This window comes from Dasypus novemcinctus, chromosome X (genome assembly GCF_030445035.2).
Source record: "Dasypus novemcinctus isolate mDasNov1 chromosome X, mDasNov1.1.hap2, whole genome shotgun sequence".
Lineage (NCBI taxonomy): Eukaryota > Metazoa > Chordata > Mammalia > Cingulata > Dasypodidae > Dasypus > Dasypus novemcinctus.
The window spans coordinates 56,928,228-56,986,723 of NC_080704.1; the positions used below are offsets into that span (position 1 = coordinate 56,928,228).

Consider the following 58,496-nt stretch of genomic DNA (forward strand, 5'->3'; position numbering starts at 1 on the left):
TTGTAAGAGTATTGCTGTGGAAGGGAAAAGGCTTTGTGGTGGATGTGTGGGAATGCTGTATATTGTATATATGAATTGCTGTGGTCTAGGGCTCTTGTGAAGAGAAGTTCAATAATTAGAGAAAAAAAAAAAAAAGAAAAGAAAAAGATAGGATGTAGAATTTTTCCAAGTCAACACGTATTCTATATCTAACCTTTAAACCCATCACTATATTCCATTTTGCTAGTAAGAGATCCTGACATGATATTGGGCTTCAATTTTCAGGAAGTTTTGGATCACAGAGTGGTTCAACAATGGCAGCGGAGGAATACTGGTATAGGATACTATTGACAGGTGATATATGGCTGACAGGGAGCTATACAGGGCATATGTCCAGGGTGCATGGTAATGTTTGGATATACTCATAGTGGCAACAGTTAAAAACTACAGCTGGGGGGGGTACTGGGTTACTGGCCGGGGGTGCTCTGTCGTGGTCCCTAGGGGAGCAGCGGCAGTCCCCCAGGTGCAGCAGCAAGGACCGGGAAGGAATGAGGGTCCAACAGTGAGTCCCTGATACTAATGACTATGCTTGTGAGCCTATATGCCTGAAATAAGAACAAGGCCTAGAGCAGCACTGTGCCTGGGAATTTCCTCCTGAGAGCCTTCATGTTACTCAAATGTGGCCAGTCTCGAAGCCAAACTCAGCATGTAAATGCAATGCCTTCCCCCCAGCGTGGGACATGACACCCGGGGATGAGCCTCCCTGGCACCGAGGGATCACTATCAACTACCAACTAATGATGCAACTGGAAAATGACCTTGAATTGAAGGTTCGATGCGGATCAGCAGAATATCCCTGTCTACATATAATAACATGACTTTAAAATGCTGTTTGACCTAATGTAAGGGGGAAATGGAAAGGAGAAATGAGTTTATATGGCTACAAGTCTCTAAAAAAGAGTCTGGAGGCTGTCAGAAGGATTGCCCTTATGCACAACTGAACAGAGTCTAATGAGACAGATAAAGTAGATACAATCCCCAGGTATTGGTTCCTTTGAGGGCTAAAGAGACCCACGGGTTCTATGGTCATGGCAGATGGGGTTCACTGCCACGTCAGATGGCCCTTCTTTGGAGCTGGTGTTTCTGCGTGATGAAACTGGACTCAGATGGGATCTCTTTTCATAAGACTTTCATCCTACTTTACTGGAATTGTAGTTGGTGTTGGGGTTTAAGATATATTTAGGGGATTTGAATCTCTGGACTGACAATATGATAGCCAGGCCCTGAGCCTCAACAGACTTCAGTTCCTACAATCTGATTTATTGGACTCACCTTACTCAGCTAAGATGGAGTTGAAGAAGGACAACCACCACACCAGGGAGCCTAGAATGCCTACCACTGAAAGCAGGAGGATTGCATCCAGTATCCATGTGGAATCTGAGCCTCCTTTTGACATAGAGGTGCAACGGACACAACCAATCCAAGGTCCACAGAGAAAAGGTGGCATTGGAGTGGGAAAAGTGGACATGGTGGCTGATGGGTATGGGGAATGGCAGGAAGAGATGAGAGGTGGAGGCGCCTTTGGGACTTGGAGTTGCCCTGGATGGTGCTTCAGGGGCAATCACTGGACATTGTAAATCCTCCTAGGGCCCACTGGATGGAATGGGGGAGAGTATGGGCCATGATGTGGACCATTGACCATGAGGTGCAGAGGTGCCCAGAGATGAGCTTACCAAATGCAATGGCTATGTCATGATGATGGCAGTGAGGGTTGCTGGGGGTGACTGGTGGGGTGGGGTGGTGGGGTTGAATGGGACCTCATATATTTTTTTAATGTAATATTCTTACAAAATCAATAAAAAAATTGTACAAACATGTATTTGTAATAAAACAAAACTTTCTCTTTTACCCCATAAAACTATAAATTGCAGCTATAAACAATGGGAAAAAGCTATCACCTACCCTCAAGGTAGAACAATGGTCAGAAGAAATTGTGAGAGTTTTTTTGCACATCATTGAGACTGCCCTGACACCTTGCCCTATTCTTGGGGTTGTACAAAGTAGAGGGTTGAGCCCTGTCTTTATGTAAAATTTTGATATTTTATGCAATATGGATTGCTTTGACATTGTGTTAAAATATTATTTATCTTGATTTCTGAGTTTTGGAGCACCTGCTTAAATTTTGCACCCAAGTTGAATGCGTCACTTTAATCAGGGCTCTGGTCGGGTCTTTTTTTTTTTTTTTTTTTTAAGATACTTATTTATTTATTTTTCTCCCCTCCCCCCGCCCCAGTTGTCTGTTCTCTGTGTCTATTCCCTGCGTCTTCTTTGTCCGCTTCTGTTGTTGTCAGCGCACGGGAATCTGTGTTTTTTTGTTGTTGTTACGTCATCTTGCTGTGTCAGCTCTCTGTGTGTGTGGCACCATTCCTGGGCAGGCTGCACTTTCTTTCGCGCTGGGCGGCTCTCCTTACGGGTGCACTCCTTGCGCGTGGAGCTCCCCTATGCGGGGGACACCCCTGCGTGGCAAGGCACTCCTTGCGCGCATCAGCACTGCGCGTGGGCCAGCTCCACACGGGTCAAGGAGGCCCCGGGTTTGAACCGCGGATCTCCTATGTGGTAGACAAATGCCCTAACCACTGGACCAAGTCCGCTTCCCTGGTCAGGTCTTGATTTTTGTGTTTTCAGTCTTAAAATCCTTGCCTTTTAATTGGAGCTTTCAGTTCATTTACATAGGGTCAGATTGTTAAATTTTTTCTTTGGTCCTGATTTTTGATCCTCTGTTCCTCCTTTCCCACCTTCTTTTGGATTAGCCAAATATATTTTGGTATTCCATTTTTATTCTTCTATTGACTTTTCAGCTATACCTTTTCTCATTATTTTCTTTAGTGGTTGCCCTGGTGATTACTAAATGCATCCTTCACTTATCACAGTCAACTTAGAGTTAATATTGTACAACTTCACGGAAGATGGGAAAAACCTTGCAACGATGTATTTTCATTTCCCAAACCCAGCCCTTTGTATTGTTAGGTATGTCACATCTACATACACTATAAATCCCACAATACGTCTTGATCCTTTTGAGGCATGTTTTTAGGATATTTGAGTGTTCATCTACAGCAGCGCTCACTCTAGGGCTGAGGTAGCCCGTCCTCTTAAGGCCTGGCCTTTCTGGTATGTCTATCTCCATGGGGGTGTTGGGTGAGGACTCTCCACCCAGGCTGGTCAAAATTCCTATGTCTCCCAGAATTCTTCAACCACTGAACTCTCCTTTCAGTTCGCATAAGCTCAGGACTGGTTTCTGCCCAGGCTTGCAGTGCCTCGTTCCACACCAGCAGAGCTTAGTATTTGACTGAAGTCCTGTGGAGATTTCTGAAACCCTTCCTCTACAAAGCTCTTCTTTCTCCAGTGCCATGGCAGACAAACTAAAGCCCCAGCAATCCTGAAATCTATCCTCTCTCTTCTCAGCTCACCTATGCTGCTATTCTGCCTACGCTCCACGGCCCTACAGGGAGGTCCTGCGACTGACCCAGGCAGAAAAAAGATACAATCATAAGGTTCACAACCTGCTTGCCCTCTCTCAGTCATCACACTCCAGGACAGGGTGCCATAGATGACACTGGGTAGCCTTGATAAACATGTCTGTATAATGGGACCAGCTTTAGTCTCATGGCAAAAAAAAAATCCAGAATTGACAGATGAAGACAAAAATTACTTTGTTTGCTTGAATATACAACTGGTCATTCCTTGTCTTTTATCTTTTATGACCTTGACACAGTTGAAGTATACTGGTCAAGTATTTTTTAGAATGTCCTTCCATTTGAATTTCTGTGATATTTTCTCATGATTAGACTGGGCTTAAGGGTTTTGGAGATGAATACCGAAAAGTGAAGTGCCCTTCTCTTTGCATCATATCAGGGGATACATGGTAACTACATGTCTTAATATTGGTTAATATCCATTGCTTAGTTAAGGTGGTGTCTGCCAGGTTTCTCTTCGGTAAAGTTGCTGTTTTTCATTTTCCGTACTCTTATCATTAGAAGCCCAGCTTGCATTCAAGAGGTAGGGAATTTAGCTCCACCTCTTAGAGGGAGAAGAATCAAATATGTAATACATGTTTTGGGGGTAATACTTTAAGGCTATGCAACTATCGTGTTTCACCATAAAGTTTTGCCCACTAATTTTAGCATTTAGTGGATCTTGCCTGCAGCAATTATTACTGTGGTATTCAAATGGTAATTTTCTATTTCCCTCATTCCTTCTATAATTACAATTTGGAGTTATGTAAGGAAGAGTTGTCCCTTCTCCAGCCTTTATTTATTCATTCTTACAATTTATTTATGTAATTATGGAATCATGGATATTTATTTTATATTTTTGGGCCCTACTCTCATTTATTTTGTTGCTCAAATTGTTCCAGCTTTGGCCATTGGCAGTTCTTTTGGATTGGCTCCTGTGTCCTCATGATGTGCTTCCATTTTTATTAGCATTTCCTTACTTTCTGGCACTACATGATGCTCCAAGCTCCTCTTGCATTTTTCCTACCTTAGCACTAAAATCAGTCATTTCTCCAAGATGCTCTGGTTCCTTTTATTAGAGAATGGTATTAGAAACCAAGATCTGGGTGCTAGATGTGCTCAATGCTTCTGTGCTATCATAGTTTCCAGGCCTTCTCAGTGAACAGACTGCTAAACTATCAGAGGAGACCAAGGAAGACATGACAACTAAATGCAACATGGTCACTTCTAAGATGGTTCCAGTGGTCCCTGTCTATTGATATTCATGGTGTTAGGCAATCCCCTCCCCTTGATTCTTGACTCGATTCTAAGCAACAGAATGCCTCCACATTGAGGGGATGTCATTTCTGTGATGAGATTGTGACTTCTGTTTTGCTAAGACTCTCTCTTGATGGCTCGGATGAAGCAAACTATCATGCTGTGAGCTGCTGTACAGAAAGGCACCTGTGGCAAGGAACTGAGGCTGCTGCCGGCTGACAGCCAGCAAGAAAGGGAGGCCCTCCATCAACGGACTACAGAAAAGTGAATCCCATCTATTAACTTTAAAAAAAGATAATTAAAAAAAAAAAAAGTGAATCCTGCCAACATCCCTGTGAGCTTGGAAGTAGAGCCTTCCCAGACACAATCCTGGCCTACACCTTCCTTGAGTACAGCCTTGTGAGAAACACTTAAGTAGAGGACCCTGGTAAGCCAAGACTACATTTCTAAACCACAAAAACTGGGAGCTAAGAAATATGTGCTGTTTTAAGTCACCAAGTTCACAGTCATTTGTTACACAACAATAGATAACTAATATGGTATCCTTGCTTGGATCCTGGAACAGAAAAAAAATTAGTGGTAAGCCCAGAGAAATCCAAATAGTCTGAAGTTGAGTTAATGGTATTGTGCCAGTGTTATTTCCTTAGGACTGATAGATGTACCATGGTTATGAAAGATAACATTAGAAGCTGGATGGTGGGTATGTGGGTACTTTAAAAAAATTTTTAAAAATCTTTTCTTTAAAGATACATAGATCACACAAAATACATGGGAACTTTTAAAAAAATTTCTCTCCCCTTCCCTCCCCGCCTGCCCCCCGCAGTTGTCTGTTCTCTGTGTCCATTTTGCTGTGTTCTTCTTTGTCCGCTTCTGTTGTTATCAGCAGCACGGGAATTCTTTTTGTTGCATCATCTCTCCCTGTGTGTGCGGCGCCATTCTTGGGCAGGCTGCATTTTCTTTCACGCTGGGCGGCTCTCCTTACGGGGCGCGCTCCTTCCACGTGGGGCTCCCCTAGGCGGGGACACCCCTGCGTGGCAGCGCACTCCTTGTACGCATCAGCACTGCGCATGGGCCAGCTGCACATGGGTCAAGGAGGCCCGGGGTTTGAACCGCGGACCTCCCATGTAGTAGGCGGACACCCTGTCCATTGGTCCAAGTCCGCTTCCCTGGGAACTTCTAATATATTTGCAACTCTTATGGAAATCTGAAATTCTTTCAGAATAAAAAGTAAAAAAAAAACCAACACAACTGGGATTTGCGTGCTGTGTCAACAAAAGAGAGAGTATAGCACATTTGAGGAGAAAAAAAGAGGGGAAAGGCATCAGGAGTCAGCAGCCTGGTGGTGGAGATTCAGCTACCAGCTGACACAAGAACCCAGTCTGATGCCCATCCTGGGAATCACAGTCTGATTGAAGAATCCCAGGAATATTTTTCCCAGCCTTCAAGCTAAAATTTCTTATTCCCACGTTCTGATGTGGGCTATGGGTGGGAGACTCTTTGTCTCTTCAGAGATAACCTAAGCTGTCTGTAACTTGTGAGTGTGAGATGGTAAGAGGCTGCAGTCCTGCCCTTGGTGACCATGGCAACGACTCCAGTCCCAGGAAACAGTTTAACAATGCAAGGTCTATAAACTTTAAATATTCAGGGGAAATGCAAACCAAATATGCTAAAAGCTTATCTAGAATGTATGAAGTCCATGCTAAAAGCTTACCTAAGATGTGGAAGATATATATGCTAATTCAAGCCTATTGAGAACTGAAACAAAAGGACCATTTAACCTTTCCTCTCTGTATAAAAGAAACTTGTTTGGGGCTAAGATTTGCAACAGGAAGCTCCCGAATCCTGCTGCAGGCCGTCAATAAACCATTTTTCCTTCTCAAAATCATTCCTGAGTCCTGGCCTCTCTATATGCAAATAATTGAACCATTCTCAAATTCTAAACATTTCCATATTTGCAAATTCACCCACCAAAATTTATTTGGAACCCCAAAACTAATATTCACGCCCTCCCAGGGTCACTCATGGACATGCATGTGGTAAATGCCCAATGTGTACGTTCCCACAAGGCAACTACACTCTTCCTTCTTGTTTCCACTTTAACACTGCAAGCACAACAGAAAGTATGCTCTTTGTTGGTGCTTTCACCATTTAAAATGGCCTCCAAGCACCGTGCTGAAATGCTGTCATATTCCTAAAGGCATGATGCGCCTTACGGAGAAAACACGGGAAAACACGTGTGTTACAGATAACCTTCATTCAGGGGTGAATTATAGTGCTATTCACTCTAAATTCAGTGCTAATGAATTAACACATTTAATGAGCTCCAATTACCTCCCCCTCCCAATGCAGTTTAGGATTAAACTTGCTTCAATTCATGTTATGAAGCTTTGTTTAAATGTGGCTCTAAGATAGTTTGAAGGCAACAATATTGTCCAATAGGGGCTTTCTCTAAAAGGCTGGTGAAACAAAGCCCTTTTAGGGAATCATCGCATGCAAATTTGAGGAAACAAAAGACAGTATCGTTTTAAGGAAACATGCATAAAACAAGGTTGTGTGTTGATCATTTGTGGAAAAGTATTGACCAGAGATTCAGGAACCTAACCCTGTATTTCTCCTACGAGCCATGAATGGTTCGTCATTCCCAAATTAACAAGAATCCACTGCACTTGTGTCTGTTCTCCATTTAAATTCCCCAAGGATGTCAATATCAGTTCCAGAATTGAGTTGCTGGCCTCTTCCTCCACCTTTGTGGTTTCCGTCTTTGCTGTTTCCACAGTGTGGAACACACCCGCGGCCTGCCAGTTGATATCCTCATATACTTCCATGTAAGTTTCAAAAGCCAACTGGCAGCAAAGTCTTCTTTCTCCCTTTCCCCTCTGTGACATTTTCAAACGGGGGTCCCTCACTCAGCCTAACTTGACAGTTTAGCTGTTCGCCCACTTACTGGCTGTTCCTCTTCAAAATGGTCACTTAAAGTTTACTCCTCAACTTCCTCAAACACAAAGTGGGAATAAGAATCATCGCTTTCTGACTAATATTCAAGGAGAAATAAATTAGGTCAAGCACTTTTTAGCAGGCAGGACAGGGCCTGACAGGTAAAGACCAATAATTATGATTACTTTTGTCTGCAGGTTGTTTCAAGCGGCCCCTCTATCGAAAATCTTTTATCCATCCCTAATAATTTCTTTCTTCCAAGGACTTTTACCCCTCATGGTAACACTCACTGCACAGACAAAGCAAAAACAGGAGACTCTTTGCCAAAGTTAAAAGCGCATCAAACACGCCTAGCCTTTAATATTTTAATCACAAACCTACAGACCCCCTCATTACATCCAAACTGACAAGGGGTCTGGTCCCGAACTGACGACCTTGGGTGTTTGTGGTAGGAAGGGTAGGGATGGGGGGTAGGGGAGGAGTGTCTCTCGGTAACTCTGAAAATGGGAGAGGGGGAGGAGGTGTCCCCCAAATACGGAACTGGGTGGGGGAGCCAGAGTTCATAGGTGACCTAGCTTCTGAGTAGGGACTCAATTAAAAAAAAAAACCAAACACACCACCAGATAAACAAATGTGGGGGAGTCAATCCACTTTTGTAACCCTCCCTCCAAGCCTGCCTTGGTGGGGGAGTGGCCTCTACTTTTTCCTGGGTCAGGGAATTCCCAGGAATGGTCCCTTCCTTCACCCTGTTTCCCCCAACCCACGCTGAAAAAGGGTAGTGGGGTAGGGCTTTCTGGGAATCCGAATTCAGTCCCTCTAATCCCCATCACCTCACAAAACTGCCCCTGCGGAGGGAGGCAGGACTCTGCCCCAGGGTAGGAACTACCTATTTACTCCAGATTTAGAGCTGAAAAGGTAGAGCCTCAGATTTCAGGATCTGTGTCTCCGGCCCTTCCCCAAGGACAAGGCCTTCTCCGAGTCCTCCTAGGTAAGGTCAGGTTGGTCCCAGGTTAAGGTGGGGGCGGTGGGTGGGGTGGGGGGCTCAGTAACACTCCTCCCTGCCGTGTGGAATGCGTGTGGAATGCGTGGATGAAATGTTGGGAAGGGACAAGGGCGGGCCAGTGGTTTCCAAGTGGGGTGACCGGATCTCACGGATTCCTCCACTCCGGAAACACCTGTTGGGGGGCTGTTCCTAGAGGGAGGGGGCGGGGCCTCCCTTCCTAGAAGGCCAGGACTGAGTTCCCAGGAGAAGGGGCAGAGTCTCACCCTCATTTCTGGTGGGCTGGTTGGGAAGGGGTAGGGCTTAACCCGCCCCCCACCCAGAGGTGGACCCCACCATTTTGAGGCCAGGGTAGACTAGACTGGCGGTTCCAAGAGAAGGGGTGAAGCAGCATCCTGAGACCTGATACCTCCTCATCCCAAGAGGCCTGGCTAGAACAGTCCGTAGGAGACAGGGGCCAGGCTGTGATCTTCTGGGGATGGGGGAGTGGAAAGAGCCTGATCTCGCCGCCTCCTTCCTGTCAGAAATAGCTGGGCAGGGTTCTTCTTTTGGGGAAGGGGCTGGGCCTCACCTTCTCCTTGACTGATGACAGGGGTGGGCCTGTGCAGGTCTCCTCTTCCCCCAGAACACCTGGGCAGGGCAGTCTCGTGGGTAGGGGGTGGGGTGGGGAAGGCAGGGCCTCAGCCTGACTAGTCCTCCTTTCCTGGGTGGGAGAAGTCCCAGGGGAGGGGTGAGGCCTGATCAGGACTCTTCCTCCATGCTGAAGCTGCTGCGGCGGCTGCTGGCCTTGGAGACAGCGGGGGACACGGAAGAGAGCAGGGGGTCAGAGGCGGCCCGCAGCGGGGACAGGGCGCCCCCCGACAGCCCCCCTACCACCCCCTCCTCCTCCTCCATCAGAATGTCCTCCAGCCCCAGGTGGAACGGATCCCCCAGGTCCCCCAGGTGGTCGCTGGGAAAGTGCAGGTCCAGAAGGGCATCCGAGGGCGGTGCTGGGGGCTGCTGGTGGAGAGCATTCTGGGCGGGTCCCCCTCCTACATGAAACGTTGCTGCCCCTGGCCTGCCCTCTTCCTCAACGTCCAGCTGCTCTGGCTTGAGGCCGTCAGAGGCTGAAGTGGTGGCCAAGGAAAGCAGCCCTGGGGTGGGAAGTACTGGCAGACCGTGAATCTGGGCCTGCAGCTCTAGCTCCTGCAAAAAAGTAAGGGAGGGGGGCGGGTGCAGGATAAGAAGGGCTTCGGAAGCCTGCGGGGGGCAGCGGGGAAAAGGGCAGGCTGCCTGGGTTTGCATGCCAACCTCTGCCCCTCGCTACTGGCGTGACTTAAGGCAAGTGTCAGTGTAATGGTTCTGAGCCTCAAGTGTCCCCTTCTGTAAAATGGGGACAAGAGTGGGCCCTGGCTCACAGGGTCGCTGAGGATTAAATGAGCTCTCAGAGGATGTCTAGCTTTGAGGATGTCAAGCTCTTGTTGCAGTGTGTGGCCCAAGGATACAGACCAGGGAAACCAGCCAATATTCATTATTCTTGTAAATGTTAGGATTGTCATGGCCCAAGGATACATACCAGGGAAACCAGCCAATATTCATTATTCTTGTAAATGTTAGGATTGTTATGTGTGATTACCATCATCAGCCTGTGAGTCAGGAAGCCGGGAGATCTGCCCCCCTCTGCCCCCCAGCCAAGTTTGCCAGGAGGGGAAATCCAGGCCAGTTCTTCCTCTGCCTCCCTCGGCCTGCAGGAAGCCCTCTCTTTCCCCCCCCCAGCCCTCCCCCCTCCATTGTCTCCTCCCTCCAGACCTGAATTCGGAGCTGCAGGCTGCGGTTGGCTTGCTCCAGGGATCGCTGCCGGCTCTCCAAGTCTTTGGAGCGCTGCTGCTCCTTCTGCAGCTTGCGGATATAATCCACTGAGGCTTTCAGGATGGTGCCCTTGTTCCAGCGCATCTCCCTGGGGGGCCCGAGGTGAGGGATGGCGTCTCTCAGGAGCCACGGGGTGGGAAGGGGGGCATGCAGCAGGTGGATGGGCCATACCGCCACCCGCCTGGAACTTGAGGTGGGTTCAGCAAGAGTATGGAATGCCTTCCAACAGAGCCCCCAGCACGCCCGGAACCCCACAGCCGGGCCCTCGTGGACCTGACCCCGTCCCCCCTCATCTCTTACCTATCTTGCTTTGATTCACCTTCCTACAGCCACATTGGCTTCTTGGCCATTCCCATGGGAAATTCATTCCTATCTCAGAGCCTCTGGACAGACTGCCCCCCTCAGCCTGGGCCACTCTTCCCCCGACAGTGACATGGCTCCGTGCCTCCCCTCCTTAAGCTCTTTATTCAAATGTTTCCTCATAATTTGAGGCCTACCTGGTCCCTACCCACCTCCCATTGGAAACTAGCCCTCCCCAATACTCCCCCCTCTTCCTTCCAGTCCTCATTCTTCTCCATACGGCTTATCATCGTCATCTCACCGAGTTTACTTATTCATCTTGTTTAAGGTCTGACTGTCCCTACTAAAACCTCGGCTCCATAAGGTCAGGGACTTTTGTCTGTTTTTGTTCCCTCTGGTATCTGGAAGGCCCTAGAACAATGCCTGGTGCAAAGCTGCAGCTCAATTAATGTTTCTTGAATTAAAAAAAAAAAGGAAGTACAAAACGAACAGAAAATGAGGTGCCTATGTTGTTTGGGGTACTAGATGAAGCACATGGGTCATAACATCATATACCCTAAAAATTTTAAATTTAGTGAGGGTCTGCAAGCCCGCTCAGGGTGAGAAAAGGACCAAAAGAGCCAAAGAACTGTCTAGTCCAAGACCTTCATGGCAGGCCCACCTAAGACCAACTTTAGGGGAATGGGACCCCACCCAACCTCCCACAGGTCTGCAAGCTCCCAGACTCACGGGTCACTGGACTTGGGGATGAGGGTTCCCAGCTCCTTGATGCGGTCGTTAATGTTGAATCGCCTGCGACGTTCAACTTTAGAGGCAGGGGGAAGACAGAAAGATTGGGAAAGAGTCATGAATAGGCAAAGAAAGAGAAACGGAGGTGGAGTGTTAAAAATTGAGAGGCCACTGTGGGGAGTGGCTCACCAGGGAGGGCTCGGGACTCAGGGCAAGGCGGGGCTGCGTGGCATGCTTGCGAGCGCATACAGCTTCTCACTTACTTAGATTGTGATTGTCCTTCTTCTGCCGTTCCTTCAAAAGGGCCTTTGCCTCCGTCTCTGGAAGAGAGCCGGGGTGGTCAGGGCTTCTGGGTGTGGGAAAGAGGGGAGCACGGGCAGTGGCTGAGGTGGGGTTTGGTGGGCGGAAGCAGAGGAAGTGGCATTTTTTTTCCCCTGTAAGTGCCACTCTTTTCACTTTTTTTTTTTTAACAACAAAACCATCGTGGCATGGCCAGTTGTTAAACCAAGATGAGAGGCTTGTAAGAAGAAGTGGGGTAAAAGCAGGACCTGGGGGCCTTGTGGGCAAAGAGAGCCTTTCTGTGTGCCCCTTCTCCCACAACTGGCACCATCCCCCTCGACCCCCACCACCCAGCAGACATAGGGCTGACCCTGTAGTACAGGGAGGGGGTTATGTGGCCCAAGACCCTGGCACCTACCAGAGATTTCCCGTTTGATGTTGGGCAGCTCGGCCGGGCAGGAGTTGCTGACAGTGATGGCTGGCGTGGCCACGCCCTGGCTACTGTACACATCAAGCAGGTTCCCTGACACAGGGAGCTGGGGATGGAGAGGAAAGAGAAATGATGGTTTGGGAACAAACCCCAGGCTCATCCCCTCCTGAGGACCGGGCTCCTGACCCTTCACACATCCCATGCCCAGGGCCCTCTAACCCAGAGATTGGCTAACTTGGCAAGGGAACTTCTCCTTCCAGGGAATTTCATGTAGCAATCCAACAGGGAAGCCACGGCACAGCCAATCTACCCTGATCTAGCATACTTATCAGCCCCCTCCCCAAGTCCCTCAAATCCCTCAGTGACCTCTTAAGCCCCTCTCCTAAGCCCCAGGACTGGCTTTGAGGAGAAATGCTGGAAAAACCACCATTCTCAGATCTTTGCCTGCTCCAATAAAACATTCCAGTTTATAAGCCTCTCCTAACACAACATTCTAACCCAGAATTCTTGGAACACTCCAATCCAATTTTCTCAAACCTTTGTAAATTTTCATGGCAGCATGCCACCCCAAATCTGGTCTGGTGGAGAGTTCCAGCCCAAACTCCTGTCTTTTGCTCCAATCAAGTCTCACCACATTACACACAGTCGCAGGCTGCCATGTACCAAGGCCCTGGATCTAGTATCTCCATGCACATTCTGATCTCTCAGAATTCCTTTTCCAACTATTCACCTGGCATTGCTGTTGTCAGTCTAGATTTTTTTTTTCTCTCCTTCATGCGCTCCTGGATATACTCCCGCTCAACATACTAATAGATAAGCAATTCATCCCACCTCTTGTTGAGTCTTCATCTCTTGAAATTCCCTCTGTCTAATCGAATCCTGGAGTCATCTAATATAAGGACTCAACCTCTAGCTGTGTCCAAATCAATAAAAAGTTCTAATAAACTGGTACCATTTTTATATATGCTTCTATTCTCTTGAGAAGTTGGAAAAAACAAAATTACATCCACTTGGTATGCTCCAAAGGCAGTTGTGAGACTCTTGGAATGTTCTAGAACCCGAATGTTACAATTTCTTGTTACAGCCATTGCTCCGCAGAGTTTTATCCACTGTCTACAAGGACCCCCGCCTCACAAGCAAGTGACTTGGTACAGTCCAATTCCTGTAAAATCCAACCACTTGATACTGGCAGGGCTCACAGCAAGTGACCTAGTATGTTCCAATCACAGCTAAGTCCAACCTCTTGCTATGTCCCACCCCAAGTTTTGAGACGTTTGGTGTGTTCCAGTTGCTATCTGGTCTGGGGAGGTCTCAAGAACTGAAACCCTGGTACATTCAAATTTGCTGCACTATTCCCAAGTCTTGGGGCTTCCCACTGCAGAACCCAAACATCTTGGGATCCCCCTAGTGGCACCATGAGCTCCCTACCCTGTATATATCAAACTCCACAAAATCTACCTCTTGATATAGTCCAAACCAAGGCACCATTCTCCTCCTAAGGCCTCCCTCTCTATTTAGTCCAATTCAAGGCAGGGGTCTATATATATATACATAAACACACACACACACACACACACACACACACACACACAGCTGGCAGGGGGTGTGGCCTCAGTGACAGAGGAAAGCCGTGATTTTCAGACCATCCTCCCATCTCAGGGCCTCACCGTGCTGGGGAGCTGCAGTCCTGCAGTGCCTCCCGGCAGATAACTGAGCATTTCATCGTTGTAGCTGGACTCCAGGCTGATGATCTCATCAATGACATCATCAATCTGGGGGAGGAAGTAAATACGGGACAGACTTAGAAGAGATGTGGTGGGGAGGTGGGGGGGGGTAAGGAGGATGGGAGGATATAGTCTGCAGCCACTCACCTCCTTCTCTGAGCTGGACCCAATCGTGAGCAGTGCCATGGGGCTGTTGGGAGCACTGCCTGTGGGGCCAGTAGTGTGGGCAGCCTCAGGGGCAGGGAGAGGCTGGGCACTAGCCGGCCCAGGTGGTGGGGTGAGGGCCTGGGAAGCCAGCTTGGGCCCAAGCGTGGTAGACAGGTACTGCTTCACCTGCTGCCGGCGGGCCTGCTGCAGGTGGTAGCGCGTCGGGTTCTCCAGATGGGTCTGCACCTGTGGGAAAAGGGGGAGGAGGCAGCAAAGGGGACAAGGTAGAAGAGGGCTCAGAGGGATGACTCTAAGCCCGAGCTTGACTCCTACATCTCATCTGTTTCCCCTGCTCAGGCAGGGAAACCAGGCCCAGAATCTGACACACTCCCCACCCCACCCCCGCAAAAAAAACATATTCCGGTGGGTCTCCCCCAAGACCCAAGCTCCCTTTCTCAGAAATCCTTCAAAGCCTCTAAGACCCACTCACCGTTGGCAGGGTCAACAGTTTCTGGAACACCCTGTCACAGTCCCCAAGACCTCTTCCTAGTCTCTGACACTACCTAACAGACCCTGGGAACCACAGCTGGCTTCCCAAGACAGCCTAGTGGCCCCCCAAGTACTCTCGATGCATCCCCCATACGGGAAGTTCTTCATACATGGGTACTTCATGACGTCAGGCCCCATGCAGAGCAGTCACGATCGTCCATGATCCACCAAGACATCCTCGGAAGCCCCCCAAGAACCCCTCAAAATCGCACAAGAACACTTCAGAAACCCTAAATACAATGGGACACCAGTACAGCCCATTTTCAAAGTACCCAGGACCGTCCTTAGAGCCCCCAGGACCTGGCCCAAAAGCCACCAGGACCCTCAAATGCCAACCCCCTCCCCAGCTCCTAGGACCACTCCTTGGCCCCCAGAACCCCTTCCCATGGCCTCTGGACCTCCCCTTACCTTGAGCACCTCTCTGGGCACCTGAGCAGGGGGGGGACGGCCCAACGTGTGGCCCCCAGCTGAGACGCCAACCACAGAGATGGCAGGAGAGGCAGGTGCCGGACTGGGGAAGGGAGCGGCTGCTGCCTGTTCCCGACGCTCACGCCGCTCCTGCTCCTGGGCTTGGGCTCGCATTAGCTGCTGCCGCAGCAAGACCCGTGAGGAAGAAGAGGACGACATGGCAGGGGTCCTGGAGCCCCCTGCAGAAGACGATGCAGAGACTGTAGCTGGGGTGGCTGGTGTGGCCTGCAGTGATATTGGGAGGCTGTGGAATGGGAAATATGGGGCCACAGGTAAGCTAAAAGTTTCATCTTGAGCCCCAGGGGTCTGAGTGTCATGGACTAGTCACAGGAACCAGGCCACAATATAGAGGGCCAGACCCCAGGACCAGGCCTGGTCCCAGCCCTCAGGGGCACCTGCCTGCTGGGATAATTTCTGCCCTCAGTCTTGAGTGGATTTGGGCCCGTGTATGTATTGCCTGGGGGTGCCATTGTTTGGGCTTGGGAGGGGGGTTTATCCTATTTAAAGGAGACTAAAAAGGAAGCAAGATTGGGGCTGTGGCTGTAGAATATGGATCCTGAGGGTGCGTCCACCCCATTTGGGGCCAGAGATACTCCCAGAACTCCTTGGGTAGGCATCAGGCGACAGAGGAGGCCCCAGCCTCCTCTTCTTCCCTTGTCTGGGCCTCTGGTCCCAGGAGCTAGTCAGTCTTGAAAATCTCAGAGATTTCACAATCCTCTCTTCCGGCCCCTCTTCCAGGTCCCCTCCCCTCTCTTAGAGCCCAGGCCGATGACTCAGCACATTTAGACTCCCAGCGGGAAAGAGACCAGCAGGGGCTCTTCCAGGGCCCAGAGTGCGGGTGCTGGTGGAGTGCAGGGTGGGGCTAGCCAGGGGTTGTGGATCCCACCTGGGGCGAGAGCATAGCACAGGCCACGCCCCACACCCAGCACTCCAGGCAGGTTAACACCTCTGTGTAAGAATATGTGTGTGCAGGTGGGGTGGGGGTGGGGGAGGTAGGGGAAGACTTCCCAGAGATACTGGAGTGCTAATGTGGCCACCTGCTTCCTAGGTGACATCCTCTTTCTGGTCCCTATTTTACCATCTGAAAAAATGCAGGCTGGAGAGAGAATGGGTTAGGCTGGCACTAAGAGCCTCTGCCCAGCAAGGGGGGACTGGTGGGCTGAAGAACTGGGAGAGGAGTCAGATGGAGAAATCCTACCTTGAGCTTGAGCGGAGGGGCAGGGGCTGGCTTTTGAGCTCGTAAAAGCTGTCAGGATCCAGGACGTTTTCTAATTCGATGTCAGCAACAATCCCGGATTCCGGAAGCAAAGAGTTCAGGCTGAGGGTGGGGGGAAGGGGGGGTGGTCAGTCATTGGAGGAAGGCCATATTCCCCTTCCTTTCCAGAGAGAGAGAGGCAGACCGGGGAACTGGAGGCAACCCTTCCCATTCAGCCACCCCTCTGGGTGCCACCACCAGGAATTCCCACATCTTCTCCCCTCACCCATTCTGTGTTACCCGTAGGCCCTGAAGATTCAAAACGGTATCTGTGCCTGGACCCTACCCTCCCTCCCTCTAACAACCACACATAACAACGTGGGGTTAAGGAAAACAGAAATGAGGAATTTAGGAATGTCAATTCACTTTACAGGAGGCTGCCTGCCTTTGCACTCAGAGTTCTCCTGGAATCCAACTCCCCCCGTCAAGACTGATTTTCTGACAGCTGAATGTGAGCCCACGTATGTACACACACACACACACACAGCATATAGGGGCATCCCTCAGCCTAACAGTCCATTGTCCCACGAACCGACTTCATCACAAAGAGAACTGGGGTTGATGATTCACTTTACATAAGGATCGACCACTTTGGCAAAATGATCTTTTCTTCCCCAGCCCCAGCCAGAGTGTCTGGGATGCCAACACATACCCAAACGCAAAATGGAAATAGCAAAGGCTCCCCTTGCTCCAACAGTCCGGATTTACAAGAGAGAGAACCGGGGTGGAAGATCCGCTTTATACGAGCATTCTTTTCTCAGCGGGAGGAGCCTTCCAGGCCCGCTCCTGTTTTTTGGATAGATCAAAACACATACACACCCAACACCAACACCCACTGACACGCAAAATAAGAAGCCATGTGCACCCCTCCCTTTCCACTATCCCCACTCCCGCGATGATCTAAATTATTATAAAGGAATTAGGAGGTGGCAAATGGATGTACCGAAAGGCTCCTGCTCAGCCTTCGATGCTAGCTGCAGGGGACACCAACACCGCACACAGGTGGATGGATATACCTCCTTGAATTTAGTAAAACATGGAGCATTCTGAGAAATTGTGGGTGACTTCACGCAACACAAATTCTCTCCCCTCCCCAAGGATCTGTCTTCTTTCTTTTCCTCACCCTCCGACGGGGGCCCTAAAACCGCCAAGGAAGTCAGGAAGAGGAAGCTGAGGGAGCCGCTGAGCTCAGCACAATCCCAGGCAGAAAGAAGGCAGTGCCCCCTCCCATGCTCACATGCCCATTTCACAGAAGGTGGAAGAGAAGGGTGCTGGGGTGGGCAGCAGGGGGGCCGGGAAGGGCTGGGGCTCCCAAGCCCACTGATGTAAGCGAGGATGAGGGGAGGCCAGGAGAACCCATCCAGGCAGGAATGGTGCAATGGGTACTCACTCCTGCTCTAGGGACAGATTCAAGATGACCCCGCGGGGTGGGGGAGGCTGAGAAATATAGACTGGAAGGATGACACACAAAAAGGAAGAGGGGTGTGTACGTGTGTGTGTTGGGGGAATGGGGGGCAGTGTCCAGGGCTGGCTGAGAGACTGGGGTCCCCAGTAAAGTCTCTCTGGGGTAAGAGGTCACACCATCTCCATCTCCTCTTTCTGCCTGGGTCTTCCATTCAAGCCCCTGCTGGGTGTGGGAAGAGGACTTGTCCACCATTCCCGGGAGCTGGCCCAGCTGGGTGGGTGGGCAGAGGTGAAGGGATTATTCTGGTCAAGTCTTGGCGAATGCCGCTTCTCTCTCACTCGCTCACTCAGACACACACACTCACAAGGCAGGCGAGTCCCTCGCAGCATACCTGAGCGAACTTCCTAACCTTCTCGGATATCCCCAAACACAGTCTCCCGCGGCCAGTCCCGGGTAGACACCAAGCTCCCAAGACAGGACCCCTGGACCCCTCTCCCGCACTGAGGGAAAATTCCACGATTCCCTTCAAAGCAGTGCCTCACCCGATGGTGTCCCTTCCAATTCATCTCCCTCATGCCTGACTCAAGGACCCAAATTCAGCCTCTAAGCAGAATCCCCCAAGTTGTCCAGCTACCCAGGCCCGTTTCTAGACACCCCAGAATCAGCTCCTCCAGACCCAGTCAGGAGTCCCCCAAATCTAACCCAGGCCCCCTTAATGCACTCCCACGACTCCTTTAAGTCTTAGTCTAAGCAGGCCACCGTCAGATCCCTTAAGTACCCCTCCAAGACCGGTGTCCCAGCGCCCACCAAGCGTAGGCCGAGAGCCCCCAACCCTACTTCAGGGCCCCCGCCGCCCCCAGATCAGGCCCCGGGAAACCCCAGCCGGCACTCCCTGCCCCAGGCGGCCCCGCACCTGAGCAGCTGGGCCGAGTCGGCTGGCCTGCGCTTCTCCAATAGCACGAACACGGCTCGAGGGCCCTCCGCGCCGGCCTCTACGCCGTCCCGAGCTGCCTCGGCCGCATGAGACATGACGCCCGACCCCGGGCGAGCCCTGCCAGGCCGGTCGGGTCTCGTCCCGGTCCCCCTAACAAAATAAGAGTCTCCCTCCCCCGCTCGCCACCACCTCCTCCTCTGCTAAGCCATGGAGCGAGCTCTGCGCGGGCGGGCGGCGTCGGGGAGATGGGATGGGCCGTGAGTCATCCCCGTCCCTGGACGGACCGACACCCCCCCCCCCCCCAAAACTAACCCCGGACGACCGCCTTCCTCCCCCTCGTCCTCTTCCCCCTCCTCCCTGGGCTGGGGAAACTCCACAGGAAGTGACCGCACCGGGGATGGACGGCTCGCCGAGCCACGCCCCCTGCGGGAGGCGACCAATCGCTGAGGGGTGACCCGATGCCCCGCCCTACGCCGTGCCTCCGACGTTGTTGGAAAACTAGATTCGGCCCGCCCTCTTTCCGAGAAGGGGGCGCCTAGACCACGCCCTCAGGGGCTAAGGGTAATTTCGTCAAGTCACGCCCCCATGCTTGCGTCACTGCTTGAGCCACGCCCCTCCCTCAAATGATCTCTCCGCAAAATAATATTAAGCCTTCCCTTGGGCCCACAGCGCCTGCGCACTCGAGGCCGGTCTGCGCGCCGAGTGTCTCCAGGCCACGTTCCGGCAGCCTGGGACTGCGCCCCCTGTGGGCCAATTTTCGAATATCTAGGAGCAGAACCGCGCCCCCTCTTGGCCAATCTTCACAATATCTGAGCCCTAGACCGCACCCCAAACTCCATCAAGCCGTGCCCCCTCAGCCAAAGTCATAACTATGAAGCAGAGGCAGCTACGTTCTCTCGGAGGTATGGGCCAGAAATCCTGCTTCCTTCAGTACCTGCAGTCCAGTCGCCCAGCTTATCTTCCCGGTAGCGTTCCGCCTGCTTTATGTCATCCAGGGCAGTTATTGTACTAGGTCGTTGTGCTACACGGTAAGTAGAAGCTTAATAAATCCTTGACAGGTGAATCAATGGACGGATGGAAATTAGATCTGGTCATTTCAATGAATGATTTCTGGAATCATTAACATCCGGGTTTGGATATGGACAGGGAACTTCTCTCTCTCCAAGCCTCAGTTTTCCTGGTCTGTCAAATGGGGATCAAAAAACCTCTCTGGCAGGGTTTTAGAAGGATTCTAGATAATTTATGAAAAACGCTAGCAGGTTGTCTGGCATACAAGCGCTCCAGAAATTCATTCATTCACTCACTTTTTCACGGATTCAACGAACATTCGCTGAGTGCCTTTATGTGCCAGGTACGTTCAAGTCCACTTGCATACAGCTGTGGGTCCCACCCATAGCTTCAGGTGAACAGCACAGTCTGCTCACAAAACACGGTACCCACAGCCTTCCTTTCCTCCTTCCCAAATCCCAAGACCCCGCCCATCAGCTGGCCCTCCCGAAGTGATCTAAGTCCCCATTTGCCTTGCATCTTCCTGTGCTGTCACCCTGACTTCCAAGATCTATCCGTCTGCTTGGTAAACACACACATCCACACAACCATATCATGAAAGAGGGAAGGGACCTGGTATTTATGGGAATTAGTAAACGATAAAAATGACATTTCAAGTCACTGGGAAGTTTGGGGAGAAATGACTGTCTTTTTGGGGAGAGGGGATTAGATTCCTAAATTACACCATTCAGAAAAATAAATTCTAGGTTGGTTAAAGACCTAAACATGAAAAACAACACTATAAAATTATAAAAATACTGGAGCAAAATATTTTGGGCGAATATGTTGAAGACTTTGGGCAGGGAAGTAGATCTTCTTAAACAAGAGACAAAAAACAAAAGACCAGGAAGCGTAAAAATAACCAACATTTATTGGTCGTTTGCTATTATTCTTTTTATATATACTTCATCTATATGAATTCATTTTCATCCTCACAACAGACCTCTGAAGAGGGCTCTATTATTATCTCAGCCTATAGATCAGAAAACAAAGGCAAGGTTAGGTTAAATCCCTTGTCTTGAGTCACCCCAGCTCAAAAAACCTGGCATTTGAACCCAGGTACTCTTAACCACCATGCTCCGTGGTCTCTCTAGTTTGATGATACCAAAATATGAAACTGCAGTCCGATGAAAGATGTAAGAAAGCTCAAATAACATGTGGCAGACTATGAGAAAATCCTTACATCAGCCCTACAGACTATCCTGTCACACACCCCAAACCTGTGAATATCAGCTTCATAAACATTTCCAATGTATCTATAAGTGCTTCCCTATCACATACTCTGCACAATATGCACAATCACCACCCACACACCCATCTTACACCCACCCACCCACACATACATTCCACTTTCTCTCTCTCCCTTTCAGATGCAGCTGGATGCAGAGGGTTTTGTGATTTGTAGTTGGGATAATTTGGGGAGCAAAGATCATTGGATGGAATACTATTTAGCAGTAAAAGAACAAAGTACTAATCCATGCTACAACATGGGTGAACCTCAAAAACATTATGCTAAGGGACGCGGATGTGGCTCAAGCAATGGGGTTCCTGTCTACCATATAGGAGGTCCAGGGTTCGATACCCAGGGCCTCCTGGTGAAGGCAAGTTGGCCTGTATGGTAAGCTGGCCCACATGGAATGCTGCTCTGCATAGGAGTGCTGGCTCACATGGAGAGCTGATGCAGCAAGATGACACAACAAACAGAGACATAGAGGAGAGATGATAAGAGATCCAGCAGATCAGGGAGCTGAGGTAGTGCAAGAGAATGATCACCTCTCTCCCACTCCGGAAGGTCCCAGTATTGGTTCCCAGAGTCACCTAATGAGAATACAAGCAGACACAAAAGAACACACAGTGAATGGATGAGAATACAAGCAGGCACAGAAGAACACACAGCGAATGGACACAGAGAGTAGACAACGGAGGGAGGGGGGAGAATTAAATAAATAAATCCTTAAAAAAAAAACAAAACAAAAGCATTATGCTAAGAGAAAAAAGCCAGATATGCAAAATCCACATATTGCAGTTATATGCAATATCCAGAAAAGGCAAATCTATAGTGACAGAAATTAGACTAGTGGTTGCCTGGGGCTGGAGGAGAGAATGAAGGATCTTACTGGGGTGATGAAAATGCTTTCAAACTGGATTATGTTGATTGCGGATCAACTTGGTAAATTTACTAAAATCATTGAATTGTACATTGAAAATGAGTGAATTTTATTGTACATGAATTATATCGCAATGAAATCATATTAGGAAAGATCATTTGGAGGGTGTTTGGATCACCTTTGGGTGCAGTTAAAAGCCATTGGAGGGGGGAGCAGAAGTGACTCAAGCCACTGGGCACTTGCCTCCCATACGGGAGGTCCTGGGTTTGGTTTCCAGTGCCTCCCATCTCGGGAGGGAGGAATAAAATTTTTTTTTAAAAGCCATTGGAGGGAGCAGATGTGGCTCAAGTGGTTGAGTGCCTGCTTCCCACATGAGAGGTCCTGGGTTTGGTTCCTGGTACCTCCTGAAAAAACAAAAACAGCAACAACAAAAAGCCATTGGAGGGAAGCGGCTGTGGCTCAATCAGTTGGGCTCCCGTCTACCACATGGGAGGCCCTGGGTTCACGTCCCAGGGTCTCCTTGTGAAAGCAGGCTCGCCTGCCCAGGTGCCATGGACTGTGCTGCCTGGCCCACAAACGCCACGGAGAGCTGACTCAGCAAGTTGATGCAACAAAAAGGGATATAAGCAAAAATGCAGAAAAGCGCGTAGCGAGTAGACAGCAAAACAAACCGCAAGGGGGAGGGGATAAATAAAAATAAATACAGACACAGAAGAACGCACAGCATATGGACACAGAGAGCAGACAGCACGCGAAAAGCTGCAAGGGGGGCAGGGATTAAAAAAAGTCTATTAAGAAAAAAGCCATTGGAGGGTTGGGAGCCAATGTGGCTCAGTGGTTGAGCTCCAGCTTCCCATGTATGAGGTCCTGGGTTCAATCCCAGACCCCGATACCTCACACACACACACAAAAGTCACTGGAGGCAGCAGGTGTAGCTCCAGTGGCTAAGCACCTGCTTCCAACGTATGAGGTCCCAGTTCGATCCCTGTTACCTCCTAAAAACAAAACAAACCAATGGAAAAATGAACTCTCATTGGGGAGTGCCTGCTTCCCATGTATGAGGTCCTGGATTCAATGCCTTGTAGCCTCTAAAAGTCATTGGATCCTAAGTGACAGAAACCAGAAACAGGGAAGCGGGTGTGGCTCAACAAATAGAGCATCCGCCTACCATATAGGAGGTCCAGGGTTCGAACCCAGGGTCTCCTGACCCGTGTGATGAGCTGGCCCATGCTCAGTGCTGCTGTGCACAAGGAGTGCCATGCCATGCGGGGTATCCCCCGTGTAGGGGTGCCCCATGTGCAAGGAATGAGCCCCACAAGGAAAGGTGTCCTGCACGAAAAGTGCAGCCCGCCCAGGAGTGGCACCGCACACATGGAGAGCTGATGCAACAAGATGATGCAACAAAAAAGAGACACAGATTCCTGTGCTGCCTGACGAGCATACAAGTGGATACAGAAGAACGCACAGCGAATGGACACAAGAGTACTGCATATTGTTTGACTCCATTTATATAAATTGTAAATATAAATGAATTTACAGGGATGGAATTTTTAAAAATGTCATTGGCATCTTTGGGGGACACATTTGGGGCAACTGGAGTATGATTTGGGGCTTCAGTTGGGTAACTACAGCAACATGGTGGGTAGCTATTTGCAGGTATAGTTGGGGACTATTGGAGAGTGGTTTGCAGTAAAATTTAGATCAATGGAGTGTGGTTTGGTGGTATAAGGGAGCATTGGATGGTGGTTTGAAGTGCAGTTGGGGCAGCACACCTAAGAATAGTTGGGAGTATTTGGAATCATAATGGGGGTTCTTGGAAGGTAACTTAGAGGGGTCAATGGAAGGTGACTTGGGGATCCATGGAGCATGGTTTGGGAGTAGCACAGGTTATTGTTAGAGAGTGGTTTGGGGTGCAGGTGAGGGCCACATGGAGGATAGTTGTGAATGCCTGGGGGTGATGTTGGGGGCTCTTGGAGAGTGATTTGGGGTTCAATAGATGGCTGTTTGGAGAGTACATATAGGGTGGTTTGGGGGTCAACAAAGCATGTTTTGGGTGCATATATTGGGGGTAGATGGAGGGTGGTTTGGGAGTGCTGTTTGTAGTTTAATGTTGGATGGTTTCAGGGTTGATGGAAGATGGTTTGGGGGAACAACTGGGATAGTGAGGATCGTTTATGGGTGCATTTTGGGTGTCCATGGGGGGTGGATTGTAGGTATCCAGGTTAATGAGAGATGATGAATGGTGGTTTGGAGGTTGAAATTCAGAGGTGGTGATTTGGGGGTTGATGGAGTGTGGTTTGGGGATGTATTTGAGGGGTTTTATGAGTAATTGATTTGTGTGCAATCTTTCTTTAAACATTCCCCCCTTCCAGAAGGCTCCCTCCTCTAGTCCCTGTCTCCTCTCTTCTTCTTTAGGAGGCACTGGGAATTAAACCCCAGACCGCCTAAGTGGGAGGCCGGTGCCCAAGTCATGAGCCGCATATGCTCCCTGTGTGCAATTTTGATGTCCATGAACGGTAATTTATGGAAATAGCCTGGAGTCAATACAGCGTGATGACCGCATAGCTTGGAGGTCATCGGAGGGTGGTCCGGGCACATTTGGGGGATGGCACCCTGTGTTGCTGGGGCATTTAGAGATGTGGTAGGAGCTGTTGGAGGGCAGGGTGCTTTCGAGTAAGGGGCACCTGTTTGGTCACCTAGGGGGCGTGGCCTCGGTGGGGGCGGGACACGGGCCGGGAAGCACTCAGGGGGCGCGCACAGCTAGGCCCCGCTCCTTCGCCGGCGCGGCTGTCCTCGAGAACGCGCGTGCGCACGCGCTTCCAGCTCCTTCGCTCCGGACGCTCCAGGGGCAGGAAAATCGAAGACCCGAGCTCGCGCTTGCGCACTTGGGCCCCGTCGCGGCTGTGGTCTGGCGCCCCGCCCCCTCCGCCCCCCCCCCACCCCGCCTCCTCCCGGGGCTCGGGCTCCAGCGGCTGAGGCTGAGGCGGTGGTGCCGCCGGGGCCGAAAGACTCGGGTTAAAGGTGGAGAGCCGGGCTTCACCACCCGCGGCGCGGAGTCCGGCGCGCCTGTCCTGCCCACCTTGCGTACCCCCGCCCTGTTTCCCGCCCCCCCCCCCCTCCACGCCTAACGGTCTCGCGGCGGCAAGCGGCTCCACGGGCAGGGCACGGAAGGGAAGAGGCGCGCGCCCGGGAAAGAGCAGGGCACCGCGAGGGAGGGGCGCGCCCACCACCCCTCCCGGGCGACCCCGCCTCCACCGCGGCGCGCGACCCCTCGGTGAGTAACCACCCTGGCCCGAGGCGGCCGGGAGGGGACAGGGCGGGGCGAAGGCTTGGAAACACCGAGGCTTGGACGTACCTGCGCGCGCACCCCGCGACCTCTGACCTAGTGGCCTCACTCCCGACCCCTGCCGGGCCTGGTCCTTTCTTTTCCTAACCTCAACCCCGGCCAGCTTAGAGCACCAGAACCCGCGGCCTGACCGGTGCCCTAACCATGTTCTGGCCTGCTGTGATCCCCCGTCCCTGTTTTCTCCTCCCCCTAAAACCCAGGGCTGAACCCCAGCCCCATCCAGTTCTGTCCGTCCTTTGGTTCCTTGGCCTGAACCCAGGTAGGTCCTTGTCTGTCTCTGTCTCTGTCTCGTTGCTGAAGCTTATCTTGCCTTGTCCTGATGCCCAAACACTGACCTGCACTGATGCTTCGACCTGTCAGTTCCTGTCAGTTCCTGCTCTGTCTCTGAATCCCCTCTGGTCATGTCCTAGCCTCCCTGACCTCAGTCGGATCCAGTTCAATCCTGATTCCTGACAGCTGACTTGCGTCCTTTCTTCCCCACCCTGTAGCAGCTACCTGGCCCCTCTTCTGAAAACTGGCTTACCACCTTCTGAGTGTCTCCTGCCCAGCCTGTCCCTTCCCCCAATCTTGTCCTGATTTTCCCAGTCTTCCTTTTCTCTTTTTCTTTCTTTCATTCATTCTTTTTTTTTTTTTTTTTTTATCACCATCATAGTCCTCATTCTGGCCTGGTCTTTTCCTGTTCCTGACCTCCAGCCTGAACCAGGCCCCTTCTGTAACCACTGTCCTGTCTTCTGATGATAGTCATACACAGATCCTGGCGCCTGCCCTGCTGCTTTCTCCCCTTCTTGTGCATTTTCTCTGACCCCTGTCCTGAACCTCACTCCATCCTGTCCCCTGACCAGTGTCCTGGCTCATTCCCTGGCCTGCCTCCTGCCCTCCATCCTCTGACGACTCTGATTCTGCCTTGTCCCCGTCATCCTGTCCTATTCTACCCCTACCATGCCCTTCTACCCTGTTCAGATCTCCCTCTTTTCTATCACCCACTTTCCATACTCTCTGAGCCCTGTAGGACAGGGGTCCCATTATACCCTGCCCCTGAACTTGGAGGTTCCTCAGTTTCCAGGACCTCTGAAGTACATCCCCCATGTTTCTTTTCACAAGAGGGGGAATGACATCTTCTCCCTGCCTACCCCATGACCCACAGCTGCCTGAAACAAGCAGCCTTGTAGGGCCGGTGTGGCTGAGAGGATTTTTGTATGCGATTCCCTCCAGGCCCCACCACCAGTGATCTCACACAGAGCTTGCATTTCTCTTTCTGCTCCAGGAGGGCATGGAACCATTCTTATACCCCTTGTCCTCCCCGAGTGTGAAAGAACACCCTAAATTATTCAGTGGCTCTCCAGGAGTCTGCGAGATCCAGGTCGCGTTTCCAGTTGGGAGCTGCCCCATGTCAGGAGGTTTAGGAAAGTGTGCACGGTGTGTGTGTGTAGGTTTGAATCTTCCCAGTGAAGTTACCCCCCTCTCCCATCCCCTGGTCTTGATCCTAGGGGTGTGTGTGTGGTCCCTGCTTTCCTGGCAGAAAATGTCCCTTCTAGGCCACAGGCTTCCTCTCGCTCTCGCTCTTGCTTTTGTTCTCTCTCTCTGTCTTGGCCAGAAGCAGTACAAATCTTCATGCTAAGCCCACCTCATCTCTGTTGGGCAGGTCTGAGATGGGGGGGGAAGTTCACTGGCTTTTAGAACCATGCCGATTCAGTAGTGACAACAACAACAGCAACAATAATAGGATCCTTTGCTGTTTGAATCTCCTGGCTTCTGAGGATGGACGTGGAGAATCTTGGGTGTATGTGTATTGCTCAATTATGGTTTTTTTCCCCCTTTGTTTCTCATAGAAAGTGGTGAAAGTTTGCATAATGAGGGATACCAAACCCATCTCATTTATCCAAAAGATTTATCCAAACCTGTTAATAACACTACCACAAGTACCCTTCACTCTTCCAGTCTATTTGGTACCAGAGTTCTGGGATGGGAGTTCTGACAGTTCAGACAGTGACCAATATCAAGTTCTTTGAAGTATTTTCATCTCATTTTACATAGGGAGGAGAGAGAGTTCAGATAATAAGGTGTTAGCTCAAATATATACGTACATATTCAAATCTATTCACTTTTCTGAGGTCCCTCGACAAAATATTGGGATAGTGAAAGAGCACCACACTGGGTAAATGTATTTGGTTCCTGCATTTTGCCTGGTGAATAAGGAAAGCTCAGGGACTGAGGGCTAACCACTCTATTTCAAAAGTATCTAAATCCATTCAGTTCCTGAACTGAGGTAGTGAGAGTTTGGGGTGGATAAGTTATCTGGACATATTTGGTTGCTGGTTTTTTTGATATTGAGTAGGGAGAGGTCGGATAATGAGGGAAAACGGCCCAGTTTCAAATGTATCTGGTTTGGCCAGTAGGGAGGGTTCTGTGTCTGGGTAGCATGGCGGGAGAGTTTAGAGGCTGAGGGATACCTGCCTGGTCTCAAAACTGTACCTGAATCCATTCAGTTCCTGATTTTGGATAAGTGAGCATTGGGACAAGTTGTCTGAGGGAAAACAGCTCTGCTTCACATTTATCAGATGAGCTGAGGGGTACTAGCTCTGTCTCAAAAAACCTATTTGAATGTATTTATTTGATTCCTGAGTTCGGATAGGGCAGGATACTCGTAATTCTGACAGCACATATCAAGCACCAGGCACTGTCCTAAGTGAGCTTTAAATGTATAACTCCTTTCATGCTCAAAACAACCCTGTTAGGGACTCAGTATAATTAACATCTCCATTTGGCAGATCATCAAGGCACAGAGAGGTTAAGTCCAGGCAGCCACACAGCCAGGAATTGGTGGAGCTGGACTGAATCCCAGACCCACTACTTACCAGCCCTGTAGGGCCCCATGAAGCTCAGGACTGGGTTGGCATGGGGCTTAGAGGTTGTGCCATCTCCCAGGCTGTTAAAAGTTATGATGTGTGGTCCTGCCCCTGCCCCTGCCCCACCTGCTTGCCTGGCCCAAGAGTTGGACCCAGTTACCTGCTCTCCCCCTTCCCCTCTCCATATCAGCCCACCTCTGCGGGAGTTTATTATTGTTATTAACAGTCATTAGTGACATGGCATGCATTTCCTTGCATCTTGAATTGCTTTCCAAAACTACGGCCTCCCTTGCCTCTGTAACCAACCTTTACCCATTTTGCAGATGAAGAAACCTACGCCTTGAGACTCAGTCTGAATTGCTGGCCAGATTCTCTTGTGCCTCTTGGCTCTGATTTTCTAAAGGTCCCTCTTTCCCACATCCTCGTGGTTCATAAGAGGCAGGAGAGGCCATGGCTGAGAGGACACTCCTTACCAATACCCAGCTGCCCCCCCCCACCACTGCCTGCTGCCACCAGCCCCAGGCAGCTTAAGAAGGGAAAAGGAGAGGGGGTGGTGGATGAAAGGGGCCTTTGTGTCCCATGCTGGAAATCTCACACCCAGGAAGCAAGGTAGACAGGGATGGGGGGAGGCTGGGGGGAGGCCTCTATGAAATCCCACCCACGCAAGGGGCACCTCTGATCCAGAGGGTGCCCCATTCTGGGCTCGGCCTGCCTTTCGAATGAGGAGGGAGCCTCCCTCGCTCTGTTCTTCTTCCACATCAGGGCATGGGCTGTTACAGGGGCTGGGGGTGGGCTTGGACCCTGAGGTCACAGAGCAGATGGTCCCACATTAAGCACAGGATGTCTGGTGTGGGCTGAGGGAGGCCCAGAGCCCAAGTGATGTTGAGGGGGGAGACAGTGCATCATCGTAGGGCCTCAGAGTCCCCAGTTTCCTTGTCTGTCATGAAACCACCTTCTGGCCAGAAATGCATGAGGGGATGGAATAGGGGAGACCCATCCTGGAGGTAAAGAAGCATGCGGCCCTTTCCTCACTCCCTGTGCCTCGCAGGAGTGGCTTCTGCCCACCTCCAACCCAGGACCTGGCTCCCCCAAGTTCTGATTCTTCTTGCTCTTATGCCTTTGGGATCTGAATCGATCAGGCCTCTTCGTCTCTCCCAGCCTTGGCTTCCACATCTATAAAACGGCCAGGAGGAGCCTGGTTCTGTGTCATCCTCCCAGGTTTGTAGGGACTAAGAGGGGTTAAAATACATCAGAATGTTTTTGTAGGGTGTAAGCTGTGGTCAGTTTACGGGGATTATTTCTGGCACTGCAGAAGGTGGTGTGGGTCTTGAGACCTGGCCTCTCCTTAGAAAGGTCAACCTCCGCTGTCCCCACTGGGGAAACGCTTACCCAGAAGAGGATGGGAATTTTCCCAAGACCTTTCCCCAACCCCCTTGCCCTGGGAGGAAAGGGTCGGCTCAGGAATGGTGATGCCCAGTGCCAAGAGCCACAAACCCCATTTATACCTGTGCTTAACAATGCCCCAGGACACCCCCCCCATCTGCCCAGCTCCAAGTTAATCCCCTTATTAACTTGGGCAAGGTCTCATCCTTTGGGAATCTGGGCAGCAGGAGAGGCAGCTGCCTCGCCCATAATTCTAAGCCCCTCTTCCCTAGTTCTCAGGTCCCTGCTGGGTGTATCAGGGTGAGGAGGACATTCCAGGCTCTTTTCTTGGCCATGCTGGACACCCTGAGGGGACCTGGCCCTGGGCTTGGCCCCAGGCGTGGCTAGCCCTGGTGGCAGGCAGGCAAGGGTTAAAAGGTGTGGGCTGGCCCAGTCCCTTGCCAGGTAGGCTGGGCACTTCCTAGTGGGCTAGTGGGAGGTGGCCAAGGCATCCGCCACTGCTGCTCATAGCCTCACAGCCACTGCCGGTTGCAGCCGGCGCCAGGGTCTGGTGAGACACCTCATTTTTTTAGGTACCTGAGGCTCCCCCACAGCACCTCTCTGGCATTGGTGAGCACCTGGGATCAGTGGGCCCAGGGGGTGGTGGTGGGCGGAAGGGAGAGGAGGGCATCTGGGGGCCTGGGGTGGGGCATGCCAGAGTTGCTGTTGGGAGAGAGCCAGGTCTGTGGGAGAGTTTCACCAATGCTGGGGGGTGGGGTAGAGGGTGGGGAAGCAGCGAGAAAGGAGAGTCTGAGGAGGGGGCAAAGCCCAAAATGTTCAGTTTTCTTTCTTGAAGTTGATTCCTGGCCAGAAACGGATGAAATGGATGAGGGGAAGGGATGGGGGAGACCTAGTCAGAATATGAAGCATGAGCCCCCCTTCTCCTCTTCCACCCTTTCCTGACTTCCTCTACCCCTCTCCCTCTCTCAGGAGTAGCCTCTGCCCTGCCCCAACCCAGGGCCCAGCCCCCTAGGAAATCCCAGGCTGGGCTACTGAGAAACCATTTCCCAGGCACACACCTGTCTACCCGCCCCCCCATTTGTTCACCTAGAGAGGGGACTTTAGGGAAGAGTGGGGAGCAGTTCCCGACACTGGCTGTTTGTATTTGCTCCAGTAGTGGCAGGATGTGGAAATGGGGGGTCCCACTGAGGTTTTGCAGTGCCACCCAGGTAAGGTGTCTGGGTTGTAAACAGTCATTACAGCCAGGAATTTCTTTCTCAGCTGTGGTGTTAGAATGGCAGACCTGAAAAACCTGCTGGGCCCGCCTCTGGGTGTGTGTGTGGTAGTGGGGGGGGGGGGCTGTCCTCTGCAGTGCTCCTGCTGCAACCTATCCCTGAGACAGGTCAGAGTCACAGGGTCACCAGTGAGAGACCCAAGGGCTGGTGTGGCTATGAGTTGGGGAGGGGGTTGCTAGGATCCCCCTCTCACCATCTCAGGATGGGAGGGGCCGTCCCAGGCCCAACAGCAAGTATGCAGAGAGCAGGCAAGAGGAAGCAAAGGTTGGGAAGCCGTGGGTGGGGGCGTGGGACTTGTTGCTCCCGTGTCTAGCCTGCCCAGTGACCCCATGACTCAGCCGCTAGCTATGTCCTCGAGGTCAGGTTCACAGGGTGGAGTCAAAGTTCCTGTCTGGACCCCGGATTGACTTCCAGGATGCCCTGAGCTCCCAGGGAGGAAGGTTTGAAGTGGCCTGGTGTGGGGTCTGGGGCCAATCCTGGTGAGCGGGCCCATCAGGGAGGAGTTGGGGTTCCTGGTGGGGTGGAGGAAGGTATGGAGGCTGGGAAAGTAGGATTCCCAGGAGTCAAGGGGCAGAGGAGACTGAGCTGAGACCTGAAGGAAACCCTTGCTGGGAGCTGTCTGTATTCAAGTAAGCATACCTCGCAAGACCTTGGATGGGTGGGCATATGAGTGCCTCTGCCAAGCACCTGCTGGTGCCTGGATTTGCGCAAAGGCTTTGGGGGCTGACCCCTGCCCCTAATGTTGAGGGAAGGGGACCACAGCTTCAAGGGAGAAGTACAGACACTGTAGGCAGGGTGGGGGAGGAGGGCAAGAACTGCTAAGAGATTGTTGGGACCTTATAGGCAGCTTGGTCCTACCCCATAATACATAGATGGGGAAGGGGCTTGGACTCACTCCTCCTTGGTTGCCTAGGTTTTCTCCACACCCAGCTACCGTGTCATGACCAGCCATGGGTTTCAAGGTGGGTGGAAGTGGGACGTCTGTGACTCCTTGAGACCCTCCCAGTCACCTGCCACTTAGGTCTGGCCAGGTGGTGGGAGGGGATAGAACACTGCTGCCCAACTGGTGACTGTCCAGGATGTGGAAGGGAGCAAACTCCAGAGGAGGAGACCAGGGTAGAGCTGTTAGCCAGCCAAGGGCAGACTCCACAGTCAACCGGGGTGTCTGGGGGCAGAGGAGGAGGCAGAAGGCAGTCGGGATTGTTATCTGCAGCTGTGGACTTTGCTTCTCACATCTCCCAGCAGGATGCCTTCCCTCTGTGTGTTCACGCCAGGCTGGGCTGGGGAGAGGGGCTGGAGGGACCCTGGAGTCAACTGAGCACTCTCGCTGCCATGCTCAGGCTGCAGGTCTAGACCCACAGATCACACTTGAACCGTGGGTCTGCTACCTCTTCCTTCGTTTCTCCAGTCCTTCCTTCATATCACTGGCAAGCAGGCACTGATCACTTGCTGTGTGTACAGCAGTGTTCCAGGTGCTGGAGATAGTGAAGAAAAGAGAACAGCTATGTTCCCTGTGCTTGTGGGTGTATGGAGAACGCACAAGTTCTTGTACCGTAACTGTGAGAGGACATAACCTCTGGAAGTGCCATTCAAGCCCAAGAATGATAAGCTAGAACCGAGGGTAGGGTGGTTCGAGGTTAAAGAGAACACTCCAGTCATCACAGTCTGGGCAAAGGCCCTGAGGCGTGATGGAGCTGGGAGCTAATGAGGAAGTTAGTGGGGAGGAAGCAGCTCTGGTGAAGGAGGGTGTTTGACCAATGGGGTGGGCATTGCTGTGGGCAAGTTCTTTCACTTCTTGGGGCCTTACTCTCCTCATCTGAAAATGGGGTAGCTACCATCATAGGGCATTGGTGGTGATTAGATGTGGCCTAGTATGTAACTGTGCCAGGTACCCAGGTGCTAAATAGGTGCCCACTGTTGTTACAGTTGGTTGAATTTGTACCATTAATTCTCCCTCCCCAGGCAGTACTCCTGGCTATGACTGATGGGCCTCTGAGGAGGCGTTGTAAGTCCGCCCAGCTCCCCACTTGCTGTGCACCCCCCCAATGGGAAGGGAACCAAGGTACCAAGGCCAACACCATTCTGGGGCAACCCAGCTGGGTCCAGATATTGACACAGATTCTGAGAGGGCAGTTCAAACAGGCGGGTGGGGTCTAGGGCACCCCTTTTTCCCAGCTGGGGTGTGGGAAGCTGGGCAGGAGTGGGGGTTGGAGTATCCCAGATTGGCTTCCTTAGTGGCTCCTGTGCCTCCCTCTCAGGCCTTCTCCAGCCATCAGCCACGGCCCCTCAACAGCACCGGAATGGAAGTCAAAGGTCAGCTGATCAGCTCGCCCAACTTCAATGCCTCAGGTCTGTAGCTGGTTCCCCTCTTCCAGCCTCTTCCCCTGATCTGAGTCACCTGCCTACTTGGGAAGGGTTACTCCCTGGCCCCACACATGCTCGAGGAAATCCTGGCTGTCCCGGTGATCTTTGCTTCCTCCATGTCCAGCTGCCCTCTTTGGAGAGGCTGCACCCCAAATGAAGTCAGAGCGTCTGCGGGGGCTGCTTGACCGGCAGCGGGCCCTGCAGGAGGCCCTGAACCTGAAACTTCAGGAGCTACGCAAAGTGTGTCTCCAGGAGGCGGTAAGGGCCTGGCCCTAGAGGAGTCAGGTGGGAAGGTGAGGGGCAGCAGCCTTCTAGGCCCGCAGACCAAGGTGGCATGGCTGAGCCACTTATTTGACCTGTCACCATCTATCTCGTCAAAGCTCAGCTGAGATGTCTTAGAATTAGTGAAATACCGTAATGGAGGCTCACATCCCTTATCTACGATTCTGAAACACAAAAGACCTCAAAAAAAAAAAAAAGCAAAAAACAAAAAAGATTTGGCAGCAAAACCTGACCTGAACTGCCACAGTGATTTACAGTTTCTACTTACCCCTCTTAGAGTGTAGCTAGCCACAGTTTGCCAGAAAAGTTCTGAGCTTGCAGCCCTAGACCCCCACGTGGGTGTTATGTAATACACAGCACAAAGGCCACCCTGTGTTGTCTTTATAAAAAGGAAATAATTCTAGATTCCAAAGCAGGTCTCTGTGCCCCCACTGCCCCCAGCACCCTAGGGATTTGGACTCCTCAAGGGGCTGAGAGTCTGCCCTGCTTGCCTGTCCTATAGAGCTGTTGGGAGGAAGAGAAAAGCATGGGCGGGGCCAGTAGCACCAAGCTCTCAGTAGGATCTCTTAGTTTCTGGGGTCCTTACAGCTTTGCCCGTTCCCCCCCACCCCCCCACCCCCGGCAACTAACCATTGGTAATCGCAGACCTGTGCCCTTCTTCTAGGAGCTGACAGGCCAGCTGCCCCCTGAGTGCCCACTGGAGCCTGGTGAACGGCCTCAGCTGGTCCGACGACGGCCCCCCGCAACCCGCGTGTACCCTCCCCTGCACCCCAACCCAGCACACCACTCCTTGTGCCCTGCTGAGGTGAGCAGACGGCACAGAGAGCAAGATGGTGGGGGGGAGCAGGGAGACAGGTACAGAGGAGGAAGAGCCTGGAGGAAAACATGGCAGAGTGGGGATGGTGTCCAGGGGTGGGAAGAGCCCAGACGTAAAGCGAAAAGGCTTGAGGGAGGTGGGTTTCTGGTGTGAGAGGTACTGTTGGTCCCCAGGGGAAGGCAGAGGAGCAGGTCCCAAGGTAAGCTGTGCCTCTAGGTGGGATGAGCCCCACCTCCAGGAGGATGCTGCTCTCTAACTTAGTCAGGATAGGCCTGCCACACCCCAGAAGGTGACTAGCCCCATCCCCAGGAAAAGCAGGCCTCGCCTTCAGTCTAGGTGGGCCCTGCCACCTCCTCATCCCAGAGCTTGGCGGTTTCCAACATTTGGTCCTGTCCTATCCCCCTTGGCCGGGCCCCACAGGAGCTGGCTCTTGAGGCCCTGGAGCGCGAGGTGTCAGTGCAGCAGCAGATTGCGGCAGCTGCCCACCGCCTGGCCCTGGCCCCAGAGCTGAGCACCGAGCAGCGGCGGCGCCGGCGCCAGGTCCAGGCAGATGCACTGCGGAGGCTGCATGAGCTGGAAGAGCAACTCGGGGACGTCCGGGCCCGCCTTGGCCTCCCGGTGCTCCCACCGCCCCAGCCACTGCCACTGCCCACGGGACCAGTTCTCACCACCCAGGGAGTCTGCCTGGGCACACGCCTTGCTCAGCTCAGCCAAGGTGAGCCAGGCCCATCATCCACTGATGAGAGTGGAAGAGTGGGCTCAGTGAGTGGACACTGGCTGATGGACATTGTAGGGGTGGGATGGGAACAGCCAAAGAAGATGGGAAGATGGGTGGAACTTAAAGGGTCCAACCATTAGGAAGAGTTGGGATAAGTTGGCTGCCAGGGAAGGGTGGGGCCCTATGGACCTGGCTAACAGAAGGAAAATGAGGATCCAAGCCGACAGGGGTTTCCGATTCAGGTAAAGATGGATTCTTGGGAGAACAGGGTAAGGAGGAGACTGGTTTAGAAGGTGGGACCAGTCGGAAGAGCCTGTCCAATGGTGGAAGGAGATGAGAGTCCAGCCTTGGATTGATAGGCCCGGTTCTCCCCCTTTTCACCTGTAGAGGATGTAGTTCTGCACTCGGAGAACAGCTCCCTTTCAGAGTCTGGGGCCAGCCATGATAATGGTGAGGACTCCTACCCCCCTCACCTACCCCCACACCCCTCCTATGTCCCCTTGGCCCACCCTTTGCCGCTTAGCTCCTTCCATACCACTTCAGCTCCATCTCCTAATTAACCGTGCCCCATCTTCCCATGGGCCGCCCATCTTCTTAGCTTACCCCATCCCTGTTCCCTCAGTCCCAGCTTACCTATCAGCCAGTCCCCTCCCCTTTCTGCCCTGCCTCATCCCCTAGCTCATCCTCAACCCTGCTTCACTCTGCCACAGCACTTTTCCCCTCCTCTGCTTCCCCAGCCCCTCACCTTTGCTTTGCCCCCAACCTGCCCTGTCCCCTCTGGGCCCTCTCTCACTGATTTCTTCCTTTCTCCCTTCCACCCAGAGGAGTCCCGTGGCTGCTTCCCTCTGGCCGAGCGCCCCTCACCACCCAAGGCCTGGGACCAGCTGCGGGCAGTATCCGGGGGCAGTCCTGAGCGACGAACCCCATGGAAACCACCCCCGTCAGATCTTTACGGGGATCTGAAGAGCCGGCGGAACTCTGTGGCCAGCCCCACCAGGTGAGGGCAAACCTCCTCTCCCGCTTTCCTCAGGAGCCAGGAATGGGATCCTGAGGCTGGGCTGGCTGGAGGACCTGCTGGTGCGGATGGTGTCTGACCTGGGCCCCCACCCGGGCCTGCTTGTCTCTGTCTAGCCCCACACGCTCGCTGCCCAGGAGTGCCTCCAGTTTTGAAGGGCGAAGTGTGCCTGCCACGCCTGTCCTCACCCGGGGCTCCGGCCCCCAGCTCTGCAAGTAAGGGGACTCTGAGGGTGGATCTGAGGATCAGAGGAAGAAACTATTAGTTCTAACTGGGGTTTGGGGAGAGCATTATCAAAGGGTGTAGGGCATGGGAGGCTAGGCTTTGAAAGGTGATTAGGAGTTGTCCTGGAGGAGAAGTGGGTTGGGATTTGGGGTCAGAAGCACCAGAGTTTGAGTATGGGCTTTTCTGTGCATTTTCTATACATTTTAGACAAGTCATTTCCCTTCTCTGACTGTCTCCTCATTTGTGAAATGGACATCATAATTTCTGTCTTTGGAAGACCTGGGCAGGGTAACAGTTACGGTTAACATGTACTGAGGGCCTCCCATCTGCCAGGAATCAGTGCTTGATATGGTATCAATTCATTTGTCATAAGATCCCCATGAGCCACAACTTCTCTAATAAAGAAAAAAAAATTTTTAAGATCCCTATGGGGTAGATGCTATTGTTTTTTCCTGTTGAGGAAACTGAGGTAGAGAGTGGTTAAATAACTGGCTGGAAATATAGTGAAGACCTGGTATTTGAACCCAGGTAAGTTTAGCTCTAAAGTTTGGCTTTCAACCATGACACAGACTGTTGCTTACAAAACTAGTTAACAAGTACCTACTTTGTCCCAGGCAGTGAACAAAACAAAGTCCCTGTCCTTGTGGAGCTTATATCCTGTGGCTGGTGGTGGTTGAGATGATGGTTTGGGATGGTTCGTTTACAAGGTGGGTTCAGAGAGTTCAGGAAGAGTCTGGAAATTCCAGGCCTGAGGAATAGGACTTCATCCTGGAGATAATGGAGAGACGTGCAGAAGGCCCTAGCAGGGAAGGAAGGGTCAGATATCGTAGGCAGAGCCCCCTCTTCAGGGCCCTCCTCTGCTAGCATTTCCTGTCCACCTGACACATCTTTGCATCTTCCCCAGGCCTGACAGCTCCAGGGTTCCCAGTATACATTTCCAACCCCTGCTCCCCTTTATGTGCCCACTACCTGACACCTTCACATGTGAAGTTCCTAACCTTGGGCCCATTTTAGAGGTGTGGAAATGAAGGCTCAAAAAGAGACAGAGTAAGGAGAGCAATTCCCAACTGCCTGACTGTTCTGACCCTCTTCCCCCACCCCCTCCCCACTCCTGCATCTTCAGACCTGAAGGCCTCCATTCTCGCCAGTGGTCTGGCAGCCAGGACTCCCAGATGGGCTTCCCCCGGGCAGACCCTGCCTCCGACCGCGCCTCCCTCTTCACAGCTCGCACCCGCTGCAGCAACAGCTCCGAGGCCCTGCTGGTGGACCGGGCAGCTGCGGGGGGAGCCAGCTCCCCGCCGGCCCCTCTGGCGCCCCCTGCCGCAGGCCCCCCAGTCTGCAAGAGCAGCGAGGTGCTGTATGAGCGACCCCAACCAATCCCTGCCTTCTCTTCCCGCACAGCTGGCCCCCCAGACCCTCCCCGGGCTGCCCGACCTAGCTCAGCCGCCCCTGCCTCCCGCGTGGGCCCCCGGCTTCCACCTGTGTCCGGGGACTTCCTCTTGGACTATTCCTTGGAAAGGGGCCTGCCCCGCGGTAGCAGTGGGGTAGGCTGGGGGGAGCTGCTGCCCGCAGCCGAGGTCCCAGGACCCCACTCCCGTCGGGATGGGCTCCTGCCCGTGCTCCCAGGCTCACCACCCGTGTATGCAGCTGACGGCAGCAGCCCCCTTCTCCGCAGCAAGGACCCCCACGCCCACACCACCCGCACCAAGCCCTGTGGCCTGCCCCTAGAGGCCACTGAGGGGCCAGAGGTGCATCCAACCCCCCTGCTGTGGATGCCCCCACCCACCCGTATCCCCCCGGCTGGTGAGCGCAGCGGCCACAAGAACCTTGCCCTGGAGGGGCTGCGGGACTGGTACATCCGGAACTCGGGACTGGCCGCGGGTCCCCAGCGCCGGCCGGTGCTCTCCCACACAGGCCCACCACACCCACCGTTCCTCCATGCTCGCTGCTATGAGGTGGGCCAGGCGCTGTACGGGGTCCCCAGCCAGGCGCCGCTCCCGCACTCCAGGAGTTTCACGGCGCCCCCTGTGTCCAGCAGGTATGGGGGGTGCTTTTACTGATGGAGAGGGATCTCTTGAGGTGGATGATACAGGGATCCAGGCTAGGGAGCAGCCATTCATGTTAGCTGAGGGCTCGGACCACCAGGAGCCTAGCAGCTGCGTTGGCACAGGGTCGCTGTACCGTGCATGACTGGTGGGAGTCCGTGGGGTCCCAGTGGAGGGGTATCTTGGGCACTTGTAGCAGCACTTAGCAAGATATAGAGAATTACAGTACCTTAACAGCCAGTGCATGTCAGCTGCAAATGAGCCTTGAAACCAGGGTGCTGGGAGGGATGTCCTGGCCCCTGCTTTTCTCTTCGTCTTTTCTCCATGCCCCATGCTTGGGAGCCTGAAGCTGTTCTGTCTGTGCTGTCTCCACCTCTTTAATGAGCCTCTTTTCCTCTCTTTTTCTGTGTCTTGTCTGTCTGCCTCTCTTCTCCGGCTTTCCCATCCTGTCCTCCGGATTCCTGCCACCCCTTCTAAAGATACTACGCGGACTTCCTCTACCCCCCGGAGCTGAACGCTCGTTTAAGTGACCTGACGTTAGAGGGGGAGCAGTCCTCCAGTTCTGACCCCCAGACCCCAGGGACGCTGGTCTGACCCCTTCTGATGTGCCCCTTGTCAGCCTGGGCATGGCCCCAGTCTGGGGAGCACACAGCTGACCTCGCTGAGCCCTGGGGTGTGACTGCACTTGGTCCTGGGGCGCCAACCTGATCTTCCAAGGTCCCTGGCTCCCCGTGGGCCTAGGAAGGGGTCTGACACCTGACACCGTGCTTCTCCTCTCACTGAGCTGGGGACTGGGGGACCTCAGCCTAAAAGAGGGGGCGATGTAATGGGGACTCCAAGCCCCTTTCTCCATTTCTGTTTACAGTTGTGATTTAGGTATTCAGTCTTCCCCCAACACTAGACATTTTATAAAAGGGGAACTGTGATCTTGTCCTGATTGGGTTCATTCCTGTCCCCATGCCCAACCTATTTCCTTTAGGAACCCCCTCCACAAAATGGACCACATAGGATCTCTGGGCCCTGCTTTGAGCAGCCAGGAGACTCCAGTGTGAGCAGAACTCCTTGCCCCCTGCCCCCCCCCCCCCCCACCACACACACCAGAGCTGCTCCTCAAGGATGGGCGCTCTGCCCACACTTGGAAGGACTGAAGTCTGGGTGGTGGACCTGGGCTTGTTTTCCCACCCCCAGGGGTGCCTGAAGGAGTGCCTGTCCCTGTCTGGGCCCTCAGCCTCTGCCTACAGGGCAGGATGGCCCAGCCTGTGGTAGCAGCCCCTGCCCTGACCATCCTGACAGGAGGCCCCTGAGGATAAGCAAAGGGCAGAGCCAGAGGGAGTGTTGTGCGTGCTGGGATGCTGTGGTGGTTGAACCTGGCATCTGGTGAATGCCAGTAAAATCCTCAGGTGACTCTGGCCACAGGCCACATCATGTCTTCCTTGGCTTTCCTTCCATCCACCAGTTTTTAACAAATCCAGACAAGCTGTTTTCTATTATATCTCTCTGTGACTTTCTGGAGCTGGGGGTCCCCTTACCCCCTTGACCTGGTGTTAAACTTCTCATTTTGTACCAGTGGATCTGGGCCCAAGACACTACCCACACTGGGAGGGGATTTCTATAATAAATGTGTAAACTGAACCCACCTGTTGTCCTTGAGCTGCCCTGCCTTGGGGCCCACACCTTTAGTTAAGACTAGATAATATATTTCTGCAGGAAACAAAGTAACATCTCACGGAACTGAAAGGCAGAAGGCTCCTTCTGTCCATTAAAATGCCCAAGGACTCTACCCCAGAGACCCAAATTGGCTTGAGAGATGCAACAGCCTTTATTGTTGCAACAACACTGATATATATATGCCCCATTCCTGGTGGGGCCTGCCCCCATCCCACCTCTTGGTCCTCACCAGTGTGATGCTTTGAGGCAAGGGGCGGAATCCTGAAGCAGAGTTGGAAGGAAGCAAGTGGGACTGGTGAGGGTTGGGGTCACTTGGGACCAAGGGTTCAGTAGGGTCAGGATGCTGCCACCCAGATGGGGATAGGAGCCCTGGGTCTTGGGTTCAAGATTTGGCAATGCCTTGACCTGGTTTCAAGGGTCTGGAAAAACCTTGGTCCTGGATTCAAGATTTGAGAATGCCTTAGTGCCAGGTCCCAGCTTTGGGGCTGGTCATGGGAGATGGTAGGTCCCAGATCGGGTTGGGGGGATGTCCTGGGTACTGAGTTTGAGGTTGGCCATAGATGCTCTGGTCTTCAAGCCCTAGTTTTGGGGCTGGATGTGGGTGGATCTGGGGAGGGGGTGGGGCAGGTAGTTCCTGGTTTCTGAGGTGGACAGGGGGTTCTAGGCTCCTATGTCAAGGGCTTGCAAGGGGCTCTGGGTCCCGGGTTCGGGCTGGGGAAAGGGTAGGGGTGGAGGAAAGGGGATAGGAGTGGTATTCTCCAGGTCCCGGGTACAGACCCCGGTCCCTAAGATCCGGCTTCTTGTTCTTGTCCCAGCGCCTCTAATAGTAGCCCCATTGGCGTCCGCTTCAGACCAATGCTCTCGATTTTGTTCTCAAGCTTGTTCTTGAGGTTGCGCAGGCGCAGCGAGGCGTGCACCAGGATCACTGTGGGCGGTACCAAGAGGAGTAGGGTCAGTGGGATGGGGCCTCAGCCTGCAGCCAATCGGGACCCACAGCCCACGGGAATGGGGCGTGGCCAAGGCTCCTCCGACGGTGAAAGCGTGGCCAAGTAAAGCGCTTTGCTACGGGGTGTGGCCAGGGAAGGCGCCTTGTAATGGAAACGTGGCCAGTGGGAGGCACTTAACCCCAGAGAGGCTTGGAGAGGCGGGAATTAGGAGGGGCGTTCCTAGGAGGAGGGCGCGGGGCCCCGGGAGGCGCTTGTAACGGAGGCGTGGCCAGGCGCTCCTAATGACCCAGCCCCCTCTCAACCCCGAGCCGGGCAGGGCGGGCCTTGCGCTGCGCGCATGCGCCGGCCGTTTCCTCGGCTATCTTATGGTAGCGGAGACTCACAAAGCACTGGCCCGGCGATTCCGAACAGGAAGGTGCCAGCGCCGCCCGCCGCCCAGAGAACCAGGAGGCCGACGGCCAGCACTGCGGCCAGGCAAGCGGCGGGGTGACTGCGCCGACAGCGGCGCACGGCCGCGCGGGTCTCGGCCGCCCACACCAGCACGCCCAGCGCCACCGCTACGACCAGCGCGCTGAGGAGCGTGTGTAGCGGGCGCGCGTACCTGCGGGAACAAGGGAACGGAGCTAGGCAGGCAGCTGGGAGAGGGTCGCCCCACCACCCGATCCCAGACTCCCAAGACCTTTGGGCCCCTTCCCCGCAGCCTGGCAAATATTCTTTCCACCCCCGTCTCTTAACAGGTCCACCCTCCAAGGGCTTACGATTCCCAGGAGACCTGGGCTCCCCGGTGGATTCCCATTTCCTCTGTGTCAATCGTACCATCCCATCTTCCTGAGACACTGCCTCCCCGCCCCCCTCGGGGCCCCAAGCTTGTCCCCAGAACCGCCCCCCCCCTCCTTTTGGGCCTAGCGTCTGCAGATCCTTCTTCCAGACATCTATCTCCACCAATTCCTCTGTCTGCAGGCCCATGGTCCTTACAGGACCCCCCCTCCTTTCCAGGCCGTCCTCCCCTTCAAATCCCCCCATCCAGACTCCCATTTCCCTAGACTCCTTTCTCCATCCATCATTGCAGGAACCCCTTCCAAGCCTTCAGTCCCGCCCCTGACTTCCAACCCTGCCCAGAGTCGGTTCTCCATCCTCTCTGGCTTCAGGCCTTCTGACTCTGGGTCCTCCCTCTGGGCCCAAGTTCCCCAACAGTTACCTCCGCCCCCTCCGGGCGCGTTCCAGTCGTAGCCAGGCTCCCCTCCAAGTCCAGATTCTCCACAAGTCCAACCTCCAAACCCGTCAACTCGACCAGGTCCCTATCTTGGCCCTAAGTCCTCCAGAGCCGCCTTAATCAGGCTCCATCACTCATCGCCCATCCCTACCTCCCAGGCACTCTCCTGACCCTCTTTCAGGCCCTCTTTATCCTCAGGTCCCCCTCCCGGCCTTCTGTCTCCTTCAGTGCCACACTTTTTCCATCCTCCCCAGGTCCCCGCTTCCAGACCCTCCATTCTTCCTTAGCTAGGTCCCACTTCCCTCAATTTCTCTCTTCCATGTCCCTCAGATTTTCTCTTCAGCTCTTCCAGGGCTCGCATCCCTCTCGTGTCTCCTCTTCGGGTCTTCAAGGACCCGCGGGCTCGTCCTCCATGCCCTGAGGGAGTACCCCGCCAATGGGCAGCTGCCCGCATCTCCCTCCCTCACTCACCCGGCCAAGGCGAGACCCAAGCCGAAACAGAGCAAGTAGTTGGTTTGATAATAGAGGAGGTTGTTGATGACGCGGTGGCACCATCGCTGCGGGTCGCGTGGATCCGGAGCCGCCAGGCGCGCCGAGCCTAGAACGAAGTCGTCCAGGGCGCGTAGCGGCGGCAGCTGTACCTCCGACATCCTGCGGGTCGACGTTGCTGGACCAGCCAGAAGGGCAGTTGGACTACAACGTCCGGCCCGCCCTGCGCCACCGCAAGGGACGCCGGGAAATGGAGTCGGCCCTGCGACTAGCCTATCACCTAAGTGGACTGCGCTTGCGCGGCGATGCACGTGACCGGAAATGCGAACGGTATAGAGCGGTAAGGCAGCAGGGGCTGCCGGGAAATCAAACCGTGGCCAAAAGCGGGTACCTCTCAGCCTTTTCCAGAGCTCCCCACCCCCCTTGAGCGGCGCCTGAGGCTCAAGCACTGTATCCAGGCAGGCAAGGGCGGGCAGAGAGGGGCGGGCAGGGACTGCCGGAGGACCCAAGCCGGGTCTTCAGCCTGTCAGGGGTTCAAGAGAGTCTCACCTCTCCTGGGAACTCCTGCAGGACCTTATCAACTTTACCCCATGCCCCACCCAGGAGATCCAGCCGTAAACGCCGTTAAGGGCCTTTTATTCATTTCATCACATCAGAGGTCATCTTCTGGGAAGTCTTTAACCCCATGGGGTGGGTTGGGATACTCCTTCTGGGTCCCAGGGAGTCCTCTCCAGGCTGATCCCCAAGGAGGTCTTCAGCCTCCCAGAGTCTCTGGCCTAGCTCTGCAGACACCCAGTCATTAAGTGCTTAGAGGAAGTGAGCAGCTCCTCAGAGTAGAGAGGACGGATGCCCCATTAATGCTGGTCGCCCTGTGGCTTCCACCGCAAGCACCCCGAAACGGAAGGACTCTTTGCCAACTGCCACTGCAGGTCCTTAGCATAACCCCCAACGTCCTTAAAAGTCATCATCATCACAAATGTCAAGGTACACGTCGAAAGCCTCCCTGTTGCAGTTTCCATCAGGAGTGAAGACATATTTGTGGAAGGTCCCATCTACGCAGATGGCTGGGGGAGGGCAGAGCAGTGAAAGGTTAGAGGCTGCTGCTGCCACAAATTCCAGTCCTCTCCTCGAGGTCTTTGCCTGTGCGTGGGTCCCCTCGCTAATGATGGCGTTGCAAGTCACACATTCCCTCTCCCTTAGTCTTCCTATGGACCTTCAAGATTCTCTCCAGGCCTTTGCCCATGCAGTTATCCCCTTCTCTGCTCCCTATCCACCCAAGGGGCTATTCCCACTTACCAATGACAGAGTTGACATTCTTAGAAGTATTGCGACCAAAGGCACAGATGCAGGCAGATTCAGCAGGCACAGTGAAGCTTGCCAGGCTCCACTGAGAGTCCACGTACTGCCCAATCATCGGCCCTACCTTGCCCACACGAGCCAGCCTGTAGGCAACATTGGTTAAGCCCAGGGGTGGTGCATGGGAAGAGGGGACAGGGGTGGGGCTGGGGGTAGGTAGGGGGAACTCACGCTGAGCGGCGGTTGAGTCGGGTATCCTTGAGAGCAAAGATGTGGACGGTCCCCTTATCGCTGGAAGCGCAGAGGAAGGAGGAGTCGTGGCTGAAGTTGATGCTAGAAGGGGAAACCAGCAGAGTGATGCCCTGTGAGTCAAGGGGGGGCAGGGATCACCAGCCTGCCTTGCATACCCCCGTGCTCACCAGTAGAGAGTGGCAGGGTCAGTGCCTCGGCGCAGCTCCACCAGTTTCTCCTTGGATTGCGTGTCAAAAAGACGAATAAGGGTGCCCTTCTGGGAGGCTGAGGCCACAACGGTGCCGGGCTGGTTCAGTGACACACAGGCCACGTCGCTCTGGTGCGCGTTGATGGTGAAAGGAGCTGAGGAAGTGCCGGGCTTGGTGCTGGCCAGGTCCTGGGGTAGGAGGGAGTGGCTGGGGCTTGGGGTGGTGTGGTGGGGAGAAGGGCCAAGAGGCCACAGGAGAGCCAGCAGTGCCACCCACCCCACCCCCTGCCCACTAGATGGCTCACCACGAGCTGCAGACTCCCGCACTTGTGTCCGGGGAACACTAGCAGTTGCTTTTCCAGGCTGGGGCAGAGGTCACAGAGTCCTAGGGGTGTGAGGATGAAGGGATAAATGGGTGGATAAAGGAGAGGCAGGGGGCCAGGCAATGTCTTAATAAGTGGACAGAGCTAGAGAAGGGCCAAGCTTTGACCTGTGGTCCATGTACCACCCAGAACCCTTGGGGCTTGGCCTCAGCTCTGCTTCCTTCCTTCCCATGCAACTGCAGATTCTAGAAAGCTACCATGACAGTCCCAGGAGGTCCAGGGATCCCTGATACCCACCCGCCGGTGTCCTTACTAGGCATCTCAGGTACCCATGGGGTGGAAGGCAAGGGCAAAGGTGGGGAAAAAGAAGTTGCTGAGGGATGGAGAAATGGGTGGACCCAGGGTATGAGCCTCTCTTTCAGCCCATCTCAGCATCTCTCTGCTCAGAGACTTGTCTCTCTCTCTCCTTCTTTTTCTCAGTTTCTGTGTGTACCTTCCTTTCTCGCCTCATCTCTGCCCCCTCCACTGCCTTTTGCCTTTACATCTGCACAGTGGGGAACTCTCACCCTTGGGGTTGTCCCGAGTGTCAAACTCAAAGAGCTTCCGGGGATTGTCAGGGAAGGAATAAACATAGATGCGGTTCCTCAGCACTACTACAATCCTGTGGGAAGCATATAAATGCAAGATGGCCATGCAGGGAGGATGCCCAGGCTGAACCAACCCTCTCGCATGCTGTGGGGACCTCCTACCCCACCCCTACCTCCCCTCACCCAGTCCTCCTCGAGCTCACTTGTCATGTCGCATGCGCACGGCCAGCACTGGCTTGGTGAAGGTGAACTCCAACACGAGCTTGTCCTTGGAGTCCTTGCCCTCCCGGGCATCGTCCCAGATCAGCACTGCTGGGCAGGTGGGTGGGTTGTTGGGGGGCCAAGGTGTAGGATGAGGGGCAGCCCTGGTGACACGGGACCCACCCCTCCTCCCCATTTGTTTCCTTTCACTGAACACCCAGTGTGAGCCTCACATAGCACAAATGCTTGTGGGCACATCCCCATTCACAGACAAGGAAACTGAGGCTCGATGTGGTTAAATGCCTAGTCAAGGAGCTCACAGCCCATCAGCAACCAGATAGGGTCTCACACCCAGGCCGGTAATTTCCCCTCAGTAACTATTTCTGCCTCCAGGGTCCTAGTCCCCACCCCCAGGAGATGTCTGGGGGGAAGCCTAGGGTTCTGTGACTCACCTAGGGTGACTCTTGCCATGCCCTCGTGGGATCAACAAGAAAAACCCTTAAAACAAGATGGTGCTTGAGGCTTAAGGCAAGGGGGCGTTGGAAGGCAGCTCCAAGATTTTAAAACCTGTTAGTTATATAACCTTGGACAAGCCTCTCTGGCCTCAGTTTCCTCATCTATAAAAATGGGGATAATGATACTTCCTATTACATAGGGTTCCAGTGACAAATGAGTTAATACAGGCAAAGCGCTTAGAACAGAACTAGGCTCACAGGAAGTACTACATAAGTAAGGACAAGGCATAGAGTAGGCACTTAGTAAGTGTGTGGTAAATGAAAACAAAACTCCAAGCTTCTAGAGCTGTGGGATCCGTGACTCCCAAGCTGCAGGTCTCATTGTGTGACTCTGCGGTGTTCTGACATTGTCATATGCCAGTGCCTTGGGGTGCCTGTTGGAGGTCAGGTATCTGGGGAATCTGGGCCAAGGGCACGATGAGGGCACTTACCTGAGATCTCTGAAAACTTGGGGCTGCTACCGCCGCCCACCAGGGCCAGCAGGTTGGAGCGGTGCAGCATCTCCACCAGGGCCATGCTGCCTACCTGCTCATGGTCTGGATAAGGACCAGGGTGTCAGTGGGGATGGGATCCAATGCCCAGCCCATCCCTTCTGCCCATTGCCTTGGCCCCCAATGGCTCACCCAGATGCCCCTTCTCCATCAAGGGCTCCACGTTGTAGATGCGCACACCGGTCTCCATAGCACAGCAAAAGCAGCCTGGGGGGATAGGAGGAGTCCAGGCTGCCTTCCCCAGGGTGGAAGCCTGGGGGGGCACCGCCCACATCTCCCCCACCCTATCCTCCCTCCCTACTCCCAAGGGTACACGCGCAAGCCTCACTCTGGTCTTGGTTGAAACGAAGGCTGGTCACTCCTCGTAGTGGCTGCTGAGTCATGGTCCAGGATTGCTCCCCTGGACACAAATTGGGGGGTATGGTTGGGAAGAGTCCTAGGGTCTCCCTTCCAAGTTCCAAGATCCCTGCCCCTGGCTGATTTTGTCTTCCCCTTCCCACCAACCCCGGCAGGAATGCAAAGAAGACACAAACAGAGTGGAGGTCCTGGGGTCTCCACTCTAAGCTTCCCCCAAATTCCAAGCAGAATGGCCAGGAATCATCTCTCCCATCCCCCATCTTCACAAACCTACCCTGACCTGTATCTCCCCCTTCCTCCTTATACTCCAGTCCCGTCTGATTCTTGTCAGGAAGTTACTGGGTAGGGGGTGCTCTAGTGATATCTCCTCCCTACCTCTACCGCATCTTGGTCCCAGTGCCTGTCGATAAATAGGGAAGAGGGGCTAGAACATCCACATTGTCCTCACCTCCCTGACCTGGCCCTCAGACCTGTTCACCACACCCCAAACCCCTGCATGCCCTTCTGACCCTGCCACAACCTATGCCACCACCTCCGAGCCCGCCCTCCCTCCCTCCCACACACATGCTACAGGCTTCTCCAAATCCCTTCAAGACCCCATGAGACACAATAATCCCTTCTCATGCCATGTTAAACTGCTCAATCAGGGCCTGTCTGGATGTTCCCCCAGATCCCCTTATGCCCTGAAGACCCTACCTCAGGATCCCCTATCTCTCCCAATTCCCTACCCCTGGGACACCCCTCTCTTATACTCTGCTGTTCCTGACTTCAACATGGGCTGGCCTGGACCCACCCCCAGGTACCCCATATCTCAAAGGTTCTTCCTTCAGACCCCTTCTTCCTCTCCCCAAGAACCTCCCCCAGTGCACTCCTACCACTTCCAGACCCTTGCCCAGGACCCAAATCCCTTCCTGGGACACCTCGGCCCCCAAGCCACCTGCCAGGATCTTCAGAGCCCTTAAGATTACTGCCCAAGAGCCTCCATGCTCCGATGAAACCTCCGTCTTCCCAAGACCTCTGCCCTGGCACCACCCTCTACATCCTCCAGCAGCCCAAACCCTCACCCCCCACCCCCACCCCCATCCCCGTTTCACCTCCTCGCCCTCCCCTGGATCTCCTCACTCTCCAATACCCCTTCTTTGGAAAGCCTCACCTTCCAATACCCCTTCTTCGGACAACCCTACTTCCAAGACACCTTCTTTGTACTCCACCTCCACCCCCACAAAAGCCATTCCAGAGATTCCCCACCACCGAAGAACCCTGCACGGGATGCTGCATGCCACCCTCCAAGACCCTTGCCCCAGAGCACCTTCCCACTTCTTCCAACGCCAGCACCCACTCCAGATCCCTGTCCTAGGCCCCCTATCTACCGAGATCCCGACTCAGAAGACACGCTCCCCAGACACGCTCCAACCAATCCCGGGATCCTGTTCGAGCTCCCCGCCGCCTGCACCAACCTGACCTCCTTGCGTCCCCGACCCCGGAGCCAGCTGTCAGTGTCACCTGCGCCCAGATTCTGCGACCTCCGGAGCCTCGGGGCCCGGCTCCGGTGTTTACTTCAGGTTCCACTTCCGAGGGAGGGAATTGGTGACAGGAAATGACGTTTCCTGGCCCGAAAACCCGGTTCCTGAGGCTTTGGAGCCGGGCGAGAGACCACAGGGTCCTCCAAGGACGGCGCGTGAAGCCGAGGAAGGTCTGGTGTGGGGCCCCGCAGGCGGAGGAGGCTCCGTGAGCGCATGATTGTCTGAAGGAACAGGGGAAGGCCGGGAAAGAAAGAGGAGAGAGAGAGAGAGAGAGACTGAGCTTTCCCCTCAATCAACATAAAGGGGCGGAGCATTACTCTTCGGTCCTGGACGGAGAACCAGAGGCCCCAACCTTTTTGGAGGACGCAATTTGGACCTCCGGGGTCGGAGAGAGTCGCCGCCCCAGGTCAGTCGCCGCAGTCCTCCCACACTGGCTGGGGAGGCCCGGGTCAGGGACGGACCCAGACAACTAAGATGTTATCCCTTTGGCGAGGGCGGGGGGGGGGGGGCGTGGAGCGGGAATGGGGTTTTGCTTTCTTCTTTCCTCCTACTCTGCTTTATTGACAAAATGAAAACTAGTTTCTTGGTGGTAAGGGGTATGAGCGTTTATTAGGGGGAACAAAAAACAGCCCACGTTATAGGCATACTCAAGTATTTTTAAAAACTTTTGAGATCATGGTCGATTTACATGGAGCTGTATGAAATAATAGATAAACCCCATGTGCTTTTTAAGAGTTGCCTCCAATGGTAACAAGTCGCAAAACGATACACAGGATTAGTCAGTATATTGAGATTGATACAACGTACCCATCCTCTACTTTTTGTATGTGTGTGGGTACCCAGGGCCTGGGATTGAACCCGGACTTCGTATGTGAGGCCCGGCGTTCAACCACTGGGCCACATCGGCTCCCTGAGTTGGTTTTTTCGTTTGTTTTTGTTTTTAGGAGGCACCAGAAACCTAAACCTGGACCTTCCATGTGGGAAGCAGGCGCTCAACCGCTTCAGTCACATCTGCTCCGACTTTTTTTTTTTAAGTATTCTTTTGTGGCTTTTTTTTTTTCATTTAGTAATATATAATGTATATCTGTTTAATTCATCCTTTGAAACGGATTCCTCGTATTCCTTGGTATGGGTGGAGCATTGTTCAGGTCTTCCCCCACTGATGGACATCTAGATTGTTTCAAGAACTGTGTTGTCAACCTCCCTAGCTATATTTACTTGTGAAGTTTGGCCCTATATATCTCTGTAGGCAAGATTCCATTGCTATGCTCTTCATCAAAGCCAGTCTTCTGGAGAAGGTTGTCCATACTCTCGTTCTCCACTTCATTTATTTAAACTTTATTTTGTACATTTAATAATTGAAAATATAAACAAAAACTAAAAAGAAAACAGTTGAATAAAAACATACATTTCTCAATTAAATGTACTGAATACCTATAAAATTTTTTTGAATCATACAATATGTTACACAATATATTTGGTTCATAGTAATGCAATCATATAGTATTTGTCCTTTTGTGTCTGGCTTGCTTCACTCAACATAATGTCCTCCAGGTTCACCCATATGATATACAACTTCATTTCTTCTTACAGCTGCATAATATTCCATTGTGTGAATAGACCAGTTTGTTTACCCATTCATCTCTTAATAGACACCTGGGTTGTTTCTAACTTTTGGCAATTGTGAATAATGTTGCTATGAACATTGGTGTGCAGATGTCTGTTCGTGTCACTGCTCTCAGTTCTTCTGTGTATATATATCCCCAGTAGTGGTACTGCAGGGTTACATGGCAATTCTATATTCAACTGCTTTGGGAACTGCCAAACAGCCCCCCACAGTGGCTGTACTGTTCTGCATTCCCACCAACAGTGGATAAGTGTTCCTATTCTCTCCATATCCTCAACATCACTAATGATTAGGGAAATGCAAATCAAAACTACAACGAGATATCATTTCACACCTATTAGAATGGCCACCATTAAAATGACAGAGAACGACAAGTGTAGTTTTGATTTGCATTTCCCTAATCATTAGTGATGCTGAGCATTGCTTCATGTGGTTTTTTTTTCCATTTGTATTTCTTCTTTGGACAAATGTCTATTCAAGTCTTTTGCCCATGTTTTAATTGGGTCGTTTGTCTTTTTATTGTTGAGTTATAACATCTCTTTATATATTTTCGATATCAAACCCTTTATCGGATATGTGATTTCCAAATATTTTCTCCCATCGAGTTGGCTGCCTTTTTACCCTTTTGACAAAGTCCTGTGAGGTGCCATAAGTGTTTACTTTTGAGTAGGTACCATTTATCTATTTTTTCTTTTGTTGCATGTGTTTTGGGTGTAAGATTGAGGAAACCAGCACCTACTACAAGGTCTTGAAGATGTTTCTCTACATTTTCTTCCTGTAGTTTTATGGTCCTGGCTTTTATATTTAGGTCTTTGATCCATTTTAAGTTGATTTTTGTATAGGGAGTGAGACAGGGATCCTCTTTCATTCTTTCGGTTATAGATATCCAGTTGTCCTGGCACCGTTTGTTGAAGAGACTGTTTTGTCCCATTAACATTAATTTGGTAGGTTTGTCAAAAACCAGTTGACTGTATAGGTGAGGGTTCTTCACCTCATTTAAAGCCAGACAATTTGGCTTCTGTCACGCCTATATCACTGAGACTGCTCTTCACTAGATCGCCAATGAATTACATTTTGCCAAACCAGCATTTGCTTTTCTTCCCTCTCCTGTGACCTCCCAGCAGCATTCCACACTTTCCTGGTCTCACTCTCTTGGTTTTCTCCTACATCTCTGGCTACTACTCCACTTGTATCCTATTTATAATTATTGGAGGGTGGTTGGGTGTGATCCTGGTCCCTTTATCTTCTGTAGCCAGTAGTCTCTCCCTAAATGACTTCCTCTTGTCTGCTAACCTCAACTGTGCAAATATGTGGAAGACCCCCTAAATTATGCCTCCAGCCTAGACCTCTCCAGAAATCCAGACTCCCATAAACTATAAGGCTGTTTGACATCTCCATGTGGATGTTTCAGAAGGCATCTCAAACTTAGCCTATTCAAACAGAACTCCTGAATTTCCCCTGTTCAAACATTCTCTTCCTGTCTCCCTCATCTCAACCAATGGCATCACAACACCCATTTTGTCACTCAAGTAAAGAACTAGATGTATGCTTGATACCCTCCTGTTGTCATTGGCAAATTATTGGGCCCACTATCAAGAGGTACCTCAAATACAGCCCCTTAGACATCTGCTTCCCAGCAGTAACAGGGACCAAATTTGTCCTCTGACATATAAAAGCACCCTCTCCTCCAAAGGAAAAAATCAAAGAGAGAAAATACATGAAACATTGGTTTTTAAGACACTAGCTATCAGGCAATGAAGGACAGTGATCCCAGAGGGATGGGAAACAAACACAGTGAACCCTACAATTGCCCCAGCATACTGAATGGAGAGTTTTCATGCCATGGCACAGGTAGGAGGAACTGAGACACAGCACGGTGTTACTCCCTGAGTCGACCAGACAGAGCTGATAATTGAGGGAGATGACAGCTAGAGCTAAAAGGACAGAATACCAGAGAGAGCTGTAAAGAGAACCACAGAGATCTGCAGGGGGTCCTCCTTGAGTACTTATCAGTGCATGCTCTACATCAAGCCTCAGACCAAAGGACCAGCCTCTGCCCAGGATGTTTACTACAGGACCCAAAGATGTGCTGAAGCCCATGCATCAGCCTGTAGGTTCTTCCTCTACCCTGCCAAGGGATCCAGTATCGAGGAAAGACAGACTGTAAGACCTGATGACTCAGATGCAAGGAACTTGTAACCGTTACGTATAGAATTATGACCCAGCAATCCCATTTCTAGGCATATACCCACAAGAACTGAAAGCAGAGACTTGAACAGATTTTTGCACACTGATGTTCATAGCAGCATTATTCACAATAGCCAAAAGGTGGAAATAACCCAAGTGTCTATCAACAGGTGAATGGATTTAAAAAATGTGGTATAGACATACAATGGAGTATGATTCAGCTGTAAAAAGGAATGAAGTTGATACATGCAATGACATGGATGAACCTTCATGACAGCATGTTGAGTGAACTAAATCAGACATAAAAAAGGACATATTTATATGATGTTTCCTATGAAATAAATAGAATATGCAAATTTATCAAGGTGGAAAGCAGATTACAGGGAGGGATGAATGGGTGGAACACGGCATATTTGGGGTGGTGGGATTTTTCTCTATGATACTGCAATGTCAGACACATGATATTATGCATTTGTCAAGGTCTGTGGAACTGTACAGCACAAAGTGTAAACCATAAACAATAGACTTTGGTTAGTAGCAATGCTTCAATTTTGGTTCATCAACTGTAATAAATATACCACACTAAGAAGTCAATAATAGGGGAAACTGTATGTGTGGATGTGTGCGTCATATAGGAATTCTTTAGACTTTCAGTGTAATTTTTCTGTAAATGTAAATATAAAACTCTAAAAATAAAGTTTTTTTAAAAAATAAAAACACCATGAGCCAATAAATTCCTGTTGTTAAGCCAAAATAAAGAGCAGATTCCAGGGTACCAGAGGTTGGGATAGGGAATGGGGAGTTAATGTTTAAGGCATACAGAGATGCTATTTGGGGTGATGGAAAAGTTTGGTAATCAATGGTGTCCTGGTAGCACAACATTGTGAATGTAGTTAACACCACTGAATTGTATACATGGAAGTGGTTAAAATGGGAAATTTTATGTTGTATTTATGTTACACAATAAAAAGTTAAGGGAAGCAGATGTGGCTCAAGCGATTAGGCTCCTGTCTACCATATGGGAAGTCCAGGGTTTGATTCTAGGGCCTCCTGGTGAAGGCAAGCTGGCCCGCATGGCGAGCTGGCCCGAGTGGAGAGCTGGTGCAGCAAGATGATGCAACAAAAAGAGACACAGAGGAGAGACAATAAGAGATGCAGCAGAGGTGGCACAAGAGATTTGAGCACCTCTCTCCCACTCCGGAAGATCCCAGGATTGGTTCCTGGTGCTGCCTAAAGAGAAGACAAGCAGACACAGAAGAACACATGGCAAATGGGCAAAGAGAGCAGACAATGGGAGAGGGGGGAGAATAAATAAATCTTTTTAAAAAAATAAAAACAACATAGAATATGGTCTGGCAATTCCACTCCTAGGTATATACCCAGAGAATCGAAAGCAGGAATTGAAACAAAAACTTGTATATGAATGGTCATAGCAGTGCTGTTCATAGTCGCTAAAAGGTAGAAACAACCCAAATGTCCATCAGCAGATGAAAAGATAAACAAAATGTGGATGTCCTGTACAATGAAATATTATCTGGCCTTTTAAAAAGAATGAAGGACTGGTATATGCTACAATATGGATGACACTTGAAAACATTGTGCTAAGTGAAAAATGTGAGACACAGCCAAATATTGTATGATTACATTTATATGAAATACCCAGGATAGGGAATACCATAGAGAAAGAAAGCAGATTTGTAGTTGCCAGGGACTAGGGGGAGAGAAGAATAGGGAGTGACTGTGTAATGGGTACAGGGTTTTCATGTGGGGTATGGAAAGTTCTGGAAATAGATAATGGCGATGGTTTATACAACAGTATGAATGCACTTAATGCCATTAAATTGTACACTTTAAATTGGTAAATTTTAACTCAGCAAGAAGAGGAGCCAGCAAAGGAGAACAGAAAAAAAAAAAAGAGTATGGGCAGGAGGATACCCAGGAGAGGCGAGGATCCTGGCAGCCTGGAGTGGAGAGGGGATATTTATTTTCAAGTCTGTCTTCCCCACTAGAATGTAAGCCCTGTGAAGGCTTGTATTTATCTTCATTGCAAGTGGCAGGGGCTCAAGACTGGCAGTAAACAGTTCAAGGGAGGAATGGTGACCCATGATGATCAGGCCACCCAGGCTGCTTCTGCCATCTCTGCCTGTGGTTTCTACGCCGTGGTCCAAGATGGTGGCTCTGGCTCTAGCTGTCATTCCCAGATTCCAGCCAGCCAGCCAGGAGAAAGCCCTCAATAAATACTATGAAGAAAAAATGGTAAATTTTATGTATAGTTTACCATGCACACTTAGGCCACCACCATCTCTTTCTGCATGCAAATCACTTGATGATGTTTCTGATCAGGAACATGAAGTCAAATCTCAGTGCCCCAAATATGAAAACTTATTATTGGATGTCATTGCTTTCAGTCACCTGGGTTATAAAAATGGGTCAGATGAGCAGACAGAGCACACAACAAACAGACACAGCAGACAGTGAGCACAAACAATGGGGGGCGGGGAATAAATAAATCTTAAAAAAAAAAAAAGAATGTCTTCTGCCTTTGGCCACAGGCAACCCTGTTTTCATTTCTGTTGCTATTCTGAATCTCTTGTCTTCCTACTTTTGGAAAATGTTCTATTAATTAACGTGGGGGAGTCAAAGGGGGTGTTGTAGCCCTAATTTTTCCAAGGGTTCTTAAAACACTTCGAAGGATGGCATAAGGCTATGAGGAAAATCAGGACTCCCAAAAGATGAGTGAGTGAAGCTGAGGTGTTTAGTCCTGTCATGAGGAAGTGCTGTGGGGAAACGTGAGGATACATTTAGTGCTTCTCCCCTTTAGTTTTGGTGTCTGGTAATCTTCAGGCAATGATAACTCTTTCATTGGGGGTTGGTAAAAGGTCAGGGGTGTGTGGAAGTCAGGGGCTGAGGATCCCTTTGAGGCCCAGGAAGGAAGCTACTTCCCAGAGTTAGGGCAAGTACCCCACACTGGCACTGATGGAACGGTAAGCCATACAGGAGGTTCTAGCAGCCTCACTGGGCAGCTAATGGAAGAATCATTTCTCAGCAGTGGAAATCAGTTAGTGGCTGAAGCACTAGAAGGGCAAATGTATTTAGGGTAACTGTGTGTGCAGATTGGTGGTTTGGGGCTGAGAGGGGTAGGAGTCAGAAGTCTGGGGATGGCTGCGTGGAGGTTTCTCATGGTTCCCGCCTCAAAACAAAAGCCAACATGCTTATCGTGGCCCTCAAAGCATTACAGTACTTCCCTGCCCTCCTACCACCCTCCTGCTTACTTGGTTCCCTGAAGACACACTGGCCTCCTCACTATTCCAGCAGCAGTGCCACCACAGGGCCTTTGCACTTGCTGCCTGGACCACTCTTTCTCCAGACTGCTGCATGACTGACCTTCACTTCATTCATATCTTTGTTCAAAGTTCCCCTTTGTAATAGGCCATCCTATTAATACTGCCATCTGCTCACTCCCCCTCCTGATTTCTTTTACCCTGCTGTATCCCCCTTCCCCCGGTGACTCTTAGCACTGTCCAGCATCCTAGCTAATTTACTTATGGTATTTGTTGCTTATGGTATTAGCCCCATTTGAATGTCAGTTTCATGAGAGCGAGGACCTTTCTTTTGTTCATAGCTATATCACTACTACCTACATATAGTAGGGCTTCAGTCTTTTTTGAATGATTTATTCCCTACTGTATCTCTAGCATTGCAAAATAGTACCTAGCATACAGTAGGAGCTCAGCACATGCTTACCGAATGAACTGGGGGCTATTGGGGCACGTAGGGAGGACTCCCCCCCTTATACAGCTTTGCAAATTGTTGGATACTTTATCCCTCTGAGCGATGTGACAAACATGGAGGTGAAGAGGCCCCATTGTGGGGTGGAGTACACCCGCAGCTGAGGAAGGGAAGGAGTGCCAGAAAAGAAAGTCTACCTCTATCTATCTACTATCAAGTTGTCAGCTCCAGGCAGCAGCCTCAACCACCCAAATAATTTACTTCTTTCTGAGGGGCATGGAAGTGGCTTCCTGCATCTGCTGTCAAAAAGTCACAGCTCAGTGTCTGGACAAGTTTTTTAAGGGCGGCAGCACCATGTCAGGGAAGCTTCCAGAAGCTCAGCATACAAGACAGATGCTTTTTAGCCCACATGCTCCTCAATCCCTGTGCTACAGCAGAAAAGGCAGTTGGGGCTAGCTTGAGTGGCTGTGGAAAATTCATGGATTCTCAGAAGCTGTTGCTGCAATAACCAATGCAGAAGAGGCCCCCTTAGTAGCAGGCAAATTGCAGGCTGGAAGCCGAGAGAAAACTGCGCACAGCCAAAGCGTTTTGAGAAACAAGTCTTTGTGAACGATGAACAAGTTGCAGATTGCAAAGGCCCCTTCAAAATGACCCAATTAAAAAATGGGCAAAAGATCTGAGTAGATATCTTTTCAGAAGAAGAAATACAAATAGTGAAAAAACATATGAAAAAATGTTCAACTTGACTGGCTATTAGAAGTGCAGATCAAAGCTACAATGAGATCTCATTTCACACCTTACTAGAATGGTCACTATTAAAAAAACAAAAAACTACAAGTGTTGGGGAGGATGTGGAGAGATAGGAACCCTTATTCACTGTTGGTGGGAATGTAGAATGGTACAGCCACTGTGGGAATCTGGTGCTTCCTAAGGAAGTTAGAGCTACCATGTGACCCTGCAATACTACTACTAGGTATACCCCCAGAAGAACTGACAGCAGTGACACAGACATCTGCATACCTATATTCATAGTGGAATTATTCACACTTGCCAAAAGATGGCAACAACCCAGGTATCCAACAACTGACAAATGGATCAACAAACTGTGGTATAGCCATATGATGGACTATTATGCAGTGGTAAGAAGAAAGGAAGTTGTAAAGCATATGACAACATGGATGAACCCGGAAGACATGCTCAGTGAAGCAAGCCAGACACAAAAGGACAAATACTGTATGACTGTGCTACTATGAGCTAAATATATTAACATATTGTACGATTCCATTTATATAAAATGTAAATATAAATCAATTTATAAAGATGAAATTAGATTTGTGTTATGTAGGGCTTGGGAAGGAATGCTAAGCAGTGTGGAGGCTTTTTTGGATGAAATCGTTCTAAAATTTTTTGTGGTGATGAATGCACAACATTGTGATTATCCTAAAAGCCACTGATTATACACTTTGGATAGATCATATGGTATATGAATGTATCTCAATAAAATTGCTTAATAAATAAATAATTGTGCAAGAATAGCCAGAAGTAGCAGCTATGTACAGCAGGGGACACAGAGAGAGATTAAGAGGTGAAGAATTTTGTCTGTTTATTATTATTACTGAAATAATGAAAATGCTCAATTAATGATTGAAGTGATAAATGCACAACTATGTGATTATACCAAATACCACTGACTGTACACTTTGGATGAATTGTATGCTTTATTAATATACTTCAATAAAATTGATTTGTTTTAAAAAAGACAAATATTGTATGATTTCACAATGAACTAAATATAATGAGCTAACTCATGGAGTTAATAGTTAGAACATAAGTCACCAGAGAATAGAATATGGGTAGAGAATGGAAAGCTGAGGTTTAATCCATGTAAAAGTGGTAAGAAAAGTTTGTTTGTAAATGTCTGGAAATTAATAGAAATGGTGAAAGCATATTGTAGGGTTTGTAATTAGTAGCACTAATATATGGGTATGGTAGTGGTTGAAAGGGAAAGTCTAAGGATGTGCATATCACTGGAAGGAAAGCTAAAAAATGAAACATGGGACTATAAAGTGTAGCAAACCCTCTTGTAAAAAATGAGTCTAGTTAATAGTGCATATATAAGAATGTTTTCCTTTGAAACAGAACAAATGTACGTTAATGTTACAAGAGGTCAATACCAGGGTGATATTTGGACAAAAATACAACCAAAACAAAGTATGGACAGTAGTATGTAGTAATATATACATATTTTGTAGTAATACATCAATAATCTTCCATCAATGGTTAAAAAAATATACTAAGTGAAAGAAACTTGACAAAAAGTACTACATATTGCTTGACTCCATCTATACAAAATGTAAATACAAAAAATTACAGAGACAGAAATAGATTAGCAGTTATGTATGGCAGGGGAAGGATAGAGATTGAGAGTGACTACTAAGGGATAGGCATTTTTGGTGTCCCTTTGTCTGTTTTTGGTTTTTTCTTTTTTCAAATGTTCTAATATTGAAGTGATTAATGCACAACTCTGTGATAATACCAAATGCCACTGACTATACATTTTAGATGAACTGTATGGTTTATGAAAGTATTTCAATAAAATTGATTTAAAAAACATGCAGGCTTAGGGGAAATCTGAATCTGGTGAGAGATCTATATTAAGTACTGTGGCACATGGAAGAGAT

General features: G+C 51.3%; 4 protein-coding genes and 1 long non-coding RNA gene across 16 annotated transcripts; 2 read left to right on the forward strand and 3 right to left on the reverse strand.

Moving 5' to 3' along the window:
* Positions 1–8,004: 8,004 nt before the first annotated feature.
* Positions 8,005–19,191, reverse strand: TFE3 (transcription factor binding to IGHM enhancer 3). 3 transcript variants are annotated; one of them, XM_058292313.2, is made up of 10 exons: positions 18,733–19,191; positions 16,358–16,477; positions 15,100–15,338; positions 14,143–14,388; positions 13,939–14,043; positions 12,260–12,377; positions 11,826–11,882; positions 11,563–11,638; positions 10,474–10,621; positions 8,005–9,870 (listed from the first exon to the last, which is right to left on the reverse strand). In XM_058292313.2, exons 3-10 carry the CDS (start codon positions 15,316–15,318, stop codon positions 9,427–9,429), a joined length of 1,413 nt encoding a protein of 470 aa, XP_058148296.1. In that variant the 5' UTR covers positions 15,319–15,338; positions 16,358–16,477; positions 18,733–19,191; the 3' UTR covers positions 8,005–9,426. The 3 variants fall into 3 exon arrangements, with proteins under 3 accessions (XP_058148296.1, XP_004465061.1, XP_058148297.1); XM_004465004.4 differs by having other exon boundaries at positions 15,100–15,403; positions 18,733–19,177; XM_058292314.2 differs by having other exon boundaries at positions 15,100–15,384; positions 18,733–19,129.
* A 5,663-nt stretch (positions 19,192–24,854) lies between these two features.
* CCDC120 (coiled-coil domain containing 120) lies at positions 24,855–39,855 on the forward strand. 8 transcript variants are annotated; one of them, XM_058291539.2, is made up of 11 exons: positions 24,855–25,182; positions 32,720–32,819; positions 33,016–33,106; positions 33,246–33,379; positions 34,068–34,208; positions 34,641–34,935; positions 35,326–35,388; positions 35,761–35,935; positions 36,070–36,168; positions 37,302–38,216; positions 38,703–39,855. In XM_058291539.2, the coding sequence occupies exons 3-11, from the start codon at positions 33,058–33,060 to the stop codon at positions 38,815–38,817; spliced, it is 1,986 nt and encodes a 661-aa protein (XP_058147522.1). In that variant the 5' UTR covers positions 24,855–25,182; positions 32,720–32,819; positions 33,016–33,057; the 3' UTR covers positions 38,818–39,855. The 8 variants fall into 8 exon arrangements, with proteins under 8 accessions (XP_058147522.1, XP_071069436.1, XP_071069437.1 ...); XM_071213335.1 differs by having other exon boundaries at positions 24,869–25,513; XM_058291541.1 differs by having other exon boundaries at positions 25,105–25,182; positions 32,720–32,762.
* Positions 39,856–40,018: 163 nt separating this feature from the next.
* On the reverse strand, positions 40,019–42,754 carry PRAF2 (PRA1 domain family member 2). The gene is made up of 3 exons (XM_004465016.4): positions 42,523–42,754; positions 41,222–41,439; positions 40,019–40,816 (listed from the first exon to the last, which is right to left on the reverse strand). Exons 1-3 carry the CDS (start codon positions 42,699–42,701, stop codon positions 40,677–40,679), a joined length of 537 nt encoding a protein of 178 aa, XP_004465073.1. The 5' UTR covers positions 42,702–42,754; the 3' UTR covers positions 40,019–40,676.
* Positions 42,755–43,351: 597 nt separating this feature from the next.
* On the reverse strand, positions 43,352–48,361 carry WDR45 (WD repeat domain 45). 3 transcript variants are annotated; one of them, XM_058291545.2, is made up of 11 exons: positions 48,253–48,361; positions 46,721–46,792; positions 46,525–46,599; positions 46,333–46,437; positions 45,389–45,497; positions 45,165–45,259; positions 44,581–44,660; positions 44,256–44,464; positions 44,068–44,169; positions 43,837–43,982; positions 43,352–43,604 (listed from the first exon to the last, which is right to left on the reverse strand). In XM_058291545.2, exons 2-11 carry the CDS (start codon positions 46,773–46,775, stop codon positions 43,495–43,497), a joined length of 1,086 nt encoding a protein of 361 aa, XP_058147528.1. In that variant the 5' UTR covers positions 46,776–46,792; positions 48,253–48,361; the 3' UTR covers positions 43,352–43,494. The 3 variants fall into 3 exon arrangements, with proteins under 3 accessions (XP_058147528.1, XP_058147529.1, XP_058147527.1); XM_058291546.2 differs by having other exon boundaries at positions 45,389–45,494; positions 48,207–48,333; XM_058291544.2 differs by having other exon boundaries at positions 48,207–48,333.
* A 10-nt stretch (positions 48,362–48,371) lies between these two features.
* On the forward strand, positions 48,372–52,820 carry LOC131277216 (uncharacterized). The gene is made up of 2 exons (XR_009184381.2): positions 48,372–48,678; positions 49,217–52,820. It is a non-coding gene; the product is annotated as an uncharacterized lncRNA (long non-coding RNA).
* The last annotated feature ends 5,676 nt before the right edge of the window (positions 52,821–58,496 follow it).

Bases quoted from the DNA above. Each gene is read 5' to 3' on its own strand.
- TFE3 (XM_004465004.4), bottom strand. From the start codon at position 18,848: ATGTCTCATGCGGCCGAGGCAGCTCGGGACGGCGTAGAGGCCGGCGCG. The intron at 16,478-18,732 runs GTGCGGGGCCGC...CCCCACCCTCAG, and splicing joins GACTCGGCCCAGCTGCTCAG to CCTGAACTCTTTGCTTCCGG. The intron at 15,404-16,357 runs GTAGGATTTCTC...CCCATTCCACAG, and splicing joins CCCCTCCGCTCAAGCTCAAG to CCTCCCAATATCACTGCAGG.
- CCDC120 (XM_058291539.2), top strand. From the start codon at position 33,058: ATGGAAGTCAAAGGTCAGCTGATCAGCTCGCCCAACTTCAATGCCTCA. The intron at 33,380-34,067 runs GTAAGGGCCTGG...CCCTTCTTCTAG, and splicing joins AAGTGTGTCTCCAGGAGGCG to GAGCTGACAGGCCAGCTGCC. The intron at 36,169-37,301 runs GTAAGGGGACTC...CTGCATCTTCAG, and splicing joins TCCGGCCCCCAGCTCTGCAA to ACCTGAAGGCCTCCATTCTC.
- PRAF2 (XM_004465016.4), bottom strand. From the start codon at position 42,701: ATGTCGGAGGTACAGCTGCCGCCGCTACGCGCCCTGGACGACTTCGTT. The intron at 41,440-42,522 runs GTGAGTGAGGGA...TTGTTCCCGCAG, and splicing joins TTGGGTCTCGCCTTGGCCGG to GTACGCGCGCCCGCTACACA. The intron at 40,817-41,221 runs GTGAGTCTCCGC...TACCGCCCACAG, and splicing joins AATCGCCGGGCCAGTGCTTT to TGATCCTGGTGCACGCCTCG.
- WDR45 (XM_058291545.2), bottom strand. From the start codon at position 46,775: ATGACTCAGCAGCCACTACGAGGAGTGACCAGCCTTCGTTTCAACCAA. The intron at 44,465-44,580 runs GTGAGCCATCTA...CTCCTACCCCAG, and splicing joins GCGGGAGTCTGCAGCTCGTG to GACCTGGCCAGCACCAAGCC. The intron at 44,170-44,255 runs GTGAGCACGGGG...TTCCCCTTCTAG, and splicing joins GACCCTGCCACTCTCTACTG to CATCAACTTCAGCCACGACT.